This window comes from Salvelinus alpinus, chromosome 4, assembly GCF_045679555.1.
Source record: "Salvelinus alpinus chromosome 4, SLU_Salpinus.1, whole genome shotgun sequence".
Lineage (NCBI taxonomy): Eukaryota > Metazoa > Chordata > Actinopteri > Salmoniformes > Salmonidae > Salvelinus > Salvelinus alpinus.
Genome location: NC_092089.1, coordinates 44848842 through 44920930, shown reverse-complemented (window position 1 = coordinate 44920930; position 72089 = coordinate 44848842). Strand labels below are relative to the sequence as shown.

General features: G+C 44.2%; 1 protein-coding gene and 1 long non-coding RNA gene across 3 annotated transcripts; one reads left to right on the top strand and one right to left on the bottom strand.

Moving 5' to 3' along the window:
* Positions 1–32776: 32776 nt before the first annotated feature.
* LOC139573682 (uncharacterized) lies at positions 32777–48003 on the bottom strand. Its single transcript, XR_011674640.1, has 2 exons — positions 47812–48003; positions 32777–33196 (listed from the first exon to the last, which is right to left on the bottom strand). It is a non-coding gene; the product is annotated as an uncharacterized lncRNA (long non-coding RNA).
* A 1840-nt stretch (positions 48004–49843) lies between these two features.
* LOC139573681 (T-box transcription factor TBX20-like) lies at positions 49844–62334 on the top strand. 2 transcript variants are annotated; one of them, XM_071397413.1, is made up of 9 exons: positions 49844–50263; positions 51693–51927; positions 52710–52874; positions 53193–53301; positions 57880–58038; positions 58487–58563; positions 60306–60332; positions 60502–60611; positions 60854–62334. In XM_071397413.1, exons 1-9 carry the CDS (start codon positions 50137–50139, stop codon positions 61192–61194), a joined length of 1350 nt encoding a protein of 449 aa, XP_071253514.1. In that variant the 5' UTR covers positions 49844–50136; the 3' UTR covers positions 61195–62334. The 2 variants fall into 2 exon arrangements, with proteins under 2 accessions (XP_071253514.1, XP_071253515.1); XM_071397414.1 differs by lacking the exon at positions 60306–60332.
* Positions 62335–72089: the final 9755 nt, after the last annotated feature.

The following is a 72089-nucleotide window of genomic DNA, read 5'->3' as shown; positions in this document are numbered from 1 at the left end:
TATACCAGTATCAGTGGGTCTGTGGCTTGCAGTGCTTATTGTCGTTATTGAAAACACCTGGGCCAACCATTCATCAAGGTTAAATCAAGAGGGCCCATCCGTTCATTAGGCTGTCAGTACACATCTTTATTTAGTTTCGCCGTCCGAAGCCGGCCAGCAGTCCCACGGCAAGGCACGAGCCCCAAGCAGCCGGGGCGCACGAGCAGCAGTCAGCCCTCCAAATGACACTTTCCCCGGTTCAACCCTTGCCTGACGGTTATCGTTGTCATTTTGGACGGATGATGAAGCAGAACGGATTATGTTTGCTTGCCATTCCCGGAACCAATGCAATTTTACGATATCTATTCACTGCGCATATTTATCATACTGATGATTGTTTTGAGTGTAAGCAGAGAGAGAGAGAGCGAGACTGACAAACTTATTTTAGAAAGGCTTTCAGAATTGTGGAGGTAGTTTTTCTGTACTTGAAATGGAAGCTAGATTAATCATTAGTGTCATAAAATCTTAGTTTGTTGCTCTAAAATACATTTTAAAAAGTATAATTATTTATTTAAATGTCATAGATTTAAAAAAAAATCTTAATTAATTTATAAAATATTTGGTTTGTTATTGGCACAATTAATTGTTAGCCTACCAAAAATGCAAGGCCTAAGCCTACAAGTGCCTGACACAGTACAATAAATAAAAATGCCTTACACCATAAAGAGAACAAATTGATTTCTGCTTCCATCTAACACAAATGTAAATTCTGTAGTTAGCGGTGACACTGACAATTAATTCAGAGTTAATTAGTACAAATTATGAGGACTTAAACTGAGGAGAAAAACAGTCAATACAAACATTCCTAAAGGAGCAAGGCCTTTCCTACATTTATCAAAAGGAAAACCAATTAACTCTTTCCCTGTAGTTCCCGAGTTTAATCTGGAAAGTGTGTTTCAAATCGAAATTGTGCAGAGTTGACTGTTTACAAAAGATATTGGGTAGTTGGAAAATGGACATCTAAAGTGCAAAATATAATTGCATGAAATGAACTTAGTAGGGGTCCTTTACAGGAAGCTTGATGATACAAAAAAAAGCATTTTCAGTGCAGCTGTTCCTCACTTCATCACCTGTCCCCATAGAATTAGGAATTAGAATACTATATTATGTATTATTTATTATTATTATTATTATTATTATTATAATAGTCATTTAATAGGATTTTTATGTCTGTCCCCTACACTACTAAAATCACTACCTCTAACAGCAGCTATTTTGTCACCTCATCTTAATTAATTTTAGTCATATCCATCACATAAGGGTCTGTACAACGGCATAAACATAACATGGAGTCTGGAGTACAAAAGACTATACAGTTTGTTTCATACCTGCCATACTGAACACCTTCCTTCTCTCCCAGCCTCAAATAAATAAACCACAAGGTGTCGTGTCACATCAATTGACACTTTAACTCCATCACTGACAGTGGGATTGCAATAAAATGCAATGAGAAAACTGGCATTACATTTATTTTGACACTATGAGTGTCTAGCAATGTAGCACACAACTCCATCCACCAACTCCACGAGCAGTAAAAAAATAACACACTGAAACTGTCACTGTCTCTGCAACCCTGTAAAAGCACTGTAGAAAAATATAAATAAACAGACAACAGCTAAACACTCGGCCATCACTTTCACCACTGTAATAATGACACTGAGAGTCAGGGAGTCAAGAGGAGATATGCAAGCGAACACAGACAAAGGGGCTGTGTTTTCAGCTTTCACACACACACACACACACACATCGCTGGTACACTGGAAGGAGATAGCTACATGTGATTGGGAGGGCAGTGGCGTTGATTAATTGATGCGCTGGGCTGGGCTGTGCTTCCCTTGCCAGCCTGGGACACACAGCTTGGATTCATGGGAACTGGTAGTTACACGGAACCATATTTCTCTCAGAGCCCAAGGCGGGAGAGAGCTAGGATTGCACACGTCTGTCACTGGGCTGGGCCGGTCCCTGCGCCCTCAGACCAAAGACAAACAAACACATGCAGCTGGACCAGAGACTTCATCTACTCACTCTCTCACTCTCTCACGTACACACACACGCACACATACACACACTCATACTCAAAACGTGGACAGCACACACTGTATAGCACACAAACTGTCCACACACACACTTCTATCTAGCACATGTACAAAGTCCTACTCTCTCTCACACACACACCTCTGTCTCTCCTTTCGCTACGTCTACATTCCCCTCTGGTTATTCAAACCTATAGGCATTGTTGCACAGACCTTTATACTGTTTCCCAACGTATGTGCAACACAGCAGCACATCTTATTGTCTACCTCTGAACAGCAGTTGCAATATTGGACTTTGAACTCTAGGGGGCGACCATAGGATACGCAGAGTAGGATGGCAGGGAAAACTCAAAGGTTGTAAGAGGAAGAAAAACCTCTTGTCATGTAGACCTCAAAAGGTCTGAACATGTTTCTAAAGAGGTCTTACGTCAAGATGAGGATGTCCCACACTATCGACGGCAAAGGACATGGATTTGTCTTGACAGTAGAACACTTTGGAGGTCTGAAAATGTCTAAGAGTCATTGCTATTGGAATGAACTATTACTTTAGCACACAGTCACCTCGGTATGGCTTAGGGCTAAACGTGACAATTACCAGATATATAAGAAACACTCACATTTTGCTGTTCGTGCTTCTTTAATGGCTACTAATGTATCTGCTTCCTTTACACTGTTTCAATTATTTGAGTGACATGTATCGAAATTGAATTTAGAGACATTAAACCTTAGGATTTTCCAAGTATCTGCCAACATATTAGTGAGTGTTTAACAACAGGTAACTTAAATTAAGAGCTATTTAAGTGAACTTATTTGGCAACTAGGCCCACATTATTCTTAAATACAATAGCCAGCTCTCCTGGCACGGAGAGAGCCAAAGTCAACCATTCTCCACAGCGTTCGTCATCATCACAGCAGTCTGAGAAGTTCTGAAAGAGTAAAATGATTTGATTATGTTGAGGCTAATGACAAGAGGCATACTTAAATCCATCTCCACGTTTTTCTTGATTCTGCCTCTGATTCATCGGCCTGTCAGCAGCTTGTTAAAGTTTTACTGCGGTATTTCAGAGCTCTGCTATGAGCTCCCGTCAGCCCAGTACACAGTGAGAGAGAGGCCCTGTGGAGTACTGACAACCAACAGTTTTACTGTAAAATAGTTATACTGTACATGAACCTTTTGTCTTAAGGCTTGTTATACACTATCATTGTAATGGCTTAATATATATTAATAATAATAATAATACTTTTAATTTGTAAAGTACTTTTCTCACACCCAAGGCGCTGAAGGTGACAGATTGTGTCAGCTTAGGACACTTTAAATTGTCATTACACAAATCACTATTTAAAATAGATAGGTTTATAACCATAGCCAACCAGCTCTCTACTGTAAATGATGCCGTGTTAAACGATAGTTCTATAGTGGATTGACATCAGCTGTCATGACCACCACAACAACCTCTCTTTCCCTCCCTCTCTCTCTCCCCCTCTCTCTCCCTCTCCGGGCTGGATGGCTGCTTGGCTGTTTCCGAAGGCCAGTCCATGTTTGTTTTCATTCGGCCTGTTGTCGGGGACAACGCTCACTGGTTGATTGTATCCCTTGGCATCTCTAGTTTGTCCATGTCAGGGCAGTGCCTGAGGGTGAACCCCATAGCACTGGTTTGATTGCATCCGACCGAGAGAGAGAGAGAGAGAGAGAGAGAGAGAGAGAGAGAGAGAGGACTTGACTAACATTTTCGGTTCCAAAAGTCCTTAGGGGTTAAGTTTAGGGTAAGAATTAGGGATGGTGTTAGTTTTATAGCTAGGGATAACTAGGGGTTAGTTTTTGCCCTGAAATGCACTGTCAACTGTGGGACCTTATATAGACAGGTGTGTGCCTTACCAAATCATGTCCAATCAATTTAATTTACCACAGGTGGACTCCAATCAAGTTGTAGAAACATCTCAAGGATGTGGAGATCTCAATGGAAACAGGATGCACCTGAGCTCAATTTCGAGTCTCATAGCAAAGGGTCTGAAAACGTATGTAAATAAGGTATTTCTTTTTTTAATTGTTTATAAATTTGCAACAATTTCTAAAAACCTGTTTTCACTTTGTCATGATGGGGTATTGTGTGTAGATTTATGAGGGGGGAAAAACGATTTCATCCATTTTAGAATAAGGCTGTAACGTAACAAAATGTGGAAAAAGTCAAGGGGTCTGAATACTTTCCAAAGGCACTGTAAGCTTTTTGTGCTTATGGAAAATGTCTGGAAAATGTATTTTCAGCTCATGAAACATGAGACCAACACTTTACATGTTACATTCATATTTTTGTTCATTGTAACTATAGATAGATATACTGATGTGCAGTTGTAAATTCTCAGAGCAATAAATCAATGGTCCCATATGTTCATATGGCAAAGTATGGTGTCTCATGGGCTGACAGCCTGTTTTGTGATGAGACTGAAAAATAACAATAACATGTACACAAAGCTGATCAAATTCACCCTTATAATTGACATACTGAAAGGGCTCTACAAAAAAAGTAGCACTGCTGAAATAAGTGACCCGCCTTGTCTGACTGTCAATACAACAAAGTGCCGAGCATAGAGAGAAGTCCAGTTAGCCAGCTGGTGCTAAAGATGAGATCGCTAACACCCCAAAACATCACCCAGCCTCAGTGCATGACAATAACACACTGATCCAGTCAACCAAATTACTGTAAAGCAAAGCACAAAGACAATCTCATTACCTTTGCTGGACACACTGAAGCACAAAGTGAGATGAAATGTTAACTGGAAATCTGAACATAAAGAACCATCTGAAACAGAGACCACTGGGAGAACTGACATTATCTGACCTCTGCGCTACACCGGAACAATTTATACAACAGGATACTCCCATTGCATGATGTACTAAGATGTAACAAATATGCAAAACATAACAGAAACAGGTCATTTATTGACCAGACCATTGGTGTCTGTGATGAGCTTCTATGATGCCAGAGCAACGACAGAGTTGACATGTGATAAAATACAGCGTGTGGTTTGAGAAGGGGAGTATATAAAAGTGTGTGTGTGTGTGTGTGCGGGTGTGTGTGGCTGTTACTCTCTCTCGGCGTTATCGTCACTTCCTTGTCCATTGCCGATCACTGGCAAGAGGAGATGGCAAAAGAGATTCTGTAAAAGAGAAAGAGAGGGAGAGGGGACGTTTCACCGCTTGCAGAGAAACTCCATCGGTGAGGAGCCCCTAATCACATTACCCAAGAAAACTTTTACTTATGGCTAATGGAATTCATTTAAAATTGAACCGCTTGAGCATAAGTAGATTTGCATTGATCCAGATATGTATAGAGCCAAAGTCAGTCTATCTATTCTGTGAGGGAATTAAAAGCGGGTAAGCCTATAGAGCCAGACTGTATGATCCTATGTTCAAAGATCAATACTGGCTGGACCACTCATGAGCTTTTTCCAGTGGCTCTGTGTGTGTGTGTGTGTGTGTGTGTGTGTGTGTGTGTGTGTGTGTGTGTGTGTGTGTGTGTGTGTGTGTGTGTGTGTGTGTGTGTGTGTGTGTGTGTGTGTGTGTGTGTGTGTGTGTGTGTGTGTGTGTGTGTGTGTGTGTGTGTGTGTGTGTGTGTGTGTGTGCACACGCAAGCTCAAGGTTGTGTATATATGTGTGTTTGTCCAGAGTGTATATTTTGCCAGCAAATTCTTCAGTGTGGGAATTGGCCATCCCTGAGTTTTACCTGCATGTTGGGTGGCGGCCCTAGCCCTTGCTAGGGATCTTTGGGGTTTCGCTGGCCTGTTAACACCACACAAATAAGCCTGGCTGCCCCACGTTTATTTAGTCTGACACTATTGACATCCATCGTCTGAGCAGCCTTCTGACAGCCTGACCTTGGGAAGAGCAGAGCAGATGCTCCTGGAACTACTGCCACCAAACCAACCCAACACTGCCCTGTTAACAGCAGGAAGCAGAAACTAAAGACCGAGATATATATTGGAACTCAATGGAACTCAGGCGTTCCCATCAAGTAAGCCTGTTTGATGAACATTGGGTAATGTTCTCTTGAGGTTCTCCTTAGATTATGTTGTAGTAAATGTTCATATTCCCTTTTCCTCTGCTGCATACAGTACATTGCTCCAAAAATGGTGACAAAGTGCTAAATTACCTCACACACCAGCAGCACCGCCACAAACTCAATAGTGACCTCATTGACGAGCTACACTTCCTCTCTCACACACGCACACAAACACCAGTGTGGGAGAGGTCAGTTTGACCCCCATCATCATCATCACACTGGATAAAACCAGCAATGGCAGAGTAGTACAATGACATTGGCCATGAGCGGCATAAGGGCCAATCTGATGACTAAAAACTCTAAATATGAGATTAGTCTCCCGACTCCCCTCTCCTAAGTGCCACTCGGCACAAATGGGGCCCTAAGAAGATAATAACCTTACAATTGCTTTTATAGGGATTGAGTTATTCGATTACAAGCCCCATGAGTGAAATATAGCTCTACCTTTACCGCTGCTGGACATGGAGAGCTAAGCCATTTTCGCAACCTTTCGGAATTGAGCGGGAACACCAGGAATGTCAGGGGATGAGTGTGTGTGCGGGAAGAGGAGGCATCTGGCAGAAAACATGGCAGATGAAGACGGTGATATCAGAGCAATAAGGTCCAATGGAGCGCACACACACTGCGTATGCAAGCTAGCTCTGATGAAGACCGCGAGGCAGAGACGTACGCAAAAAAAAAGAAGTGATATCTCACATGTTCAGTGTGCAGGAGCTTTTTTTCTTTGAATTGTAAATTGTTAGTGAAATTGTTAGCACGTAGTAGCTGGTACAGCACACATGGATATTACAATCTGGATTCAATGGCAGCGCAACAATGCGTTTCTGACAATAAGCAATGTCTTCATTGGTACGTTCATTGATGAAATAGGTCTATAACCAGTGATGTGTTTTCCACTATTGATAGTACCCAGTACCCATCTCTAGTCTCTCTCTCCATTAGCCTTATATAGCCTACTCTACCCTTCAGCGCAGAGGTGCCCAAACTTTTTGGGTTTGGTGGGCCAAAATATAATCTGAGTGGTGTGCCGCGGGGGGCGAACAAATAGACATCTATTTAGAAATAGAAAAGGTAAACAATAGATTTTTAGGGTCTTTAAACAATAGCTTTTTAGTAAGCAATCATAAAATGAAAACATAGTCAAATTGTAGCCATATAACTTGACACCTAACAACACATTCTGATTACCAGGATAAAAATAAATAAATAATCGTTGTGGCACAGAAACTTCCTGTTGTGGGGTCCTAAGTGAGATTTGGTTGGCCGGGATAAATGAGTGACTGTCAGTGACTGAAATAACAAGTGGAAAACTGCTTATGCACTTCCAGATTTCTAAATTGCATCTTGTGTCTTCTACTTTTCTAACTCTCAACAGTCAATTGACCCTGACTAAGTAAACATTTTTTAATTAAGAATGGGCCAAGTTTGGCCCGCGAGCCCCAGTTTGGACGGCTCTGCTCTAGCCTCTAGTCTCGCTGCAGTGCCCCCTGAATACATGCAACTATTTACTCTCTTGACCCACCAACAGTGTTCCTCTTGCTATCCCCATCCACCAATGGGGACGTACCATATTACCCACTAGGAGAATAGTTACTCTAGTCTAACCACTCCTTCTCTGTTCTTTGGCAACATCAAGTCCCATGATGAGAGAGCTGTTGAAAGTCCCAACTCACCCACCAACCCTTCCCACCTCACCACTCTTGCCCCCTCCCCAGCCCACTAACTCTCTGAGATAATCCTGTTTGTCCTCGTTTACCAGGATTGAAGTGGGGAGGCTTCTCTCGATTCCTCCTCCCTCCCCATTTAAAAACATTACTGGACAATATATATGTGCCCTTATCCAGGACAACTTCTATTGCTTACAAATTACAGGCTCTGTAACCCACTTATGCAGCGAGGCTTCATGGTTCTTCTGGAAATCTACAGGGTTTCAGGGGACAGCATTTCAGCCAAGGGCAAACCACAGTCCAGCCACCATTGGGCCTCTAAGAGAGACTTACTGAGTAGAGCCAGTAGATACGCCTTTTACTGTATCTATGGATATCAATGTCACATGACCAGGGTCTGGCTTTTTTCCTGACCAGGAACATTTCTAGGCTTTATTATAAGCTTTAACTAGGGTCCCAAAAAAAGGTCAGGTCACATGGTTCGGAAAAACTCATACAGTAGTTTAATATGTTGCTATATTCTGAAGCACAGGTGGATCTCTAACATGCGTTGATAGGATATCGATGATATATGATGATAGTGTAACGCGCCATTTAGATTGTTCGGAAAGTGAATGGAACGTCAAGTATAGGAATGTTAAGACCAGACAGAGGCAGCATGCAGGAGGGATGGAAAGCGTGTCTTTATTCTCGAGACCACCCACCATCTCAATCAGTTCACGCGACAGTGGCATTTACAGACACAGGTCAGGAATTACCAATCAATGATGAACATCAAATTCTCATCCTTACCTCACACTGTGAGAGATCAGCCTCTTACACTCTCGCATCAATATTGTCTGATCATGGATCATTTTGTGTCAGCTCCCTGAGAGAGCTCTAGATGAAGTCAGAATGCTCATCACAAGTATTGATCAATCAGCTGCAAGCCAAAACCTTGTCCCACAACAGGGGGACGTGCTTGGAGATAATGTCCCATAGGTTCTGTCATTATGCCTAGGGGACCACGGATTGGCCTAATGGAGCGCCTATTGAACCACATTGGGAGTTAACACCTCCCCATTCTACAGGCCAGTGGCGGGGGGGGGGGGGGGGGGGGGGGGTACATGTTCCAATCTTAATATGACTAGCCCCATGCGCCCATAATCCTTTTAGCCTCTCATCAATGGATGTCATGATGGAAATGTGGGGTTTTGCTCAGGACCAGAGCGCAGATGTACTGGTAATGTATGGAGATATGTAAGGACTGGTGTGAGCGCAGCTGTAGATACCTTAGCAACCCTATAACATAGTCATATACATGTTAAAGAATAGACTGCTCTTTCTCATTAGAATCACCAATAGGACAACAGCCACTAAACAAATAAACAGCTGACTGGATCATTCCTGTTACTACCAGAGAGCATGACCACACATGGTGATTGACTGTCTCTACAGCCCTCTCCATCCACCCCTAGCTACTAACTCACCCTGCTGCTGTCCCACTGCACAATACCTGGATGCCCCACTGTTTGGACAGGAAACAGTCCAGCAGTAAAGGCTAGTAGTAGGAGGCTTGGCCTCAGTAGTGGAGGACCATAGCGGGTGTCCTAAACAATCTAAATTTAGCTGACTTGGGCCCGTCTGGCTGGAGGAGGACGTAGTGGGAATGTTTCAGAAGAATGCCCCAGACCACACCCCCACCATGGCCGTCCTGTACCACACAGGAAGGACCCGCGGAAATTAGTCTGTCAGGAAGCCACTGGGGTGTACAGGGACAAGGTGGAGTCGCAATTCAACGACGTATGTGGCAGGGTGTACAGGAAATCACGGACTACAAAAAGAAATTCAGCCACGTCACAGACACCGACGTCACGCTACCAGACAAACTAAACACCTTCTTTGCCCGCTTTGAGGATAATACAGTGCCACGGTTGCGGCCTGCTAACAAGGACTGCCCCGCCTCTCCTTCTCTGTGGCTAACGTGAGTAAAACATTTAAATGTGTTAACACTCGCAAGGCTGCTGGCCCAGATGGCATCCCTAGCCACGTCCTCAAAGCATGCACAGACCAGCTGGCTGGTGTGTTTATGGACATAATCAATCGCTCCCTATCCCAGTCTGTTGTCCCCACATGCTTCAAGATGGCTACCATTGTTCCTGTACCCAAGAAGGAAAAGATAACTGATCTAAATGATTACCCCCCACCCCCCGTAGCACTCACTTCTGTCAATCATGAAGTGCTTTGAGAGACTTTGAGAGGATCATATCACCTTCACCTTACCGGCCACCCTAGACCCACTTCAGTTTGCTTACCGCCCCAACAGGTCCACAGACGATGCAATCGCCTTCACACTGCACACTGCCCTATCCCATCTGGATGAAAGGAATACCTATGTAAGAGTGCTGATCATTGACTACAACTCAGCATTCAACACCATAGTACCCTCCAAGCTTATCATCAAGCTGGAGGCCCTGGGTCTCAACCCCGCCCTGTGCAATTGGGTCCTGGACTTTCTGACGGGCCACCCCCAGGTGGTGAAGGTAGGAAACAACATCTCCACTACACTGACCCTCAACACTGGGGTCCCACAAGGGTGCGTGCTCAGCCCCCTCCTGTACTCCCTGTTCACCCACGACTGTGTGGCCATGCACACCTCCAACTCAGTCAAGTTTGCACACGACACAACAGTAGTGAGCTTGATTACCAACAACGACGAGACGGCCTACAGGGAGGAGGTGAGGGCAACAACCTCTCACTCAATGTCAACAAAACAACGGAGATGATTGTGGACTTCAGGAAACAGCAGAGGGAGCACCCCCCTATCCACATCGAAGGGACAGCAGTGGAGAAGGTGGAAAGTTTTAAGTTCCTCGGCGTACACATCATAGACAAACTGAAATGGTCCACTCACACAGACAGTGTGGTGAAGAAGGTGCAACAGCGCCTCTTCAACATCAGGCTGAATAAATGTGGCTTGTCACCCAAAACCCTGGCAAACTTTTATAGATGCACAATCGAGAGAATCCTGTCGGGCTGTATCACAGCCTGGTACGGCAATTGCACCACCCTCAACCGCAAGGCTCTCCAGAGGGTTGTGCGGTCTGCACAACGCATCACCGGGGGCAAACTACCTGCCCTCCATGACACCTACAGCACCCGATGTCACAGGAAGGCCAACAAGATCATCAAGGACATCAACCACCCGAGCCACTACCTGTTCACACCGCTACCATCCAGAAGGCGAGGCCAGTACAGGTGCATCAAAGCTGGGACCGAGAGACTGAAAAACAGCTATCTCAAGGCCATCAGACTGCTAAACAGCAATCACTAACTCAGAGAGGCTGCTGCCTACATTGAGACCCAAGTACTGGCCACTTTAATAAATGAATCATTAGTCACTTTTTACAATACACTCTAAATAATGCATATTCTCATTCACCCCTTTAGATTTGTGTATTAGGTAGTTGTTGGGGAATTGTTAGATTACTTGTTAGATATTACTGTTAGATATTATTGTTAGATATTACTGCACTTGCATTAGAAGCACAAGCATTTTGCTACACTTGCATTACCATCTGCTAACCATGTGTATGTGACAAATAAAATGTGATTTGAATTGATTTGAACTCCATCCGAACTATCAGAACCACCCATGTATTAATCACCCTAAAGGTAAGGCCCACCTCTTTAATGACCCCCCACACCAAAACCTCCCCTTTAAGTCAGCCTCTCCACTTAGACCCCAGCGTCTGCGTCCCTTTAAGAGTGCTGAGCTTTCCTCGCTTCACCAATTAGGGCTCTAATTTGGCTAATGTAGCATTAATGGAGAAAGAGGCTGCTGAAGCCCAGAGCTCAGCACAATGCTGCCCCAATAGGACACACACAGATAGATTAGATTTCACTAACAATAACATCAGGATGTCCCTCTCAAGGGACCAACGTCCAACCCCCTACACACATACATACACCCGTATACACACACACACACACACACACACACACACACACACACACACACACACACACACACACACACACACACACACACACACACACACACACACACACACACACACACACACACACACACACACACACACACACACACACACACACATATATATATACTTAAGCAATAAGGCCTGAGGGGTGTGGCCAATATACCACGGCTAAGGGCTGTTCTTATGCACGACGCAGCGCAGATTGCCTTGATACAGCCCTTAGCCGTGGTATATTGGCCATATACCACAAACCCCCGAGGTGCCTTATTGCTATTATAAACTGGTTATCAACGTATTTAGAGCAGTAAAAATAACAGTTTTATACGGTTTGATATACCACGGCTTTCAGCCAATCAGCATTCACGGCCTGAACCACCTGCTGTCAGTATGGATAACATAGTATGGAGGTTGATGGTGGTGGGAGTTAATTAGGTAACCAGGTGTGACACCTGAATGGGAAACAAAGTATAACCAAACTAACAATAAATGCTCCAAGGACCTTAGGATTATTAGCTGATGTTTTCGTCAGAAAACCTACCACTCTTTGAGGACCACTTTCATCCTTTTCACACACACGCAAAAGCAAACACGTATACACTGGTCCATATGCACACATACATACAAATACACACACACTTACACAACAGGCTCATAGAAAACATGTGGCCGGCATGGGAACATAGTCCTGCTGAGTAGAGGATCAACATGGCACCACCTCCTCTCTCCTTATCACACACGCACAGGCACACACACATATACCGTTTCTTCTTCCTTCAAATAAATATTTTTTCTGCTGGCTCAATATGTTTCTAGACCATTACTGTACATTATAGTAATGTTGTGATAAGGTTGCAGTAGTGTTGTGATGGAGTTTCCAAGACATGACAACACTGGCGACAGCCATATCTGGGTTTGTGTGCCCTTTCAAGTTAACCGTTGCCACTTCACTCTCCTGCACACACATACCCCCCCTGTGCACGTTTGCCCCCCCAGCTGTAGATGATGACGATACTTCAGCATCCAGCTCCTCGATAAGAGAACCCAAAAAAAGGCAGACGGGTGCCTGCCTGGAAATCACGGAGGGCAAGCTGCGAGAGAGGAGGAGAGGAGAAAAGAGAGGGGGAGGGCAACAGACAAGTTGAATGAAGAAAAAACAAGTGGAAACCCAGAGAAGTGCAGCAGTCAGTCTAATCTCCAGTCTGGCTCCACAAACAGTTGGGCCCTGGTCTGGCAGCGCCAGAACGAGCAGCCACGATCCAGCTCCACGGTGGGGCGGCCAAGGCTCAAGTCTGACACTGTGCCGTACCATCCACACAGAACAACCCCAGATTACAGCTGGCTCCGTCTGGTGATGTCATCAGCAGCTCTCCTAGAGGACAGGACTGTGTGTGAGTGAGAGAGTGAGAGTGAGAGTGAGAGTGAGAGTGAGAGAGAGAGAGAGAGAGAGAGAGAGAGAGAGAGAGAGAGAGAGAGAGAGAGAGAGAGAGAGAGAGAGAGAGAGAGAGAGAGAGAGAGAGAGAGAGAAGTATTAATAAAGAGTAATGAAACACTTTTTATGCTAGGAAATCTTCTTTAAATGTTATTTTGGGAAGGAGAATTGTGGAGAATGGCAGTTTTAAACCCAGACTGGTATGACTCTTTTGTAAATTATATGTAAATCTGTAGACATTGTGTATGATTGAATGTATGGCACAGAGCGCCCATGTCACTTGTTTTGCCCTGCAGCCATTTGCCTACCAATAGAGCTCACAAGCTTGTAGTCCTAAAACCCGGAAATGAGTTACCTCTGGTTCATTCATCCACTCCCATGGGAAATATTAGTGGGGAAAGAATATGGTTTTGGGATAAATGCCAAAAATACACAGGTTTAGTAGATCTTATCAATTTTGGTCTATGACATAATACCAAGCAGTTAACATGACCTTTATATATTATGATGCCTTTATGTGCTTTTTTAAATTAAAAAAATGCTTACAAATTCACAAAAGTAACATTAGCTGATGAAGATTATCTCATAGAACAAAACATATAAGATTTCCTAATCCTGTGTTTACCACAGACCTTATTTTTGGCGTTTATCCAAAAACCCTACAAAAACTCCATTTATTTTTCCATAGGCTTTGTCCAGCGAACCATGGCGGAGTTAGTGACTACAAAAAGTTGCCATAAATATTGCTCTCTATAGAAGACCATAATGTTATCGATCAATAATGACAAACCTCCAGGCATTGACAACTTAGATGGAAAGCTACTGAGGATGGTAACTAACTGTATAGCCAATCCTATCTGTCATATTTTTAATCTGAGCCTAGAGGAAAGTCTTTGTCCTCAGGCCTGGAGGGAAGCCAAAGTTATTCCGCTACCCAAGAGTGGTAAAGCGGCCTTTACTGGTTCTAACAGCAGACCTATAAGCTTGCTGCCAGCTCTTAGCAAACTGTTGGAAAAAATGGTGTTTGACCAAATACAATGCTGTTTCTCTGTAAACAAATGAACAACGGACTTTCAGCATGCTTATAGAGAAGGGCACTCAACATGTACTGCACTGACACCGATGACTGATGATTGGTTGAAAGAAATTGATAATAAGAAGATTGTGGGAGCTGTACTGTTAGATTTCAGTGCAGCCTTTGATATTATTGACCATAACCTGTTGTTGAAAAATTATAATTTATTATGTTCTGGCCGTAATAAAGAGATGCTCTGCTTTTTTGACACCACACTCCAAAAAGCAAGTTCTGCAGGCACTAGTTTTGTCTAATCTTGATTACCGTCCAGTCGTGTGTTCCAGTGCTGCAAGGAAAGACCTAGTTAAGCTGCAGCTGGCCCAGAACAGAGCGGCACGTTTTGCTCTTAATTGTAATCAGAGGGCTGATATAAATACTATGCATGCCAGTCTCTCTTGGCTAAGAGATGAGAAGAGACTGACTGCATCACTTCTTCTTTTTATAACAAACCTTGAGCTGTTGTTGTCTATTGATGTTCTGTATTATGTCATTCTGTATTATGTTTCATGTTTTGTGTGCACCCCAGTAAGAGTAGCTGCTGCTTTTGCAACAGCTAGTGGGGATCCTAATAAAATACCAAATACAATGCCTTGTGACTTTTTGTGTATATAATCCTTGGCAATTTTGATACATGTATTTGTTGCCTGTTGTGGCTTCTTCATGTATTTTCAATTGTCAAATCAAATCAAATATCCCAGACATTGAGTAAGGTTGGAGTAAATTCTGGTTCATGATTCTTAGACACAATGATTGAATTCCGGGTAGTGATACTCCTCACAAAATAATAAATAGCTATAGGCCTTGGGTAATCGTTGGTGGTATGCTCTTGCAATTGTCTATTACTTTGAGTCCCTATATTCTAGATTATCTGAGGCTGACAGGATGTCAATCACGCACACTTCCTGTCTGGCAGTAGAGAGAATGTATTGTTGATAACTTTGTCAAACTTCAGGTCCAGTCCAGATGGATGAGAAACTGATCATTTAAGTACAAAAGCTCCGGAGTGGGAACTTGCCAACAGCTCACGACACGCTATTGACACAGAGCACTTTCCTTTCCTAAGGAAAACAGCAATAGCAAACACAACAACCGCTTACTCTTAAAATCCCCTAACAACAACATACGTAACTTCTCACACTTTCGCTCATTTACGCCACGGGAAGGAGCATGCTGTTTGTTAGACGACTGCTTTCCTCTTGTCACTTTTGCCGAATGAACATACAGTACATGTAGACATAACTTCTATTCTACTTCCACCCGCCATCTGCTGTTACTCTGGTTCACCAGCAAGCTATGAGCCTGGGTGGAACTCAGGCTAAGGAACAGAGTTGATTCCATTCCTGAAATGTTTGAAATATCAATTTGTCTGGCGAACAACTGTCATCATGCCTCAGACAAGTCTACATCACCACTGCACTCAACACCAACACCAACCATTAATACCTCCCCAGAACGCACCTGTAGAAAACCGCAGACTACCAACTTGCCAACTTACCTTTGATCGCTCCCAAAATGCCTTGGTGTGCCCAACCTATCAATGGAGAGAACGTGTCTGCCGGGTGTTAACAGATCAGGTAGTTATGAATGGAGTTGCTGTAGTGGGGTTGCTGCCTTGTGGTGCACCGCTCACTTCAAAGACATCCAAACGAAGCCCAAATATGGGCGCCACTGAAGACATTAACACATCACTTTAGTTTTTGTTTGAGTGGATTTAAACAGAGAAGAAAAAGAGGTAAGTACCTGAGTTGATGGTGTAACTACAGTTTTAGCCCCAGGGGGAGACAGAGTGGAGGCTCATCCACAGTGAAAGCCACACAGGAGGAGTTAAGCCCGGCTGAAGAGAGCCTGTCATATTCTCCAGGCTGCACCTGTGGGGACTGGCCTGGCACTCTCCAAGCCTGCTGGGTACTGAGGGGGAGATTTGGAGGGATTTGGGTGAGAATGGGAACCCACTTAGCACCTTTAAACAGTAGACACCTGAATGAAGAGATTGGCGTCAGTGAGCCCTGAAGGAAAGGACTGATGTTACAGCCAGATAGATCAAGTTTGACTTCGAAATTGAACGTCTGTCCACGTCCTAAGTTCATGAGAAAATTCCTTCAAAACCAGCACTAGGGGCAACTGTGAGCGCTATTACCATCAAGTAGGCTCCATCAAGTAGGCTTGGGTTTTACTAGGGTGTTGTGGACAGGGGTGGAAGATGGTTCTAATCCATTGACTCCTGATCCAAAAGTTGCGTGTTCAATCCCAGTGGTAGTCACTCGCTAAGTCCGATCACAAACCTTAACCCTTAACTTAACCATTCGGAATGAATGCCTAAACTTAATGTTTTAACCCTATCCAAAACCTTAACCCTTAACCTTAACTTCGAAATTTGACCTTTGGAGAAAAGTGCAAAAACGTCTATTTCTGCAGTGAGACTGTGAGAGCTTGTTGGATGTTAATGTCAGTGTCAAATACAAGTTTAAAGGACTAGAACACAAATACAAACACCTGTGGGTGAGAACACCCAGCACTCCCTTACCTAACCTAATATAACACAACACTCAAGAAACAGGGCAGCCATCCAGTGTGTGTGTGTGTGTGTGTGTGTGTGTGTGTGTGTGTGTGTGTGTGTGTGTGTGTGTGTGTGCGTGCGTGCGTGCGTGCATTAGACGTGAGGATCTAATCAACTTTAGCCCGTCTGCGCGATAGTCATCAGCTCATCAGAGAGAGAGGGAGGTGTGTAACGCAATCGGGGGGCTTTCCCCTGTTCATTACAGACCACTGTGGCTAATTAGCATTAGCATAGAGGTTATCAACCTCCTTCATCTGATTAAACCACACAGGGAGAAAACGCTAATGGGACAGGTGTGCAAACTCACACACAAACGCACACATACACACGCACACTCTCTCTCTCAAGTTGAGGATGGTTTACATTGTGCACTACATTGCATAGAAGAATACTCTGCTACTTGTTTATCTGTTGTCTGGTATCAACATAATGTCATCTCTACATGACTGTAAGTCATTTGTACAGAGTTTATGTCTGCAAAATTCTGTGCAAATTGACATTGAATTATAACTAAGAGCAGCGTGTTTCCATGGTAACAGAGGGATGATCCTTAGAGATGGTCTGGCAGATACTGAAAAGACTCCATAAACACTACACAACCTACACACACACACACACACACACACACACACACACACACACACACACACACACACACACACACACACACACACACACACACACACACACACACACACACACACACACACACACACACACACACACACACACACACACCACACAAACACACACACTCACTCACGCACACACAGACACTAAAGCTGTATCCACATAGGCCCAAGCACTGCTAGTCACAATTAGTGACAGAGTACCTATGCGGGCAGCACACAGGTAACCCAGTCAGCTGAGTCTGGCAGTCAGGGAGTAGTTATGGGATGGGGTCAGCGGTGGAGCCAAGGCACATTCCAAAACCAAGCCACAGATCCCTTTACCTTCTCATTCTGCTTGACAACCCATCTACTTCATAGGAGAAGATACGTCACATGTAATCATTCCCATAAACACACACAAGCACACACGCACACACACACACACACACACAAACACGCACATAAACACACACAGGAAACACACACAGACAAATTTATGACCCCCCTCTAAGTGGAACAGGCCTTTGAAAACCTTCTGACTTGTTCACCCTGTAAATGCTTATAGGATTTGGTCAGGAAGCAGGAGAAAATTTAAATGTTTACTAGCTCAATTTTGTAAATATGCTAGGAATGAGGAAGAATGAGGAAGGGAGAAAGCGGAGTTGGAGGGATGCTGAAATCAGCTGATGCATTGGTTTATATATAACGTTGGGTAATTGACCTGAGAGTTCTCAGAAAACGCCTCAGGAACTTACTGGTGTGTTTGACTCTTACACTAACAGCAATGAACGATAACTGGAACATGAGTTCATCTTTATCATGACTATACTCTTCCACATTGGTTGAAATGCAAAGGTTTATCCATGTGCTGGGCACGGTATTCATGATTGTATCAATACACTGTAGTCCCACGTTAAATAGTGCCTATAAGTGAAACATTACAATTGCATCATATAATCACATGTACCCCACACTTTCAAAGCCTCATAGCATTAGTCCTAACCTTAACCTAAACCTAACCTTTCCCAACACCAAACAAGAATCCAGTCTAAACAAGACCTCTTTGACCAACAAGCTGGGCCGGCACTAGTCTTTTGGGGGCCCTAAGCAAGATTTGGTTGGGCCCCCCCATCTCGCACCAAAACATTTCAGTGGCCCACCTCTCGACGGTGGTGAGAGAAATTGAAGTTGTAAAGTTAATTTCCTGCAATTCTACACATTTTGCCATGGGCGTAGAGTGCAAGGCCCAGTGCAATGAAAAACATGGTTTTCCTATGTTTTATATACTGTACATTTCCACTCTATGAGTTTGGAATAATACTGTGAAATGGTGAACCTTTTAACATAAGAACTGTTTGAAAAGACCCCCTGAAATTCCTGCCTGTTGTGGTGGGATGGTGTCACGTTCTGACCATAGTTCTTGTGTGTTTTACTTGTTTTAGTGTTGGTCAGGACGTGAGCTGGGTGGGCATTCTATGTTGTGTGTCTAGTTTGTCTGTTTCTATGTTTGGCCTAATATGGTTCTCAATCAGAGGCAGGTGTTTTGTGTTGTCTCTGATTGGGAATCATATTTAGGTGGCTTGTTTTGTGTTGGGATTTGATGGGTGGTTGTTTCCTGTCTTTGTGTTTTCTCTGCACCAGATAGGACTGTATCGGTTTGCCACATTTGTTATTTTGTATTTGTAAGTGTTCACGTTTATTCGTCTTAATTAAATATGTTGAGCACAAACTACGCTGCGTCTTGGTCCGATCCCTGCTACACCTCCTCTTCAGACGAAGAGGAGGAAGGCTGCCGTTACAGATGGAGTTTTGGCTTGCCTGGTGACATCACCAGGTGGTAAATTGGTTAATAGACCAATAAGAAAGAGTGACAGACATCTCTGCCAATTACCGCTCATTTTCATTTTTCCCATTCTTACTCAGACCATTCCCAGACAGTCCTAGCAAAATTCCTGCTTGAGAAATTGCTCTTGTTAACAAGCTATTTTTGTTTCTTTTTGACCATTTTCACTTTGCTATGTGGCAGAGAGAAAGAAAATGCAGTCACAGCAAATTTCCTGCAATTCTACCCATTTTGCCATGGAGTGGAGAGAATTGTTTGCGGTTTTAATGGTCATTTCCTGCTATTTTACACGTTTAGCTCAGATGTCTAGTTGAGTGACAGTGACTGATAGAACAACATCTGATGCACAACCCCATTTCAAATTGCAGCTGGTGTGTTTTACTATTCTTACTCTCAATAGTAAGTTGAGACCCTGACTGAGTTCCTAAGCGACCGCTTATGTCGCTTATACCTAGAACCGGCCCTGCCTATAAGTTCTACTTGAAGACTGAAGAGTTTTACCAAAACAGAGGCCAATGATGATTCGTCTAAACCCTGTAGTAAGATTTTAATTGGCCTTTGAAGAACTACTTCAACTCAACAGGTACAAACCTGTGTCAGTACAAATGTTGTCACTCAAACAACATGCCTGTGAGATCCAAACCTGATCCTCACTAGTTTGAATATCAACACATGCGATTTATGATGTGTAAACACAAACATGGACACTGCAGTAATAGGAAAGGGAAAGGGAAAGGGGGATACCTAGTCCGTTGCACAACGACACATGCATAAGCAATACATAACACCTTAATTAATAGTGGAGATTTAATTCAACAACTTCATATTGATGTTGTGTATAATATGAAAAAACAACCTCTGGTGATCCTCAGAAGCATGTATAAATATTTCCTTTAACATAGAGGAAATACATTTCCCTGTGGGAAGCGTTTCTGTGGGAGGACATACACATCATGGGGCTTACAAACAGACTGTAAAGCAGAGAGGTGGAAACACACTCGGCGTTGAACACACTCTGTCTTCCTAACTCCCCTCACGCTGGCCTGGAGGGGTGCGTTCCACCCTCTGGTACAGCAGATGTGTTTACACCCCCCCAAAGCCTCAGCGTATTTATTACTCCAGCACAAATCAGCACAAATGTACACACACACACACCCACACTTTCATGCACATACACGTACATGTAAACACACACACACACACCCACATTCATGCACATACATGGACATACAGGTAAACATACACACACACTCATGCACACACATCCATGTAAAGACACACACGTAGACCCACCATTAGACACACCTATAAACACAGACAAACTTTCTCAGTGAGTGTGTGAATTCTCACTTATACACACCGACAGACAGACACAGCCACACACTCCCACTACTCCCAGGTACTTAGCGCATCAGAGAAACAGAACAGATCTGCCACTCAGCACGCCCGCTAATCCTCAGGCATCCAGCTCTGGGATCGTGTGAGAGGGTCTGGATCTGGGGGGTGGAGACGAAGAGCATCCATAGCTGGCTGCGCTGACAGGCAGAACTCTGCGCAATAGGATAGGTCAGCGGGCCGGGTGACCTCGCTTTGGAGGAGCCGAAACAGACACGAGGGCCCTGAAACTAATGCGGCCATCCTTCTCCAGTCCTTCCCTCTAGTCCCGCTCAGCACGGCTGACTGACTGATGCTTCCTCTATGTTGAGGCGCGAAAGTTCACCGGGGTCAACTGACTGATCTTCACTTAAAATAACACTTCAGGGTTTAACCTGAAATCTGAGTGTGTGTGTGTGTGTGTGTGTGTGTGTGTGTGTGTGTGTGTGTGTGTGTGTGTGTGTGTGTGTGTGTGTGTGTGTGTGTGTGTGTGTGTGTGTGTGTGTGTGTGTGTGTGTGTGTGTGTGTGTGTGTGTGTGTGTGAGAGAGAGAGAGAGAGAGAGAGAGAGAGAGAGAGAGAGAGAGAGAGAGAGAGAGAGAGAGAGAGAGAGAGAGAGAGAGAGAGAGAGAGAGAGAGAGAGAGAGAGAGAGAGTATCACAGGTACACTAACAAAAAAAGTTATAAAAAGCGTGAGAAAGTAAAGAGTGTGTGGGAAGGATGATAAGGAAAGAGAGGAAGAAGCCCCTAGCCCTTCCTGGCTGTAGATCTGATGTGATTGGATGGGTGAGGGCAAAACAAATCCATTCAACCTATCAGAAGGCATGGTGAAGCAAGTACCATATTTATGTATACTTAAACCTATCAAATCCCTTCAGATGTACAGGAGTGCCTAGAGAGGAGTGGTTAGGGATCTATTTGTAATTCACCATGAGAGAGAAAGGAATGGAGAGACACTTGTAGGTTAGAGAGAGGAGGACGGGTGAAGACGGGTGAGAGGAAGAGAAAGGTAAATGGGGTTAGTGAACGAGTGAGGAAGGGGATGCGGGAGAGAAAGGTGGGGTGGATGAAGGACGAGGGAGATACAGCGAGAGGAAGATGGAGGGAAAGTGAGTGAAAAACAGGGATAGAGTGAGAGAGCAAGAGTGAAGAAGCTGGGTGAATGCAGATAAGCTGTGCTGGGATTAACTTGTCTTGAGTGTGTCTCAGGGTCTGCATGGCTGAGGGACAGGCACTCTGCTCCAAGGCTCTGTTACTTCTCACCACCGGCCAGACGGCCTGTCTGCAGCCCTGTTCACACACAGGCACACAGACACGTACACACACACATGCGCGCACACACGCACACACACACACACACACACACACAGGTAGAGTTACCTAATATTTATCAACACGTATGCTTACTATGAACTACTAGCAAAAATGTTTACCGCGAACTAAGTCTACATGAGTCGGCAGGAAATATTTGACGCCATAACAGACTCTCTAGTCTGGGTACCTCACTGCATCTGTCTGTTGGTGTCAGTAGTGAGGTGTGAGCTGAGGAAGGTGACAGGCTCCCGTGTGAACAGGCCGATACAGAGAGCTATTCCTGAATGTTCCCACGGACGGTCCTGGAGTAAAGAACGCCAGTAGGCCCGGAACGCTGTCACTGATGCTGACAACATGGCAGGTGACAAGTGTGCCCGCTGTCACCCGACCAGGGGTGTGTGAGGATCTCAGAGAGAAACACGGGACCTACGCAGAGCAACAAACACACTCATATACAGACGTTTCTCAGGTAAAGAAGATGTGACGCATGCAACAAACAACAATGATAGAAATATATTATATATTTATATTTCACTTTTATTTGACCAGTTAGGCCAGTTGAGAACAAGTTCTCATTTACAACTGCGACCTGGCCAAGATAAAGCAAAGCAGTGCGACAAAAACAACAAAAATCTATGTACAGTGTGTGCAAATGTCGAAGAGTAGGGAGGTAAGACAATAAATAGGCAATAGAGGTGAAATAATTACAATTTAGCATTAATACTGGAGTGATAGATGTGCAGATGATAATGTGCAAGTAGAGATACTGGGGTGCAAAAGAGCAAGAGGATAAATAACAATATGGGGATGAGGTAGTTGGGTGTGCTATTTACAGATTGGCTGTGTACAGGTACAGTGATCGATAAGCTGCTCTGATAGCTGATGCTTAAAGTTAGAGAGGGAGATATAAGACTCCAGCTTCAGTGATTTTTGCAATTTGTTCCAGTCATTGGCAGCAGAGAACTAGAATGAAAGGCAGCCAAAAGAGGTGTTGGCTTTGGGGATGACCAGTGAAATATACCTGCTGGAGCGCGTGCTACGGGGTGGGTGTTGCTATGGTAACCAGTGAGCTGAGATGAGGCGGGGCATTACCTAGCAAAGACTTATAGTTGACCTGGAGCCAGTGGGTTTGGTGACAAATGTGTGGTGAAGGCCAGCCAACGAGAGCATACAGGTCGCAGTGGTGGGTAGTAGATGGGGCTTTGGTGACAAAACAGATGGCACTGTGATAGACTACATCCAGTTTGCTGAGTAGAGTGTTGGAGGCTATTTTGTAAATGACATCGCCGAAGTCAAGGATCGGTAGAATAGTCAGTTTTACGAGGTTATGTTTGGCAGCATGAGTGAAGGAGGCTTTGTTGCGAAATAGGAAGCCGATTCTAGATTTAATTTTGGATTGGAGATGTTTTATGTGAGTCTGGAAGGAGAGTTTACAGTCTAACCAGACACCTAGTTACACGTCTACATTACAGTAAGAGAACTTACGAGGACATAAACCTTGTCCTCAATATGTCAAATGTCCTCATAAGGGTCAATGTATTAAGCTTTCCCACAGTGAAAACAGATCATTTTCAAAAGCAAACACACACACATCCTCTCAGAGAGATACAGAGAGCAGATGTGCATGTGACAGTCAGACAGTATCAATGTGACCAGCTGACAGGGTGTGTGTGTGTGTGTGTGTGTGTGTGTGTGTGTGTGTGTGTGTGTGTGTGTGTGTGTGTGCGTGCGTGCGTGCGTGCGTGCGTGCGTGCGTATGTGTGTGTGTTGTCGTGTGGACGTCAGCATTAGTGTCATCTCCACAGCAGAGCAGAACACACACGTAGTGGTGAGAGGAGAAAAGTCCTGCAGGGCCGCAGGGTCTTTCCACTCACTATAATGCTGTTCACTCAAGTAATCGTTTTGATTGAACACTCCAGGTCTCCAACAAATAGCTGGGGAGAGGAGTGATGGAAAGTTCAAATTTGTGAGTGTGTGTGTGTGTGTGTGTGTGTGTGTGTGTGTGTGTGTGTGTGTGTGTGTGTGTGTGTGTGTGTGTGTGTGTGTGTGTGTGTGTGTGTGTGTGTGTGTGTGTGTGTGTGTGTGTGTGTGTGTGTGTGTGTGTGTGTGCGCGCATGCCCGTACTTGCACTGTAGAACAATCATTTTATAACATCAATGTGACCCTCAATTACTTTTTATATCACCCTTAAAACTACTACTTCTAGTTTGAATGTCTTAGCTATCAATTGTCCTGTTTGCAAACGCGAACATAAATGACTTACTTCAAACGTCACATTTCTGCAGTATAGACTTCCTATCGTAATGATCAGATTTAATATCAGTAAAATCACCTCGATAAGTGGTCTGTTGGATAGTCACGATCACTTTGAGTTTATGGTCCCAGCTCTACACTGTCCATGCATCTTCAAAGGATGACCAGCCTTCCCTGTAGCAGCTTCCCTGTTTGTGTCAGTCTGTGACATGTCATCCTCTCTATTCTTCCCAGTGGCTTGGCCAGGGGACACAGAGAGATGCAGTCCTTTGTGTCTGCCTGGTGTTGAACCCTAGTGAAAAGCACCGGGGATGAGGGAATGAGTTAAGTGATATTTCGCTCTTTGCCTGCCCCAACCCCCACGCACACTCACATGCACGCACACACACGCACACACACGCACACACACACACACACACACACACACACACACACACACACACACACACACACACACACACACACACACACACACACACACACACACACACACACACACACACACACACACACACACACACACACACACACACACACACACACACACACACACACACACACACACACACCCTTCCTTCTCAATACACTCAGCAGCCCTCAGAACTGGCTCCAGCTCCCAGCAACAACACACACACACACATATGCTCGGCCCAAAGCTGATGCTGACAGCTCGCTCTTTTGTCCGTCACTCAACCGCAGACGAGAGCACAAACAAGGGAGGAGAGAGAGGCAGAGGGAGAAAGACAGAGAGGGAGAGATAAAAGCCCTCCCCCGGCCTGCCGTAATCCAATTACAGGGCTGCAAATTTGATTGGCGCCCCCGGAGTGTGCCTTCAGCTGTCCGTCATTAGCGGCTGGGGAACAGGGGGCTAGCTCAGGGTGCTGTTAGCAGGGAAGGGTGGGAGGACCGTGTGTTTGTTTGTGTGTGAGGGAGTGTGTGTTTGTGTGCGTGTGTTTGTGTGTGTGTGTGTGTGTGTGTGTGTACTCGTGAGTGTGTGTACTCATGAGTGTGTGTGTGTGTGTGTGTGTGTGTGTGTGTGTGTGTGTGTGTGTGTGTGTGTGTGTGTGTGTGTGTGTGTGTGTGTGTGTGTGTGTGTGTGTGTGTGTGTGTGTGTGTGTGTGTGTGTGTGTGTGTGTGTGTGTGTGTGTGTGTGTGTGTGTGTGTGTGTGTGTGTGTGTGTGTGTGTGTGTGTGTGTGTGTGTGTGTGTGTGTGTACTCGTGAGTGTGTGTGTGTGTGTGTGTGTGTGTGTGTGTGTGTGTGTGTGTGTGTGTGTGTGTGTGTGTGTGTGTGTGTGTGTGTGTGTGTGTGTGTGTGTGTGTGTGTGTGTGTGTGTGTGTGTGTGTGTGTGATTAAATCTATTCATCTTAGATGAATTGAGGCAAACAAGAAAGAGGGAGGTAGAGACACCACAGAACCCATGCATTCTTCCTCAGATTGACAATGTCCAAATGAATTGTGTCTGAATAGTGACCATCTAACAATCTGATGGAGTCCTTACTGTCAATGTGAAGGGAGGATGGAACAGGGAGGTTGACCTCTCCTGGAGGAATAGGAGTGGATGGACACTACTCTGTTCTCAGCAACGGTCAGCTCTGTGACAGTTACAGGGATCTGATAGAGAAATGAGAGACAGAGTAAACCATGAAAATGAGAGAAAATGAGAGATGGAGAGAAGAGAGAAGAGAGAAGAGAGAAGAGAGAAGAGAGAAGAGAGAAGAGAGAAAGACTGGATGATATAGGAGGACATTCTAAATCAATAGAAGCCTACGGGATCGATGATATCTACACTGCCATCGCTAATGACAACAACATTGACCCCTGATGAACTGGTGTATGTGTGTGTGTGTGTGTGTGTGTGTGTGTGTGTGTGTGTGTGTGTGTGTGTGTGTGTGTGTGTGTGTGTGTGTGTGTGTGTGTGTGTGTGTGTGTGTGTGTGTGTGTGTGTGTGTGTGTGTGTGTGTGTGTGTGTGTGTGTGTGTGTGTGTGTGTGTGTGTGTGTGTGTGTGTGTGTGTGTGTGTGAGAGACCAGGCCCGAGAGGTCCCTGTGAATGCCAGAAAGACGCCAGGGATATCAACGCAGAGCATCCTATCTCCACAAGGAAGATCAGCGAGGAAGCCACAGACAGGACCGGGGTCTTATCTTTTATTGGCTGGCTCCTCTGTGGAGCTTATCTTTTATTGGCTGGCTCCTTTCTGGAGCTTATCTTTTATTGGCTGGCTTCTCCCAAGGAGAGCCTGTAAGCCGGGCCACTGCCAGCATGACTGCCCCATGGCAGATAACTCAATCACCAGTCTGGGAAGAAAGAAGACAGCCTGTTTCCACTTCTCCCTCTCTTTCTGTCGTGTTCTCGCCCTCTCTCTCTCCATCTCGGTCTCTCTCAGTCTCAGTCTGTTGAGGGCTCAGGCATGTCGTCTTCTCTCACGTCATCTCGTCATCTTCCTCCTCTCTTTTTCTTCTAACCAGAGGCCCAATGCCGCTGGCTGTTTATGTGTAGTATACTTCCTGTATGACTGTATACTGTGTACCAGTAGGACTCATTTGCCAACTTACATCAGAATTTTCATTCAGTCAATTTTGAAGGTAAATGTGAATCTGTTACTGTGTATGAATTCAAGCCATATGAATGTTGAGAGCTAAACGAATGGCTGGCCAAAGTAGAGCTTGTGGTTCCTCTTCAGGTTTAACGTCTTCCCTTTGAAGTCCCAGAGAGCAGAGAGGGCCTGTTCTGGATGTCTGTATTTATGTTGGGAGAGATGACCATCCCATCTGTCTTCATGTCATCATCAGACATGATGACATGACAATATCACACACACACACATACACACACACACACACACACACACACACACACACACACACACACACACACACACACACACACACACACACACACACACACACACACACACACACACACACACACACACATCAGCGTACACACATCAGTTATCTATAATGAAGACAAATTTGGAAAGTGAGAGAGCACTTGAGGTCCCTTTCCTGCTCTAACAGGAGGGGGGTGGAGGGAGATAAGGGAGCCCAGGGAGAGTGCTCTGTCTGGGGCGAGGAGGCCAAGGGAGAGTGGAGTGCTTACTGGAGCTCTTTCTACTCTTCCACCATTACTTACCCTACGGTGCAAAACATTATGGCCAGATTCAGGTACTAAATGCAATATTACTAAACACAAGAGTGTGTAATGTTACAAAACAAAACATGTTAATGTGTGTGGTTTCACAAACACAGGGAGAGGAGAGCGAAAAGCTTGTGTGTGTATTGTAGTCTCTGTAGCCTGCCTGTCTCCCTGTGTTATCACTGCAGTCCTCCCCTGTCGCCTATCTCTCCCACAGTCTACTGGACACATTCTCTCCTCAAGTCTGTCTGAAAAAGTTGGCTCCCCTTTACTTCTCTCTCTACTTTCTCTACCTTTCTTTCTCTAGATCCCTCGTTTCCCCTCAAGCCTTCTCTTCCTCCCAGTCAAGTTGTCATGGTTGGTCTTTCTCTTCTCTCCTCTCCGTCAGACTCAAAGTTGTAGCCCCGCCCACTGGCCCTCAGACTCTTGTGGGATTGGTCTGGCGCTCCTCTCTATCAGTGTGTGATGGAGCTGTGCAGCTCTGCTCAATGTCTCAGTGCTGAGAGAACACACTAACACACACACATTTCCAGGTACAGCCACCTCTTTACAGATATACAATCATCTTTAGGGTTGGAAAGGAAACACAAAAAGAATCAGTGCTTAAATATACCTACACACACACACACACACTGACCTACCACAGACCCATGCTGTCTGACGTGAGTCATGCCGCCACTAGTCTTCCTGTGCTTCGTCACTGAGGCGAGAAAGCCTCCCGTCAGCCTAGCACCTTGTTCTGACTGTGTGTGTGGTTCAGGAGTCTGGTGTATCAAATAGACTACAGACATCCCCCACACACTGTCTGTTCCTATCTATCTAGTTCTGTGGGACACTTTTGCACTAATTCTTCCAGTATTTCCCCTCAAGTCAGCTGATGTTAGTTTCCCCCATGGTTCCTTCCTCCAACCCCCCACCCCGTCCCACACACACCCCTGCCGCGGGGGTCTATCTGTCCCGTGCCACAGTGGAACGTGTCACCCAGTCACTCAGTAAGGCTAGATAGCCCCGGCTCCCCGACCCACAGTCCCGCGGACCCTCTTATCAGCCCCCTGGCTCCAGCGTCTCTTCACCAGGCCTGAGCCCCCCACCGTCTACGTCCCCAAAACACTGATAACAGTGAGGGGAGGGGGGACACTCCCTCCTGTATGGCCCCTCACTGTCTCCATCTCCAAGTGACATCATCAGAGCTGGGAATCGGTGGGTAACCATGACGACAGCATCCATCCCATGGGGAGAACGTTATGCTTATCACTCAAGAGCTATTAAACAAGAAAAAAAGTTGGGCTTTAGGAAGCAGAGGCTGATGGGTAAATAAGTTAACCAAGCCATATCCTCCATTACACAGTGGTTCCCGTATTTCTCCACTAATAATAGTGTGTGTGTGTATGTGTGTGTGTATGTGTGTGTGTGTGTGTGTGTGTGTGTGTGTGTGTGTGTGTGTGTGTGTGTGTGTGTGTGTGTGTGTGTGTGTGTGTGTGTGTGTGTGTGTGTGTGTGTGTGTGTGTGTGTGTGTGTGTCATCCCACAAGCCCACTATCAGAGTCCTAACTTTATGGCAACCAATTTCATAAAACCCCATTGTGTAATGCGTTTCCTGTCCGTCTTATAAGAGGGAGTTAATTAGCCAATAACGCGCCAGAGCTGTAGAATGTCATGGCGTGCTGTCATGGCTGATTTCATTACCTGTCCGGATAAGAGACGTGAGGCGATAGGGAGGGGGGAGTCCATCATTTAGGGAGGGTATTGACAAGAGAGGAGAGCCCAGGAGTCTTACTTCCTACCCCTAATCTGGGGTAGCAGGCCATTACAGCATCCTTCAGATACGCAAGTAACACACACACACACACACACACACACACAGAACACAAAACACACACATCCACCAGAGCCCTCACCATGTAGCCTAGCTCCATCCGTATCTCCTTGCCCCGGCGGCATCTTGAGATGCTAACTGTCTACAGATATGGAGAGCCAGGCATTGTCAACACCATCCCTGGCATCCTGATATGGCCCTCTGCCTCGCCCCCCTCCCTGGGAAATGGTGAGAAGACACTGGCCCATCACTGACAACATTACATACCACTCAGAGTATGGAGGAGATAAGCAGAAAGCAGCACCCTGGGCCTGGGGGGAGACTGGGTCTGGGAGAGACTGGGCCTGGGGGGAGACTGGGTCTGGGAGAGACTGGGTCTAGGGAGAGACTGTGCCTGGGGGGGAGACTGGGTCTGGGAGAGACTGGGTCTAGGGAGAGACTGGGCCTGGGGAGAGACTGGGCCTGGGGGGGAGACTGAGTCTGGGAGAGACTGGGTCTAGGGAGAGACTGGGCCTGGGGAGAGACTGGGCCTGGGGGGGAGACTGGGTCTGGGAGAGACTGGGTCTAGGGAGAGACTGGGCCTGGGGGGAGACTGGGTCTAGGGGGAGACTGGGTCTAGGGGGGAGACTGGGTCTAGGGGGAGGATGGGTCTAGGGGGAGACTGGGTCTATGGGGGAGACTGGGTCTGGGGGGAGACTGGGTCTAGGGGGAGACTGGGCCTGGGGGGAGACTGGGCCTGGGGGGAGACTGGGTCTGGGGGGAGACTGGGTCTAGGGGGAGACTGGGCCTGGGGGGAGACTGGGTCTGGGGGGAGACTGGGTCTGGGGGGAGACTGGGTCTCGGGGGAGACTGGGCCTGGGCCTGGGGGGAGACTGGGCCTGGGGGGAGACTGGGTCTGGCAGCTGACAGAGAGAGGAAGCCTGACAGAGGGGCTCAACATGACATAGGACCTAGGTGACATGTGTAATGACATAGGTGGTGCCCTAGTAGAAGAGGTTACATGAACAAAGGTGTTACACAGTTTGTAACTGTATACGGGAGCATTTATGCACAGAGTAAGAGAATCCAATAACACTAGGCAATATGACATAAGAAGTACATTGACAGACAACATGACCTTTGGAATTGTACATCTTAAACTTAGTTTGCCGAATACTGCATGTACGGGTCTGGTTTGAGACATGATAAGTCTTCTAAGCCCTCTCCCCTCTCCCTGCAGCTTTGCAGTACTGGCCAGAGGAGTGTGTCTCAGGCTAGGGTCAGGGGGGGAGATGTCAGGACCAGACCTGGGGTCAGCCTGGCTGTCTGGGGGATAATCCTGCACCCCTGACCTCCCCCGCTAGGGCAGACAGGGGCAATAGAAAAGTGTGTGTGTGCGTGTGTGCAAATGTGTGCTCAAGTGTGTGTGTGTGTGTGTGTGTGTGTGTGTGTGTGTGTGTGTGTGTGTGTGTGTGTGTGTGTGTGTGTGTGTGTGTGTGTGTGTGTGTGTGTGTGTGTGTGTGTGTGTGTGTGTGTGTGTGTGTGTGTGTGTGTGCTCTGTGAAGGAGGTACACAGGGCAAAGGGCACGTTGAAACAGAAGGCGCCACATCGATCCATCATCACTCAATCATTCTACAACTCCATTTTCTAAGAAATGGAAGAAGGAATCATCAGTAAAGCAACGACCTGGCAATCAACACACTACTATTTCTCTATAGACAACTTGTGTTTCTCAGTTTACTCATGTATAAAAGCCTTTTTACAGACATTATGCTACCAGTCAAATGGTTCACAAGTTGTGAAATGTGCTCAACAGCTGGAAGGACAACATGCTGCTCTGAAGAAAGAAACAAGTACATCAATGACAGGCTGACAGATGTTCTTGGTCCAATAGAACACTGTTGTAAGCTCTAGTACAGTGTTTCCCAACTCCAGTCCTCGAGTACCCCCAACAGAGCATATATTTCTTGTGGCCCCGGAAAAACATACCTGAATCTACTTTGTAACTAATTATCAAGCCCTTGACAAGTTGAATCAGGTGTTTTTGTCCGGGGATATAACTTAAATGTTTGCTGTTGGGGAACTGGAAGACTGAGGTTGGGAAACGCTGCTATAGTACACAGTAGTGGTTCGTGGGAAAAATCACTGGGGAAGCCAAGGCAGAAAAAAAGCCATATTACAACCTATGTGTTGTGATAATTGTGTTGTTTGCTCTATAACATGTTAGTTCATAAACAGTTGAAGTCGGAAGTTTACATACACTTAGGTTGGAGTCATTAAAACTCATTTTTCAACCACTCCACAAATGTCTTGTTAACAAACTATAGTTTTGGCAAGTCGGTTAGGACATTTACTTGTTCACAGACAGATTATTTCACTTATAATTCACTGTATCACAATCCCAGTGGGTCAGAGGTTTACATACACTAAGTTGACTGTGCCTTTAAACAGCTTGGAAAATTCCAGAAAATTATGTCATGGCTTTAGAAGCTTCTGATAGGCTAATTGATATCATTTGAGTCAATTGGAGGTGTACCTGTGGATGTATTTCAAGGCCTACCTTCCAAAAAAATCGTAGACCTCCACAAGTCTGGTTCATCCTTGGGAGCAATTTCCAAATGCCTGAAGGTACCACGTTCATCTGTACAAACAATAGTACGCAAGTATAAACACCATGGGACCACGCATCCGTCATACCGCTCAGGAAGGAGACGCGTTCTGTCTCCTAGAGATTAACGTACATTGGTGCAAATCAATCCCAGAACAACAGCAAAGGACCGTGTGAAGATGCTGGAGGAAACAGGTGCAAAAGTATCTATATCCACAGTAAAACGAGTCCTATATCGACATAACCTGAAAGGCCGCTCAGCAAGGACAAAGCCACTGCTCCAAAACCGCCATAAAAAAGACAGACTATGGTTTGCAACTGCACATGGGGACAAAGATCGTACATTTTGGAGAAATGTCCTCTAGTCTGATGAAGCAAAAATAGAACTGTTTGGCCATAATGACCATCGTTATGTTTGGAGGAAAAAGGGGGAGGCTTGCAAGCCGAAGAACATCATCCCAACCGTGAAGCACGGGGGTGGCAGCATCATGTTGTGGGGGTGCTTTGCTGCAGGAGGCACTGGTGCACTTCACAAAATAGATGGCATCATGAGGCAGGAAAATTATGTGGATATATTGAAGCAACATCTCAAGACATCAGTCAGGAAGTTAAAGCTTGGTCACAAATGGGTCTTCCAAATGGACGATGACCCCAAGCATACTTCCAAAGTTGTGGCAAAATGGCTTAAGGACAACAAAGTCAAGGTATTGGAGTGGCCATCACAAAGTCCTGACCTCAATCCTATAGAAAATGTGTAGGCAGAACTGAAAAAGCGTGTGCAAGCAAGGAGGCCTACAAACCTGACTCAGTTACACCAACTGTACCACAGTGTCAATGTACAGTTGATGTCGGAAGTTTACATACACCTTAGCCAAATACATTTAAACTCCGTTTTTCACAATTCCTGACATTTAATCCCAGTAAAAATTCCCTCTCTTAGGTCAGTTAGGATCACCACTTAATTTTAAGAATGTGAAATGTCAGAATAATAGTAGAGAGAATGATTTATTTTAGCTTTTATTTATTTCATCACATTCCCAGTGGGTCAGAAGTTTACATACACTCAATTAGCATTTGGTAGCATTGCCTTTAAATTGTTTAACTTGGGTCAAACGTTTCGGGTAGCCTTCCACAAGCTTCCCACAAGAAGTTGGGTGAATTTTGGCCCATTCCTCAGAGCTGGAGTAAATGTCAGTTGGCCTTTCATAGCCAAGCCTTCAGAGGTCGAGACAGCAGGTGCGGTAGAGAGAGAGGGTTGAAAACAGCAGGTCCGGGACAAGGTAGTACATCTGGTGAACAGGTCAGGGTTCCATACCCCCAGGCAGAACAGTTGAAATAGAAGCAGTAGCATGACCAGGTCGACTGGGGATAGCCAGGAGTCATCAGGCCAGGTATTCCTGGGGCATGGTCCCATGGCTCAGATCCTGAGAGACAGAGAGAGAGAGAGAGAATACTTGAGTTCACACAGGACACCAGATAAGACAGGAGAATTTCACCAGATAGGACAGACTGACCCTACCACCATAGACTATTGCAGCATAGGAGGCTGAGACAGGGGAGGGGTTGAGGGACACTGTGGACCTGTCTGACGATACCCCCGGACAGGACCAACCAGGCAGGATATAACCCCACCTGCTTTGCCAAAGCACAGCCCCCACACCACTAGAGGAATATCAACAGACCACCAACTTACTACCCTGAGACAAGGCTGAGTATAGCCCACGAAGATCTACTCCAGGGGGCGCCAGACAGGACAGGAAGATCATGTCAGTGACTACAACCACTCAAGTAGAGTATAGCAAAAAAAGCCTGGCATGACTTGATGCACCCCTCCTAGGGACGGCATGGAGGAGCACTAGTAATCCAGTGATAAGATCAGAGGCAGAGAATCCCAGTAGAGAGAGGGGAGCCAACCAGACAGAGACAGTATGGGCGGTTCGTCAATCCAGTGCCTTGCCGTTCACCTTCGCACCCCTGGGACAGACTACACTCAATCATAGGACATTCTGAAGAGATGAGTCTTCAGTAAAGACTTAAAGGTTGAGACCGAGTCTGTGTCTCTCACATGCATGGGCAGACCATTCCATACATATTGAGCTCTATAGGAGAAAGCCCTGCCTCCAGCTGCTGCCTTAGAAATTCTAGCGACAATAAGGAGACCTGCATCTTGTGACCGTGGCGTACGTGTAAGTATGTATGGCAGGACCGAATCGGAGAGATAGGTAGGAGCAAGTCCATTTAATGCTTTGTAGGCTAGCAGTAAAACCTTGAAATCAACCCTAGCCTTAACAGGAAGCCAGTGTAGAGATGCTAGCACTGGAGTAATATGATCACATTTTTGGGTTCTAGTCAAGATTCTAGCAGACGTATTTAGCATTAACTGAAGTTAATTTAATGCTTTAGCTGGGTAGCCAGAGAGTAGAGCATTGCAGTAATCTAATCTAGAAGTGACAAAAGCATGGATTAGCTTTTCTGCATAATTTTTGGACAAAAGGTTTGATGTTTGCAATGTTACGAAGATGGAAAAAAGCTTCCATTGAAATATTCTTAATATGTTTGTCAAAATAACGCTGAGGTCCTTCACAGTTTTATTTGAGACAACTATACAATCAACCATCAAGATCGATTGTCAGATCAAACAGCAGTTTCTTTGTTTCTTCTGACCTAAAACGAGTTTTGCCGCCATCCACTTCCTTATGTCTGAAACACAGGCTTCTAGGGTAGGCAATTTTTGGGCTTCACTATGTTTCATTGAAATGTGTGTCATCCGCATAGCAGGGAAAGTTGACATCTCCAAGAAGTAGAATATATAGTGAAAACAAGTGGTCCTAAAACAGAACCTTAAGAAACACCGAAACTTACAAGTGATTTGTCAGAGGAAAAACCTCCTTATGTGTGTGTGTGTGTGCGTGCGTGCGTGCGTGCGTGCGTGTGCGTGCGTGTGTGTGCATTTGTTCATGCAAGTAGAAAAAACATGTTAACTCACCCTACTTGTAGAGAAACGCCAATGCCTTCCTCCTCTCTTTCATGTTGACGAATCGGTCTATGACCCTGTCATACAGAACATGCTTCTATGTTTTGTTGTCCTAAGCTACCTGGCTAAAATGCTTGCTTGCTAGCCTAACTTGCCTGTCATGGGCAATGATGAGCCAGCTAGTTAACATTAGCATTCTACAGTTACATATTGAACTTCCATCCTCTCGGGCCAGGGGCACAATGAATAAATTCAAAGTTTGATCAAAATCTCCATTATAATCATTGGCATGGAGAATTAAGTAAAACCACAAGTCCCAATCCCTATCTCCATCCATGGCCAATTTAGGAAAGGGACATTTTAACTAGCTAGCCACCGGAGGACAACAACAAAAAGAAACAACAATTCAAGTTGTTTCTGTCAATGACGTTTGGCTCTAGATGTGATGTGATTGGAGTGAAGCCAAATCAAAATTGGCTTCCCTTGACTCTTTTTTTGGGTGCTCCAGGACCATTCACCGTTGAGCTCACTCAGTTAAGCTCAACGCTGATTGGCTATTATTTTATACTTTTTTTATCAAGGTAGGCCAAATGCTCGCTGGCTTCTCTTGCATTCAATGCTATGGCCAGTTTTCAACAATGTCATACTCTTTTTGACCAGACAGCATCAGATAGATGTCCTACACGTATAGAAATTTTCTCCAGTGAGACCAATTCGCTAGAGGCTGAAGGTAAGGAAAGTTCTGAAACACAGAGAGACGAAAGATAAATAATTTGTCTTTTTCTTTTGTCTTGGTACAGTTTTTGGGGAAGCCTTGGCACCCATGAATACGCACCACTGCTAGTACATCCCATAGCTTTTTATCCGCAGACATTTAGACATTCAGATGATAGAATATTGGCCCACAAATTGTACATATCTTATGTGTGTCTGTCAGGTGTTTAATGGGTATTATCTGTGTGTGTCTGGTGTTTGATAGATCTCAGTTGTGTGTGCATGTGCATGTGCATATGCGCAAAACTGGCCAGTTTTGGCAGTGTGAGTGTGTCCTGTCTGTAGATAGATCTTAGCAGTGTGAGTGTCCCTCTGGAACTTGGTGAATGTTAGCAGTGGGAGTGTCCCTCTGGAAACTGGTGAATGTTAGCAGTGGGAGTGTCCCTCTGGAACCTGGTGAATGTTAGCAGAGGGAGTGTCCCTCTGGAACCTGGTGAATGTTAGCAGTGGGAGTGTCCCTCTGGAACCTGGTGAATGTTAGCAGTGGGAGTGTCCCTCTGGAACCTGGTGAATGTTAGCAGTGGGAGTGTCCCTCTGGAACCTGGTGAATGTTAGCAGTGTGGGTGTCCCTCTGGAACCTGGTGAATGTTAGCAGTGTGAGTGTCCCTCTGGAACCTGGTGAATGTTAGCAGTGTGAGTGTCCCTCTGGAACCTGGTGAATGTTAGCAGTGGGAGTGTCCCTCTGGAACCTGGTGAATGTTAGCAGTGGGAGTGTCCCCGTTGGGTGTTTATTTGACACCTCTGGCGGAGTGCTAATGCTGCAGAAGCGTTTAACAGCTAAACGACCGGCACTAGGGTCGCCAGGGGAGCCGCCTGCGACAAGCAGCCCGGTCCTCCCCTCCTCTTGCCAAATGGTAATGGGAGGAGGGGTGGGGGGTGGGGCACTGTGCCGATCCCATGCCGGCCCCCTGCCACGCTGGATGAAAGCTCCCGACGGCCGTCGTCGCGGTAACTAATTTGCAGAGATTTTCTGCTCGGCTGGAGGCACGAGGAAGCCTTCGTCTATCCCCCCTCTCTCTCTCCTCTCACTCCTTCACTCACACACACTTCCCCTTCGACCTCCGTCCACTCTCTCTTTTCATAACTACAGGTCCAGCCATTTTGTTTAACCAGAATGGTTGTCATGACAATGCCATGGTATATTGCCTTTATACAAATGTGTCAATCATATGTGTCAATAGAATTACTGCATAAGGCTGACTTTGGCATAACTTTATAACATTGCACCATCTCTCATTTTGCCTCATACCACACTTCCTCCATAGAAAACAACTTCCTCTCCGTATTTCGACACACCTTCAACCCCTGGCAGTGAACACGCAGGGTTATCCCACCACCACCTCCTCCCAATATTCACTAATCACTACTAGAGCACCCTTTACAGGTCAGTTGGGGTCATGGGCAGTGGAAGAGGGAGGGGTTTAATCCCCCATTTGAACCCTAACCTGCAGCAGCCATTTAATGGGGGTAAATATGGAAACGAGGGGTCATTTCCTGACCACAGCATTGCCTCAGCTGCATGTGGACTTGAGAGAAAGAAGGCTTTATGCATTTCACACATCTCTGTGCTCCGACATTCCTGTCACAGTCACACACTCGGTGTGCGTACGCGCAGACACACACAATGTCCCACAACACCTCCACAATGATGTACCTGCCGTAGATAAACATGCAGATTCAACACAGGGAATCAATATTATTGATGGGAACACAACAGGATACATGATGACTGAGCTGAGTGTGTAACACACTATCCCAAGGGTCAACAGGTTCATAAAGGCAAATGCAGAATTCCCTCTGTGCATAGATTAAGGTCTCACAGTCTAACAGTGAAAGTGAATTGCGCAAGAAGGGGTTTCGAAATGTGTGTGTGTGTGTGTGTGTGTGTGTGTGTGTGTGTGTGTGTGTGTGTGTGTGTGTGTGTGTGTGTGTGTGTGTGTGTGTGTGTGTGTGTGTGTGTGTGTGTGTGTGTGTGTGTGTGTGTGCAAACTGATGTGGTAACCAATTGCAGCTAAGACCTTGCAATAACAACATGAGGGCAACAATAGCTCTTTTCTTGTGGCCATTTGTCTCGGTTCCAGTTTCCTCACTGTTATTTTAGCGGTATTACAAATCTCACTTTTTCCACCAGTCAGACAATCCACTGGCCAGAGGATAATTAGTCCATGAGACTAAAACCAGGAAAGCAATTAGGGCTCATAGATCTATTTTCTTCTCCTCACATACTAAATGTGTGTATGTGTGTTTGGTTTTACTATACTTGTGGGGACCAGAAGTCCTCACAAAGATAGCAAAACAAGGGAAATTCTGACAAGTGGGGACATTTCGCCGGTCCCCACAATTAAAAAGGTATTTTAGGCTTAGGAGTTAGGTTGGGTGTTAGGGTTAGGGGTACTGGGTTAGGGAAAATAGGATTTTGAATGGGAATCAAGTGTTTGGTTCCAACAAGGATAGTAAAAGGTGTGTGTGTGTGTGTGTGTGTGTGTGTGTGTGTGTGTGTGTGTGTGTGTGTGTGTGTGTGTGTGTGTGTGTGTGTGTGTGTGTGTGTGTGTGTGTGTGTGTGTGTGTGTGTGTGTGTGTGTGTGTGTGTGTGTGTGTGTGTGTGTGTGTGTGTGTGTGTGTGTGTGTGTGTGTGTGTGTGTGTGTGTGTGTGTGTGTGCGAGCGAGTGAGTGAGCGTGTGTGTGTGTGTGTGTGTGGTTGAGTGAGTGAGTATACTGTATATGATTAATGCTAATACCAATAACACTAATGGTTGTCATTTCCTTGCAATCCAGTGAAACCAGACATTTTTGGGGAGGAAGCAAATATCTTCATTTCAAACGCTTTTTATACATTTCATAAGAAAGTCAGACGTGCTGAAATATTCCCCAGATCTGTTTATGCTGAGTCTGGGTAATGGTATTACAGCAAACACACTCACTTGTAATAACACACATAGAGCGCCTTCTGTGACTGTGTGTGTTCACTCTGTACCTGTGGCTGGGAGAGCCAGGGAAACAGGCTAGCGTTGGACTGCTCTGTTCGTCACTCAGGGCTTTACGCTGACACGGTCCCTTCACACACTGGACACACAGCCAGGGCTTGTGCTGCGAGAGCCTGGGGGTGAGAGAGGAGAGAGGCCCAAGGGAGGGGAGGGTGTGTGGAGGGGGAAGGGAGGTCGAATGTAAGGGAGGGAGGGAGGCTTTAAGTGAATAAAGGTTAAAGTCAGCACTGCTAATAGGGGCTCTTTGCACATGCAGCGCCTTTGCCTCCTCTCGCTGGGCCGGCTGTTAGCACCCTGGCTCCCCGCTCGCCTGCCCTTCCACACACTCAACTCCCACCACACCACCACCAACACCCCTACACACACAGTCACACACACACCTCAAGTCCTCTGCATCTTTTTGAACCTACACTCCCCTGTGTATCGTGTCTTACTTTTACACACACAAACATGCACCACGTATGTGCGTAAAAGGGAATATATCTCACTTGTTTGGTCTTTAATTGTTAATTGACTGTAAAACGTTGTGATAAATTCTCAGAAGCTTATTTTGCGTAGATAACTTGTTCTTAAAAAAAATGTATAGAACATTCTTATGATATTCAAAGACTATTCTTGAAACCGAAAGCTGTCTGCTTGAAATGTGTATGCTTGGAAAATTGCACGAATTGTCTAAAATACATTCTGCCAAATTTGTGCATGTATTCCATTTTGCTGCATCGCCAAAGGCAAAAAGGCACAAGAACTGAGCTATAACAAAAGTGTATACACTTTTCTACTCTTATACAATTTCACTCTAAACACTATCCAAGCCACAACACCAGACCTTGACCAGAACTCTTCAAGTTTATAGTTTGTGTTTGAATTATCTTCGTCATTGAGCAGGCCCAGCAACAGTTCTCCCAGGCAGAGACTTCTCTCCTTCTCAAAGTGAAAATCTGTGGAGGTGAAGTGGCGAGTTCTGAAGCAGAGGTCAAACCAATGGAAGGACACCGAGGTGAATGCCACAGTCTAACACGCGTTCCAGAATCATCCCACCTGGGCCATATTTAGAGATGTGTCTCCTCGCAGGCCGGCCCCGGGGGAGCAGAGGGCGATCCAGCTCCAAGGACCAAAACACAATTAAAGCTCTCCTTAAAGAGATGTAAACGGGAGCCAATCCACAAGAGGCTAGTGTTCCAGGCTAAGCAAACGCCAACCCCACTGTCAGCTTTTAGCACCACGCCCCTACTGCGAAAAACCCTGGGTGTGTGTGAGGCTGCAAAAAGGGTTAGGGTGTAGCAGCGCTAGTGCCCTTGTCCCTCCTGGACGTCTGTCACAAGCCTCCTTCAAAACACACACCCTCTCTCACACACACAAGTCCCTGTAGGAGCACATTAATCCACCTCTTAACCATCAAGCTCCTTTATTATTCATGGGAATGGCAGAGTCAAACATTCCCATTTCAAGATGTTACACTTGTTTGACCAGGAGAATGTCCGATAGTCATGTACAGACAGAGGGGAAGGCTGAGAGAGGGGAGGGGGAGAGAGGACGAGTTGGCTTTTAGCATTGTGGGAGTCAAAAGAAAGAGGGAGACGGAGAGAGAAATGGCAAAAGAGAGAAAAATAAAGGAAGAAGGGAAGTAAGAGAGACTAAGAGAAAGAGTGAGGAAGGGAATGACAAGAGAAAGAGGGAGTCGTTATTCAGACTCAGACTGAGAAAAGGGAGGAGTGAGGAGTGAGAAGGACAGCTTTGAAGCTTATTGTGCAGTCTATAGCTTGACTGTCCTGACTGTAGCGAGATGATGCCACTTCCCTGTGTCCAACACCAGAAACTCCCAAACTGATAGTCACCATAAGTGAAAATGTGGACAAACTCTGCTCTGAAGTCTGAGAGATTAGGAATTATATTGAGACCTCTCCATGCTTTGTCCTTGGCCACCATTCGTCTGCAACACGGTCAATCATCATTGCTTCTTGTGGCCCCAGTCTGCAGTGACTATGCTCCAGACTGACCCATCCACCTAGCCATGCAGGATGAGCAGGAATCAAAGTCACACTCAAGGCCAGCTTCCTTTCACCAAAGCCCAACTCACCCCACCTTCACTCTGCTTGAATGGCAACTGCTCTCCTTGCCCTCTCCCACCCCTCCCCCCTTACTCAGACACACTTCCCCTGGAAACCTTGTCCCTTCATCAAACTCTTGATCCGTTATATTCTAATTCCCCATTACCCCCTTCCTGGACCCACCCTTCATCCACCCTTCCATCCTGTTATCCCGAAGGGTCAGGGAATGGTTGGGGTTAGAAGTGGGAAGAGCAGGGGGTGGGTAGGAGTGGGAGTGGTGGGTAAAAAGGGGAGACAGGGGTGGGGAGAAGACTCAGGGGAGAGGGTTTGAGAAGGCCCTGCATTTGAACTTAACCCCGCCATGCCCTGGGACGGACGTGGCAATTAGCACCAGGGATCAGCATCAAAAGGAACAGCGCAGCGTGAAGCTTCTCTAATTAGTCATATGAACAGAGGCAACCGCTCTGCCACTGCATGCCTCAGTCTCAGCCTCGGAGGGAGGGAGGGAGGGAGGGAGGGAGGGAGGGAGGGAGGGAGGGAGGGAGGGAGGGAGGCGCTCTGCTGAAACGAGGGAGAGGCTAACCAAAGTCTTCTCGCTGCAGTCAGGGAAAATTTGATTTACTTCATTCACGGAGGACATTAAATCTATTCTGTTCTTGACACTTAAACAGGTGTTAAGGAGACCATTGATTCCTCAGTTAGACTGCAAATCACTGTGCAAGCATTGGGTTAAAGATACAGTTGAAGTCGGAAGTTTACATACACTTAGGTTGGAGTCATTAAAACTCATTTTTCGGCCTCCCGGGTGGCGCAGTGGTCTAGGGCACTGCATCGCAGCGCTAGCTGTGCCACCAGAGATTCTGGGTTCGCGCCCAGGCTCTGTCGCAGCCGGCCGCGTCCGGGAGGTCCGTGGGGCGACGCACAGTTGGCCTAGCGTCGTCCGGGTTAGGGAGGGTTTGGCCGGTAGGGATATCCTTGTCTCATTGCGCACCATTGCGCAGCCCGTACGGGAGTCGTAGCGATGAAACAAGATAGTAATTACTAACACAATTGGATACCACGAAAAAGGGGGTAACATTTTTAAAAATTGAATAAATTTTATACAATTTAAAAAACTCATTTTTCAACCACTCCACAAATTTCTTGTTAACAAACTATAGTTTTGGCAAGTCGGTTAGGACATCTACTTTGTGCATGACACAAGTAATTTTTCCAACAATTGTTTGCAGACAGATTATTTCACTTATAATTCACTGTATCACAATTCCAGTGGGTCAGAAGTTTACATACAATCGTGGCCAATAGTTTGGAGAATGACAGAAATATAAATGTTCACAAAGTCTGCTGCTTAAGTTTGTATGATGGCATTTGCATATACTCCAGAATGTTATGACGAGTGATCAGATGAATTGCAATTAATTGCAAAGTCCCTCTTTGCTATGCAAATGAACTGAATCCCCCAAAAACATTTCCACTGCATTTCAGCCCTGCCACAAAAAGACCAGCTGACATCATGTCAGTGATTCTCTCGTTAGCACAGGTGTGAGTGTTGACGAGGAAGAGGCTGGAGATCACTCTGTCATGCTGATTGAGTTCGAATAACAGACTGGACGCTTCAAAAGGAGGGTGGTGCTTGGAATCATTGTTCTTCCTCTGTCAATCATGGTTACCTGCAAGGAAACACGTGCTGTCATCATTGCTTTGCACAAAAAGGACTTCACAGGCAAGGACATTGCTGCCAGCAAGATTGCACCTAAATCAACCATTTATATCATCAAGAACTTCAAGGAGAGCGGTTCAATTGTTGTGAAGAAGGCCTCAGGGCGCCCAAGAAAGTCCAGCATGCGCCAGGACCGTCTCCTAAAGTTGATTCAGCTGCGGGATCGGGGCACCACCAGTACAGAGCTTGCTCAGGAATGGCAGCAGGCAGGTGTGAGTGCATCTGCACACATAGTTAGGCGAAGACTTTTGGAGGATGGCCTGGTGTCAAGAAGGGCAGCAAAGAAGCCACTTCTCTCCAGGAAAAACATCAGGGACAGACTGATATTCTGCAAAAGGTACAGGGATCGGACTGCTGAGGACTGGGGTAAAGTCATTTTCTCTGATGAATCCCCGTTCCGATTGTTTGGGGCATCCGGAAAAAAGCTTGACCCGGAGAAGACAAGGTGAGTGCTACCATCAGTCCTGTGTCATGCCAACAGTAAAGCATCCTGAGACCATTCATGTGTGGGGTTGCTTCTCAGCCAAGGGTGTGGGCTCACTCAAAATTTTGCATAAGAACACAGCCATGAATAAAGATTGGTACCAACACATCCTCCAAGAGCAACTTCTCCCAACCATCCAGGAACAGTTTGATGACGAACAATGCCTTTTCCAGCATGATGGAGCACCTTGCCATAAGGCAAAAGTGAAAACTAAGTGGCTCGGGGAACAAAACATCGATATTTTGGGTCCATGGCCAGGAAACTCCCCAGACCTTAATCCCATTGAGAACTTGTGGTCAATCCTCAAGAGGCGGGTGGACAAACAAAACCCCACAAATTCTGACAAACTCCAAGCATTGATTATGCAAGAATGGGCTGCCATCAGTCAGAATGTGGCCCAGAAGTTAATTGACAGCATGCCAGGGCGGATTGCAGAGGTCTTGAAAAAGATGGGTCAACAATGCAAATATAGACTGCATCAACTTCATGAAATTGTCAATAAAAGCCTTTGACAATTATGAAATGCTTGTAATTATACTTCAGTATTCCATAGTAACATCTGACAAAAATATCTAAAGACACTGAAGCAGCAAACCTTGTGGAAATTAATATTTGTGTAATTCTCAAAACTTTTTGCCACGACTGTACACTAAGTTGACTGTGCCTTTAAACAGCTTGGAAATTTCCGGGAAATTATGTCATGGCTTTAGAAGCTTCTGATAGGCTAATTGACATAATTTCAGTCAATGTCAAATGGAGGTGTACCTGTGGATGTATTTCGAGGCCTACCTTCAAACTCAGTGCCTCTTTGCTTGACATCATGGGAAAATTAAAAGAAATCAGCCAAGACCTCAGAATTTTTTTTATTGTAGACCTACAGAAGTCTGGTTCATCCTTGGGAGCAATTTCCAAAGATTGAAGGTACCATGTTCATCTGTACAAACAATAGTACGCAAGTATAAACACCATGGTACCACGCAGCCGTCATACCGCTCAGGAAGTTACACCAGCTCTGAGGAATGGGCCAAAATTCACCCAACTTCTTGTGGAAGGCTACCCGAAACATTTGACCCAAGTTAAACAATTTAAAGGCAATGCTACCAAATACTAATTGAGTGTATGTAAACATCTGACCCACTGGGAATGTGATGAAAGAAATAAAAGCTGAAATAAATCATTCTCTCTACTATTATTCTGACATTTCACATTCTTATAATAAAGTGGTGATCCTAACTGACCTAAAACAGGGGATGTTTACTTGGATTAAATGTCAGGAATTGTGAAAAACTGAGTTTAAATGTATTTGGCTAAGGTGTATGTAAACTTCCGACTTCAACTGTACACATTTTTTATGTTTCATTATTTTGGTCACCTCTTTTGTAAAACAGTTCAAAACGTTTCATGATAAATGCACAAATGAACATAAATGATTTGCTGGGATGCAAGATGTCTTAGAACACTATTTCGAACATGTTTCAGTTCTGGGTTATGGATGGATAAATGTGTATGTTTTAATACCAGTCTCATACACAGAGAGCAAACAAACTTATTTGGAAAAGTGTTATGAAAATGCCAATTCATTAATTCATCAGATATTCCAATAATAACATCAGATATTCCAATAATAATAAATAATATTCCAACTTACTTTAGTTGAGTAAGCAAAACACACACAAAATAATTGGGCTGTAATTTTCACGTTATTGACATTATGAGAACATAGACCACTATACATACAGTCCGGCTAAATATTAGGCTACCTTTGTGTCCTTATCACGTTATTTCAAAAGTATTCATAAATAAGCGTTCATTTTTACCCTTTTACCCTAGGTGGATATTGGGTAGTGATGTGTTTAAAGGCCTGGTGTGTGATAAAAGGGATTTACATGGACATGCAAGCACACGGATAAAAAAAACGACTGTCTAAATGTATTCCATCTGTAGGCAAATATTCGCCCTGTTGCCATGGTCTGTAATCTGGTAAAAATTGTGGGGGCGGTGAACGGGTCCGGTCGGGTGTTGGCCACAACAACCCATTTCATTACTGTGGCTCTAACATCGAGGGATTCAATTCAATCAACTGGCGATAATTTTCCTCAATTCCACTCCTCCGGGATATGCTATGATTCCGTGGGCACTGACCCTTACATGTGCCCCCAGCTCTCCACCGAAATAATTGCTCAAATCTTTTAATTGTCATATCCCTTAAGTGCCAGGGTTGTATCTGTAGATATCACCCATTCGTATATTGCTATCTAGAACGACCCAATTGGTTCCTTACCACTGTGCACAAATGTCAGTTCAATGTCTACATTTGATTTACATTTGGTTGAAATTTCAACTAATCTGAATTCAACAGGAAATCAACAAAACATGTCATTGGATTTAGGTAAAGAATTTGGTTTAAAAAAATGTCAGACTTTTTTCCAAATCCAATCAGTTTTCCATGTTGATTCAACTTCATAAAAAAAAAAAAAATGACGTGGAAACAACGTTGATTCAACCAGTTTTTGCCCAGTGGGTTGTTGAATGCAAGAAACCCAGTGGCACGGATATGGAAGCCCTCTGCGGAAGCCGCGGGAGAAATGTCAACGTCATTAACACCATGCAGCACAAGTGTTCTGTTTCTTAGTTGAGCGATAAACACTCATTCTCAAATAATAATGAGCTAGATGAAAATATTGATCATATTGATTATATAAACAGTACGAGGAAAAGGTACCTAGCAAATGCCGTTAGATGCTTCCCTCGTGATCACTGATGCACAATTTTGGGTAGACAACTTTGCGTGCATAAAATATTACTCAATCATGGCAAATTATAAATATTTAAACGTTGAATTACGAATGGATGTCTCTTTCCACCATGCAGGAGGATCACAGCTGATGTTTCCACCGTGCAGGAGGATCACAGCTGACGTATGGACGGGAGGGAGGGTGGAACTCCATACATTGTTGTGGAATTTGACACGTTATACTGCTTATGTTTGTATTCCTCTTCCATTCAAAACATCGAAAGAAAGAATGTATAGCCTATACAGTACATACAGTGGAGACAACAAGTATTTGATACACTGCCGATTTTGCATGTTTTCCTACTTACAAAGCATGTAGAGGTCTGTAATTTTTTATCATAGGTACACTTCAACTGTGAGAGACGGAATCTAAAACAAAAATCCAGAAAATCACATTGTATGATTTTTAAGTAATTAATTTGCATTTTATTGCATGACATAACTATTTGATACATCAGAAAAGCAGAACTTAATATTTGGTACAGAAACCTTTGTTTGCAATTACAGAGATCATACGTTTCCTGTAGTTCTTGACCAGGTTTGCACACACTGCAGCAGGGATTTTGGCCCACTCCTCCATACAGATCTTCTCCAGATCCTTCAGGTTTCGGGGCTGTCGCTGGGCAATACGGACTTTCAGCTCCCTCCAAAGATTTTCTATTGGGTTCAGGTCTGGAGACTGGCTAGGCCACTCCAGGACCTTGAGATGCTTCTTACGGAGCCACTCCTTAGTTGCCCTGGCTGTGTGTTTCAGGTCGTTGTCATGCTGGAAGACCCAGCCACGACCCATCTTCATTGCTCTTACTGAGGGAAGGAGGTTGTTGGACAAGATCTCGCGATACATGGCCCCATCCATCCTCCCCTCAATACGGTGCAGTCGTCCTGTCCCCTTTGCAGAAAAGCATCCCCAAAAAATTATGTTTCCACCTCCATGCTTCACGGTTGGGATGGTGTTCTTGGGGTTGTACTCATCCTTCTTCTTCCTCCAAACACGGCGAGTGGAGTTTAGACCAAAAAGCTCTATTTTTGTCTCATCAGACCACATGACCTTCTCCCATTCCTCCTCTGGATCATCCAGATGGTCATTGGCAAACTTCAGACGGGCCTGGACATGCGCTGGCTTGAGCAGGGGGACCTTGCGTGCGCTGCAGGATTTTAATCCATGACGGCGTAGTGTGTTACTAATGGTTTTCTTTGAGACTGTGGTCCCAGCTCTCTTCAGGTCATTGACCAGGTCCTGCCGTGTAGTTCTGGGCTGATCCCTCAACTTCCTCATGATCATTGATGCCCCACGAGGTGAGATCTTGCATAGAGCCCCAGACCGAGGGTGATTGACCGTCATCTTGAACTTCTTCCATTTTCTAATAATTGCGCCAACAGTTGTTGCCTTCTCACCAAGCTGCTTGCCTATTGTCCTGTAGCCCATCCCAGCCTTGTGCAGGTCTACAATTTAACCTTGATGTCCTTACACAGCTCTCTGGTCTTGGCCATTGTGGAGAGGTTGGAGTCTGTTTGATTGAGTGTGTGGACAGGTGTCTTTTATACAGGTAACGAGTTCAAACAGGTGCAGTTAATACAGGTAATGAGTGGAGAACAGGAGGGCTTCTTAAAGAAAAACTAACAGGTCTGTGAGCCGGAATTCTTACTGGTTGGTAGGTGATCAAATACTTATGTCATGCAATAAAATGCAAATTAATTACTTAAAAATCATACAATGTGATTTTCTGGATTTTTGTTTTAGATTCCGTCTCTCACAGTTGAAGTGTACCTATGATAAAAATTACAGATCTCTATGTGCTTTGTAAGTAGGAAAACCTGCAAAATCGGCAGTGTATCAAATACTTGTTCTCCCCACTGTACTTCTACAATAATCAATCAAACACATCGATTGTGTTGATATTCCAATTCTTATGGGGGCCACATAAACTAACCTACAAAATGGGAGAAAGGTACAACAGGTCCATCTTGGTTTCTTCTGGTAGCCTATAAAACCGTAATAATAATGACCACCAGCTTTTGGATATGCTCTCAGGTTTGCTGTGTCTTTAAGAGTCGCCTCCAGCCACCGGTCCACCGGCCCCCAAAGTGTGAATAATATTCGGTAAGGAGTTATGCTAAGTGGGAAAGCTTTTAGCACATTATCCACTGGCAATTGCAAGGTAATCAAATTTGCCAGCACAGGTCCCTTATTAAATATCTGCAGCATCGGATTTGCATCCGGGAGACGCCTTAATGGGTTTAGTGCCCTGTGGATCTCCTACCTTAGTGTTCATGTAAGCGCCGGCCCATCTCTCCGGGAGAGTGAGTGACATTGAGGATGAGAGGTGATCCCTCCACCCCGGAATACACCGGAGTCAGCGCTTTTGAAATATAGGCTATACTTATAGGCGCGCAGCCGACATGCGTCAGTGAGTGCGACAAGTGGGAGAATGGATATGCGAAAATAGGATCTCAACAACGACAGGGAGGGGGGCAGAGAAGGGGATGCAGGCGAGGAAGCGTTCCATGTTTTTGTTCTAGCCTGGCTATCTTAAGAAAAAAATATTTTTGCCTTCAGCACAATGTTAAATATAGGTCTAAGGCTTAAGCCCAGCCTGCACTCTTAGAAAAAAAGGTTCTGGGTAGAACCAAAAAGGGTTCTATTGCTTGCTTCATATATGGCACCCTAAAGGTTATTTTGTAGGGTTATTTAATCAGAACCCCAGGGGTTCTTCTTCACTGAGGGTTCTATATGGAACCAATTTTGGGGAAAATGTTACAGATTGTATGTAGGCTATGCTACTAAAGAAAATGTGCTATTACAATGTTGTGCAGGCCTACATGTAATACCCAGGCTATAACTATAGTAGGCTGAATAGGCGAGGACATTGCCTGCTTTTTAACTATTCGATCACATGTCCAAGTGCCTCTTTTCCCTTTAAACAAACGTTCTTTACGTTTTTATGGCTTTTGATTAAAAATAGTAGGCTGCTGGGGTGATTACAGCATTGTAATAAATGCTATAAAAGCATAATAACAATATTAATACTAATAGGCTACTAATACTGCTACTACTAATAATAATAAGAAGAAGAAGAAGAAGAAGAATAGTTGCCCACAACACACCAGAAAATGTCCAATCAAGAAAACAACATCGAAAAATAAACAAATGTAGGTGCAAGAGCTCGTACATAAAGCTGAAGGCAGTGAGGGAGTAAAGGGAGAGGGGCCATATTAGGGACGCACTGGTGTGTGTGATAGCACAGATTAAGCCTGTGATGCCCCTGCACTCTATAATACTGCACATTAGTGGTCCGTCTGAGGAGGCCTATTCTCACAAACATTGAGTTACTTGCAGGGTCAAATAGTCTACTATGTGTCTCGAGATTCCGTATCTCTTCCCCTCTCTATTTGTAATAAAAAAGTATTCGTTTGTATACCAGCATTTATGATAAATCAGTCTCAGTAAATGATTAAATGTGTTGTAGAATAGATTGTTTGAACAGATTTTAATACGCTCCCAGTTGGAATGTGAATTTATATTATATTATGTTAATTAGCCAGTTGAATTTTTTTTTTAAGGTATAGGCCTAGGAACTCTCAAATTCTGGAGCTATGGATTCAAGAACTGTGTCGACATATTATAAACATATTCTGATGAAAGGTTTCGTTAAATTTATCGGACTCAAATTACAACAAAAAAACATAGCCTATACAAATCAGTATACATTATTATAGATTATGTGAGAAAGTGTGGCCTATATTGTACAATAATCAATGGGTAGGTATAACATTAGTTGAAATGACCACTGAACACAGGACATCTTCCATGCTTTTAAATGTATCGAAGAATTTTGCAGACTTCCACAATCATAAACAAAATGATCATTATAGCAATTTGATGGGGCGAACAAATTGAAAACGATTGCTGATGCACCTCAGATATTAAACATAATACCTTTTTTTACGGTAAAGCTAAAATATGACGAAAGTTATAATTTTGTCCTAAATATTGACGATTATGCAAATGAAGCATCATCAGAGATGAGTGTACATATCATTTTATCACTCAATGGGCTACTTTAACTGATCGAATCAAGCAACAACAACAAAACAGTGCGTCCAGCCTATCTCTTGATGTGTGAAGTGTCGGGTCGCGGTTAGGTTCCCTCTAGATTTGGGCTAATGGTCGAATCGGAAGAAAATGTGTTTTTAATAGGCTGTTGGGCTTCAATTCAGTTTGCAGGACAGTATGTGACGTCGACACTAAGGCGGCGATTGGCTGCACACGATAGGGATGGAGTGGGGAGTGGGGTTGGCTAAAATTAAGAGTAGTGCAAAGATTCAACAGTCCCAATGAAGACTTTGCCACTGGAGTGGAGACGCACAACGATTAGTTGGTTTTTAACAATGTGTTCAACGAGTCAAAAACGGAGAGTGTTTTAATTTTGTTTTGTAATAGACGAAGCGCATACTTGTTCAAAAATCAGTCGAAATAGCTTCCATTTTTTTCAGCGTTTTTGTGTGCAGCCTGCCAATAAATCTAACAGAGCTCACTCCGCGAGCGGTTTGTGCTTTTTGGACGTTTTACTTCTACTACTCTCACCATGGAGTACACCTCTTCCCCGAAGCCACAGCTCTCCTCCAGGGCAAACGCGTTCTCGATAGCCGCTATCATGTCAAGTGGAAAAACGAAGGACAAGGAAACCGATGAAAACACCATCAAGCCACTTGGTAAGCCGATCGCACACAGTGTCTTGCATAGAATTCACATTTTCAATATAGCCTACAATCGATAGTTTCCTTCTTGGCTATATTGTTTGTTAGATTGTTTAAATCAATCTAGACTTCGATTATGCTATGGAGAACAAAAATGGTTGTCTATAGGCCTAGGCCTACTTCTATAGCCATAATGTTCTATGTTCTATGTTCTATGGGGAAATGACTGAGAACCTTCATTTAAGATGTCTCACATGACGATGTTTTTATAACCTTTCACAAAATATTGGTCCAAAAATCAGGCAGTGCATAACCCCCGGTCATAGACTGTCAGCAAAAGTTTCAGTTCCAAGTTTTATTAGTCGTATGTACGCGATACGCATGGATATACATCATCCAAGGAAATTCTTACTTGCAGGTTCCATCTCGACAGTGCCACAACAATAAGAAACAATCAAATATACGAACATAAAACAATATTGCACGAGCATAAAACAATATTGATGGATTTTACAGATGTAGGCCTACGCAAATATGTATTCAGTAGGCCTATGGTTCACTGAACAGGCTCTGAATTAACCGATTATTGTATCCAGGGTCAACAAAAAGTGTATGGGCTAATGAATCAGAGATATCAACATTATTTCAGAATTTTCTCTATCCAGAAATATCATGTTGTGTTGGCTGTAGTGGTGCTTGCTGATAATTGCTAACATGTTGCTGAATATTTGATTCAATCAAGTTGACTTTCAATTTATCCAAGAAAAAAGTACAATTTAACGTTTTCGTCAAATAAATATAAGCATTTAGTGAATTCATGGAGACATGGGTTAGTAGACTAGACCTGTATGCAATTACTGACAGAGAAATATAACACGGACATTGCTGTTAGCCACATTCTTGTTAACTACGTATATCATTGTGAGTAAAAAAAAAGTGTTTTCGATTTAACTGAATATCTATTCGAAATAGAGTGACCATTTGTAGCCTACTGAAATAACCAATATTTTGTTTTTGTGATTCAGTTGCACTTTTGAAATTTGTAGTAGGCTAATTTAATGTCGTTCAATGGAAAGCAAATAGAAAAACCATTAATCTTAATTTTAATGTATATTCTTGCATTTATCAAATACCCCTCACATGTATTGATAATGTTTTAAATCGATTTGAATACAAATCATTGTATTGGAATGTATATATCTATAGGCTACTGGGCCAGTTGTGTTTCATTCATTTAAAGCTAAATAATAATAACCAATTTATGACATTCTTTAAACATCTATGCCTATGAGTTTTTACATTGCTTTAAACGTATATCAGGCTACGCAATGTAAAAACTCACACACACACACATATATATATACATATAGATATATATGTTTTAGCTGCAGTAAAAATAAACTAATGAAACCAGCATTTGAACATGGTGTTTTTTCATCCGTAGAACAATTCGTGGAGAAGTCCTCCTGTAACCAAGGTTTGGGAGAGCTGTCTTCTCTAGATGGGCTCGGAGATTTCAGCGGGAGCGCGCCTCCAGTGTGCACAGAGCCGCTGATCCCCACCACCCCCAGTGTTCCCAGCGAGGAGATGGCCAAAATCTCCTGCAGTTTAGAGACCAAAGAACTCTGGGACAAATTCCATGATCTCGGCACCGAGATGATCATCACAAAATCCGGAAGGTAAACTTCAATTTCCCACTGCAAAATATGATATAATCGAATCCTATATTATCGACACCACGTAGGCCTATTGGCCTCCTTTACTTTTTAAATGTGAACGACAATTATAGCCTGAGACGCAAACTAAAGCTACATTTTATAATACCGTTATTAACCTATCTGATTACCCATGTCATATTGGGTAATTGGATGTTCTGTTTTGTATTTTGCAGGCTCAATTAATATTTTTTTTCAATTAATATGTAGCCTATAATAAGACTAATTTCGGCAGAGATATTCCGTTTTTTTACATATGTAAACGGTGCTATAATTGCACCACAAATCATTGTAGCGCACCTCCCATGCATGGAAATGTTTATAGTCTAAGGGTAATTATGTAATCGATTTACAACTCTAAATGTTGAGAAATAAAAACATTTTTTTATAAATATTTACATCATTTAGGCAAAATAATATTCCTCGAAAAACGTAATGCTGTTCAAAATATATTGTAGGCAAATATTCTCCCTGCCATGAATATCTATTAAAAAAGATATAGGGAATATGCCTCACGCCAAAAACATGTTTTATCAAATAGCCTACAGATAAAGGAAACACATAAACCTCATACAAAACGGGAGCTATTGATAATATTTATGGACAAAGGAATTCAGTGAAATATGATTCTCATCATCTTATATTTTACTTTGAGCCTAGGTTTGAGTAAATATTTACCTCAGCGAAAATGGTTGGCGTGGGTTTGTGTAGTCGTTGTGTTTACGGTCTCTCTTCCCCTCCAACAGAAGAATGTTCCCCACCATCCGTGTGTCCTTCTCGGGGGTGGACCCGGACGCCAAATACATCGTGCTGATGGACATTGTTCCGGTCGACAACAAACGCTACCGATACGCCTACCACAGGTCGTCCTGGCTCGTGGCGGGCAAGGCGGACCCCCCCCTGCCTGCACGGTGGGTGACTTTTTTTTCTCACTCGTCTCTCGTCACTGCGAGGCTTTTATGCACGAGTCGTTAATGTCAAAAGCATTCACAAAATGGTGTGTGGTAGTAGCCAATGACGCTAATTATTGGTATATGGATAGCAAATACACTATATGGCTTAGATAAATACATTTTGGAAGTATTTTTTTACTTGACCGACAAAGGTCTGCATTGGAACAAATCGGCCCTTTTGATTTTGAATGGCATGCTAATACGTCTTTCTGTGTTTGCATAGACCTTTTCAATTCTAAAATGTATTTTAATATACATATTGTATTTATATTGCAGGTTATACGTGCACCCTGACTCTCCTTTCACTGGGGAACAGCTGCTCAAACAAATGGTGTCTTTCGAGAAAGTAAAGCTCACCAACAACGAGCTGGATCAACATGGACACGTACGTTATTGATTTGTCATTGGTATTGAAACATTGAAGCAGATTCATTTTATTTCTGACATGAACTGAAACATGAAATGACTAGAAGGCTGTATCGCCTAACCCGAGAAAACTCCCATACAGGCTATCCTCGTTTTATAACTGATCAAGGACTTGTGGAGAGTTTCCCCGTGCAATATTGGATTTAAAAAATATTATCTCAAAGTGTAAACAATATTGACAAATGAAAATTATAATTTTGGGGGATATTTCTAAAATATGTACGGGAATTGTGTTTAGGTGGGATTATAACGGTTTAAATAAATAAACATTCTTGCAGATGATTGATGAAAGAATTGCTCTGTAAACTTTCCATAAAATCTCGTGGAATTTTCTCATGGGAAATCATTTTTTCCAAATCTCTTTCACATGTTATTGGGAATTCAGTTATTCTTAACTCTAAATCAGAGACGTGTTGGATTCAAAATCCACACGTTGCTTGGTTTCACCTGTGAAGATCCAGTTACATTTTATCATTTAAATTCATATTTTCTTTATATTCAAATCATGTTTTTTTCGGTAAGGGAAATTAATACGTCGTACATTTTAACGAGAAGCAGAAACATGTGCTAAACTAAAGAACTCTCAGCCTATAGTGCCTAAACGATAACAATAATGGAATATGTGTCCCATGCAACACCATTCATTTACATTATTAACAGTATTAGGCTAACATCATACACTGATTAGCCTACACCATACCAAACCAACAGGTTGTGCGAAAAACGTCTCCTTGAATTTATACACAAACACGTTTAATTTCGAGGGCATGTCCGTGGTATTCGATAGATAAAAAGAGTAGGCCTAAAGGCGAGAGCAATGCGAAATAATGACAAAACCAGATATATATTTGCTAAACAATGTGAACGATGTCATGGGATTTTGATCTTCTTGACGCAAGTAAAGACCGATAAAGCTGATTAGATAGGATAAAACACACCATGTTTCCTGTTGATCTAAAAAATATCTCTAATGGTTACCAATATGGAATTTAAGAGAGATTCGTGCACTCTTTTAACCGCACGAATAATTGGCATTCAAATATAATAATTTTCGAAAACCTTGACAGTGAATGTCGTTTTGTAGGCTAGTCATTTGAAATTGCACGGACACAAGACACATCATGTTATAGTGCACCTGGCAGCTTTTAACAGGCAGCTTTCAACAGCTCACTCTGTTTCATCATTCTCAGGAACAGTAATTATGACTTGAGATAAGCCTGCATATTTCAAACAATAAATCGTTTTGTTCCCATTGCTTCCTATACATGCACAAGTTCAAGTTGAGATGTGTCAATTGTGAGAATTGTAGCTGAATGTTGATGAATGCAGGCAGTTCTTAGGACACCATACTATACCACACCTCCTTTGCCCAGTACAGTCTCACATACAGTATACAGTATGAATCTAGATGTGAATCCTAGGGATCTGAACCAGAGTATAGCAGACTAACTCCCCACAGCCACACAGCCACACAGTATAGGCTATGGAGTCAGATAAAGGAGAAATGGTCTTCATCAAATCAAATTGTACTTGTCACATGCTTCGTGAACAGCAGGTGTAGACTAACAGTGAAAAGCTTACTTATGGGTCCTTTTCCAACAATGCTGAGTTAAAACTAAAGATAACAAATAGAAAATCAAAATAGAAATACTGTAAATACATGAATGAGGAATACTGTAAATACATGAATAACAATAATGTATACAAATAACATGGCCATTACCGATTTGATGTGCAAGGGTATGAGGTAATTGAGGTAGATATGTAGATATACAGTGCATTGGGAAAGTATTCAGACCCCATTACATTTTCCACATTTTGTAAGGGTACAGCCTTATTCTAAAATGTATTAAATAGTGTCCCCCCCTTCATCAATCTACACACAATACCCCATAAAGACAAAGCAATAACTTATTTTTTTAAATTTTAGAAAATGTATGGAGAAAAAAATAAATATTACATTTACATAAGTATTCAGACCCTTTATTCAGTACTTTATTGAAGCACCTTTGGCAGCGATTACAGCCTCTGGTCTTCCTGGGTATGACGCTACAAGCTTGGCACACCTGTATTTAGGGAGTTTCTCCCATTCTTCTCTGCAGATCCTCTCAAGCTCTGTCAGGTTGGATGGAGAGCGTCGCTGCACAGCTATTTTCAGGTCTCTCCAGAGATGTTCGATCGGGTTCAAGTCCGGGCTCTGGCTGGGTCACTCAAGGACATTCAGAGACTTGTCCCGAAGCCACTCCTGTGTTGTCTTGGCTGTGTGATTAGGGTCGTTGTTCTGTTGGAAGGTGAACCTTCGCCCCAGTCTGAGGTCCGGAGCGCTCTGGAGAAGGTTTGCTCCCCTCATCTTTCCCACGATCCTGACTAGTCTCCCAGTCCCTGCCGCTGAAAAACATCCATGAAAAACATCCCCACAGCACCTTCACTGTAGGGATGATGCCAGGTTTCCTCCAGATATGACACTTGGCATTCAGTCCAAAGTGTTAAATCTTGGTTTCATAAAAACAGAGAATCTTGTTTCTCATGGTCTGAGAGTCCTTTAGGTGCTTTTGGCAAACTCCAAGCGGGTGGTCATGTGCCTTTTACTGAGGAGTGGCTTCCGTCTGGCCACTCTACAATTAAGGCGTGATTGGTGGAGTGCTGCAGAGACGGTTGTGATTCTGGAATGTTCTCCCATCTCCACAGAGGAACTCTGGAGCTCTGTCAGAGAGACCTTCGGGTTCTTGGTCACCTCCCTGACCAAGGCCCTTCTCCCCCAATTGCTCAGTTTGGCCAGGCAGCCAGCTCTAGGAAGAGTCTTGGTGGTTCCAAGCTTCTTAAATTTAAGAATGATGGAGGCCACTGAGTTTTGGGGGGCCTTTAAAAAAATGTAATGTAGTTAACCAGGCTAGTCAGTTAAGAACAATTTCTTATTTACAATGACAGCCTAGGAACAGTGGGTTAACTGCCTTGTTCAGGGGAAGAACAACAGATTTTTACCTTGTCAGCTCAGGGATTCGATCTAGCAACCTTTCGGTTACTGGCCCAACGCTCTAACCTCTAGGCTACCTGCCGACCTTCAACGCTGCAAAATATTTTGGTACCCTTCCCCAGATCTGTGCCTCGACACAATCCTATCTCTGAGCTCTACGGACAATTCCTTCGACCTCATGGCTTGGTTTTTGCTCTGACATGCACTGTCAACTGTGGGACCTTATATAGACAGGTGTGTGCCTTTCCAAATCATGTCCAATCAATTGAATTTACCACAGGTGGACTCCAATCAAGTTGTAGAAACATCTCAAGGATGATCAATGGAAACAGGATGCACCAGGATGCAACAGGAGCTCAATTTCAAGTCTCATAGCAAAGAGTCTGAAATCTTACGTAAATAAGGTATTTCTGTTTTTTATTTGTTATTAATTTCCAAAAATGTCTAAAAACCTGTTTTTCGCTTTATCATTATGGGGTATTGTGTGTAGATTGAAGAGGGAAAAAAGTATTTCATCAATTTTAGAATCAGACTGTAACATAACAAAATGTGGAAAAAGTGAAGGGCTCTGAATATTTCCCCGAATGCACTGTAGGTAGAGGTAAAGTGACTAGCCACTTAGATAGATAATTAACTGAGCTTCAGCAGCAGCGTATGTGGTGTTTAAGTTTGAGTGTGTGTGGTGTCAGTATGCATGTGTACACATGTTATGTGTGTATGGGCATATGTAGTGTGTGTATGTGTATGTGTGTGTTGGGGTGTCAGTGTAAATATGTGTAAGTGTGTGGGTAGAGTCCCAGGCAGGTACTTCCTGTTTGTGTTTTTGCATGGAAGCAGGAAGCAGGAGGATAGAGTTATGTGCATTTCTTATTTGATTATAACCATAAGCAGCTTGTTGAGTGCTGTCTTAGTGCCAGCATCGGTTTGTGGTGGTAAATAGACAGCTACGAAAAATATAGATGAAAGTATGGTCTGCAACTTATCATGAGGTATTCTAACTCAGGAGAGCAAAAACTTGAGACTTCCTTAACATTAGAGAACGTGCACCAGCTGTTGTTAACAAAGAGACACACCCTCCTCCCTTCTTCTTACCTGAGTCTGCCATCCGGTCTTGACGATGCATAGAAAAAACAGTGAGATGTATATCCATGTCCTCATTCAGCCACGACTCTGAGAAACGTCGAATATTACAGTTTTTCAGGTCCCGTTGATAGGATAGTCTCAAACAGAGCTCATCCAGTTTGTTCTCCAGTGATTGCATGTTTGCCAATAGAACAGATGGCAATGGCGGTCTATTTGCTCGCTGACAGTCTCGTCAGGATGCATCTTCACAGAAGATCAAGATCAAGCAGAACAGCTAAGAGCTGAGGAAAATGTGTCTCAGACTACATGCTGTTAACATGTTTATCTTTTCTCTACTGCCACCCCAGTCATCCTCTCTCACTCGATCACCTTGCCTCTTCTATCACCATGCTCTCTCTTTCTACTTCCTGTCATCTCACTCCACATCTCGCTCTCATTCTCTATCTAACCCAGTGTTTTGCCTTCTCTGTGTCCCTATAGATCATACTAAACTCCATGCATAAGTACCAGCCCCGGGTCCACATCATCAAGAAGAAGGACCACACCGCCTCCCTTCTCAACCTCAAGTCAGAGGAGTTCCGCACCTTCGTTTTCACCGAGACTGTCTTTACCGCGGTCACAGCCTACCAGAACCAGCTGGTGAGCAGTAAATCACTACTCAACTGTTCTATACCAGGCTCTTATTTATTAATGCACACAACGGAAAACCAAAACAAGCGTTTCGTATTTGACTACAGTTACTCCCTTCTCCTTTCTTCCGTATGGTGCCTAGTGAACATGACCCAGGGGTCACCAGGGAGGACGTGTTCTGTTGCTGGATAGTGTTTATGGGTAGAGACAATATGTTGAATATAGGGGGTTGTGTGGCTGGTTTACAGACAACATGCAAAGGGAGTGTGTTCAGTTCTGTCTAAAGCCAGTTCTGCCACCCAGGTCCTCCCTGACTCCCTTTGTGTGTTTAGTCTGGCTATCCCATGGAAAAAGATAGAGAGAGCGAGACAGACAGAAAGGGAGAGGGATAAGAGTCTGAGACAGAGAGAAAGGAGAAAATAGCATCTAATCTGTTTGCGGGCCTCTTTCTTCCCAGATAACCAAGCTGAAGATCGACAGCAACCCGTTTGCGAAAGGCTTCCGAGACTCCTCCCGACTGACGGACATGGAGAGGTACAGGGAATTTTATGTCTTTGCCTGTTTGTTTATTTCTGTCCGGCGCGGATAAGATTAACAAGGGGAATAGAACTGGGAGAGAGGGGTGAGAGTAGTCGTGTTAGGAGCTAGCTATGGAGCTATATACTCATTAGCAAGTGCACATGCCGTGTTGTTTATTTATTTCTGCTCAATAGGAGTGTGTGCGTGTACGTGTGCGTGTGCGTGCGTGTGCGCGTGTGTGTGTGTGTGGGGGGGGGGGGTAGTACAGTTTTGCATACGTGTGTGTATGTTACAGAGAAACTGAGAGAAAAAGGAGGAGAGAGGACATTGAATTTGTTTTGCAACTAGACAGAGGACTGTGTTACAGTATAGTGTTGGTTTTTATTTCAATGCCAGTAAATGTCTGAAATTGTTGTTTCTATAGATATCTATTGGTTATCTGAGTGACTTCCCCGGGTGCAATGCCAACCCACCCTACTATAAACTTCTGGCTAACACACACACACACACACACACACACACACACACACACACACACACACACACACACACACACACACACACACACACACACACACACACACACACACACACACACACACACACACACACACACACACACACACACACACACACACACACACACACACACACACACACACACACACACACAGACACTCCAATCCAAAGGATTTTTATGACCTACAGCCAAACAAACACACTTTTTTTTTTAGATTGACCAATTCCAGCACTATTGCCAAAATCATCTGATAAATCAGACCATCCCAGGCCATTTCCCAACCAAACAAGCAAAGTCGAAGACTGCCAAGAGACAGCCAGACAACCAACTCCCCCTTTCTGGCTTTCTCTTTTTGAGGGCTGTGAATTAGATCTGATCAATTGATCTTCAGGGAGCTGCAGAAATCACATTAGTCTGGAGTCGGCCACTGCACTAAAACACAGTGTAATTTGATTGGCTGCTGTGACTGATTGAAACCAGCCCCCTGCGTCGTGGCCTACTGTGGCCTCTGTGCCGGACAGGCCAGAGCTGATAAAAACACACGCACATTTGTACTGCGCCGCTGACAGATATTGCACTTTCCTAACCTAATTGGGGAGCTAATGTGGACGCATGGCTCTTGTGATGCAGACCACTCCTGTCCAACCGACCCTCCTCCACCACCACCATATCTGTCCCTCTCTGTGTCACTGAGACGCTGTCTGACAAGACTCACAGGAACTAATGCACTTTTTGTTAGAATACACAGACTAAGACTAAGACACACACACTGCTTTAATTATGTACTTTGATACTTAGAAAAGAAGGAGCTTTGCTTTTATGCTCCAAAGAGAAAGAGGTATCACAACTATTGAAAAATGTTGTTGTGTATTCTGGGCTACATTATGTGTGATTTTGTTGCACTGGCATTTTATAGACCGTACATTTTCCTTTATAACTATACTGTTATGGGCTCGTTATTTTTACATACAGTACCTAATGTGTACAGATATATTGACTGTGTGTACAGATATATATTGACTTTGTGTACAGATATATTGACTGTGTGTACAGATATATATTGACTGTGTGTACAGATATATTGACCGTGTGCAGATATATTCACTGTGTGCAGATATATAGACTGTGTGCAGATATATTGTGTGTGCTGATATATTGTGTATCTATTGTCTACATACTGTACATTCAGTATTGTCTGTCACCAGTGTAACTATAAAAGATATAATTTGGGTTATAGGTTACTGCAAAGACATGATATATCTTGGTGAGTTGTTTTGGGGTATTGGTGTGAATGCAGATACAGTATATATTGGACTGAATGTACATTTTATATTAGAATAGGATATTTTCATATTTTGGTGTGAATGTACCAATATGTTTAAGTGTGAACATAGAGATATATTTTGGGCCTTTCTCTTTGGTTTTTGCTGCAGGGAAAGTGTTGAGAGTTTGATCCACAAGCACTCGTACGCACGGTCGCCCATACGCACCTACGCAGGTGAGGAGGAGACACTGGGGGATGACGGCCACACCGCACACAGGGGTAAGAGAGTTGGTCACACACTGATGATGTCATCACACACGTTTCACAAGATGCACATCATGCTAATGAGCCAAATGAGGGCCGTGCAGTGGTACTACTACCTCATTATTTGACCAAATAATTCAAACAACCGTCATTCACATAAATGGAGCACTAGAATGCTGCTGAGTCAATGTGGTGCAACATCAATGACAGTATTATAGTAAGAGGTATCTAACAGTGTTTCTCCATCTCACTCTAAGGTTCTGCGTTCACCGCCTCTGACAACCTCTCTCTGAGCTCCTGGGTCACTGCCACCTCTGGTTTCTCAGGCTTCCAGCACCCCCAGTCCCTCTCTGCCATGGGCTCCAGCAGCGCCTCCCTGGCCACCCCCTTGCCCCACCCCATGCAGGGCTCCCTGCCACCTTACAGCCGGCTGGGCATGCCCCTGACACACTCGACCCTGGCGGGCACCATGCAGGGCGGCGGGCCCTCCTTCCCCTCCTTCCACATGCCCCGCTACCACCACTACTTCCAGCAGGGCCCCTACGCTGCCATCCAGGGACTGCGCCACTCCTCCACCGTCATGACCCCCTTTGTATGACTCCCTTTGGGGTGACTGCCTGGCCGAGTAGCCCCTCATCAGCTACAACTAAGCTTATAGACACACTTCCACACACAAGTAGATAGACTCACCGATTTGTCCGCCTCAGCATCATCACCCATCGTCACCACCGTGTCCTTGTAAATAATAAGCCCCCTGGCCGAGGTGACTGACTGGACGACCTGGAGAGGCTGCCTGGCTGCTGCCCTGCATGCTGACAGCTGAACCGGAGAGGAAACAGACTCCTACGGGACCTGGTGAAACAGACACAGAGACCCACAGACTGATATGAACACCAGATATGAACACTTATGACCTGCATATTAATATTTACGACCCAGATATGAAAACTGATGATCCAGGTATAAAAAAAAAAATCACAACAAATATGCTGAGGACTGATGACCATGCACAGTGATGCGTTGTGGGAAATAGGTAATGGTCTGCTTGTGATAACTGTCGTTTGCCCCTGCCCTCCAACTGTTGGTTACAATATTCATTTTGCACCCACTCTCCAGAAAAGCATGGACAGGAGAACCAGTGAACTGTCTGGCTTACGGACATTAAAACCAGAGGGTGTGATAATTGTTAGTTCTCTTACAGCTTCTGAGGACAATGAAGAATATGGGACTCCAAAAGTTACGGGAGTGCACAACTTCCAATCCTGGGCACCGCTTGTGGCCACGGAGGAGAACTATCTTCCCTCCGGCTGCTGGGGCATGGAGGAATGGCAGCCATTTTAGACTGAGTCAAAGGATACCCACAGCTTGCTGACCAAAACTCACAGGGAGGGTAGAGGCAACATCTCTCCTCTCCTGCTTGAACTCAAACTCCGTTAAGCTTCCTCTGCAGGCAGAATCCGATAGCCTCCTCCAGTCAGGTTGGCTGTTGCCATGGTAGTCAGATTTGTGCGCATAGATGCCTTAGAGACAGAGAGAAGCCAATTGTTTCTTTCCCATCTAAAAAGCCAGCCATGTGTACTGTGAAGAAGTTACAGTGGAAGATGATCATGTTTGATAGCAGTACATAAAGATGTCCACACACACACACACACACACACACACACACACACACACACACACACACACACACACACACACACACACACACACACACACACACACACACACACACACACACTACACAAACACACACACAGGACACAAACTATAAGATGAATGTCATAGAGTGCCATATCATAGGACGCATGCTGTTTGCAACAGATAACACAGTAAAACATTTGTTTAAAAAAATCCTCACCCAAACCAGGTCTCAAACTACGTTTTCAGTTTTCTATGTCATCCAAAAAGCTTATATTCATGTCATAATGTTTGTGTGTACTACATCCAATGAGTAAAACATGTATTTGATTTGTGAGGTCAATGAAAAGCGATGTTTGTTCATGTCTCACATGTGGATGGGCCCTAGAAGACCTTTGGAGGATCTCTCTAGCGAAGTCACAGAGCGTTAAAATCACGCTACGTCGTAACGTATCCCCAACACCAGCGGATTGTCTTCTCTAACCAATCAATGGCAAATCAGTAATGTATAAATGAAGTACCACGAGGAAGAGAAAACCAGCAAACTCTGCTGCCCTGAAAGGCAAAGATGGACTTTCTCTTGCTGTATTGCCCTGAAGCTTGATTCACCACCTAACCAACACCTAACCTCTGGCGCCACACTATAGCCTGATTACTGTAGCCTGATCTATGTCTGCCTCAGGCTGCGTCGACACTACAGCACTCTGGGAGAAAGTCCACACCTGTAAATAATGACTCAGTGGTGCCTCCCCTTAGAGGAGGGTGGTCGTCACACCATTGGCGATTCATCAGCTAGCCCCTTCTAACCAAAATGACACAGAAGCTAAGATAGTGACACAAAACATATAGTGTATGCATCGGGTCCTTTGGAGTGCCACTCCTCTCAAAAAAAGAATAATTGCAGATTGATTCATCCACTCAATGATGTCTCATACAGTTTGTTACCACCGTAAAACCGATGTTATTGTAAAATGTCGTTCCTATTTTGTCAAGAAAATTACAACTAAGGTAACTTTGTAAACCTCTAATTCACAGCTAAGACAGACATCCTGACAATTATTTTTAGTATGAAGATTTCTCTTTTTGTGGCAAAATGGGACAAACTTGGATGGAAGTGAAGGTCTAATACAATATTTCATTGTTGGTTTTGTTTTCAATGCTGAGTCTCTCGATTTCGTTATGCTGAACAAACCAATCACATGGAGCCAAAAAACACACATAAATTAGGCTACAATTAACACAATATTATTGTGGGCACTAACTCTGCATTTAGCCTCCATTACTGTTGACACTTACTCACCACTTGCATACCATGTGTCCACAAGCAGTCAGCAGGTTTGAAGTTTTTAGTTGAAAACGTGTTGTAGGACAACTCTCAGTAGACAACTTTCAGTAGCCTACACAATGCATGGACTTGGAGGCTTTATCGAGGTGCTATCAGAGATGATGATTGCCAGTGAGAGCACTAACTCTAAGGTTATCAGAGATGATGATTGCCAGTGAGAGCACTAACTCTAAGGCTTTCAGTTGAAAGAGGCAAGTGTTTTCAATGTAAAACAATTTCGCATAAGAACTCTAACAAAGGTCTTCAACTGGTGTTCTCTTCAATCTATAGCCTACATCTGGACTTCACTCCCCATCTATGAATATGTCCTTGTGTACGCAGCTGCCAATCTCACCAAGTCTTGGTAGAAGGTCGGGATTGTAACTTTCAACTTTCCGTTTTGAACAATGTGTACGCACACTGAAAGTATGCCATGGGAAATAGATCTGCAAGGATTTTGTCATGTTTTTGTTGTGTTTTTTTATTATTACTTTAAGTGTAATCTAAATATACAGGATGACATCTAGCAAGATTTTGTTTTGTTGATTTTCTAAGTGCAATATATTTATTTCTGCTCTGAAAATGATCATGTGTAATGTACTATCTGACGCTTCAAAATATATGTTATTTGTAAACCATAAGAAATATATATATATATATATCACCCCCAAAATGTCTCAAAGTGTTATTTATTTTTATGCAATGAATCGCTCATCATGTATAAACTGAAGTGTCAGTGTTTCCATCGCTTTCCATCAGGACCATAACTAGAGTTAATAATAATAAGATCAATCTTTATGTAAAATGCATTTAAAGACATGCTCCAGAACATTGGGGACTAGGAAGTATTTTTTAAACCTCCCGCTTTGGGTTGGATGTGTCAATGTGTAGTTCATACCTGCATAATCTAAGAGCAGAACTTCCATTTTACCTCCATTAGCCATGAAATCCCTAGTTTCAAAGCGACTGTTTTATGGTAGCTGTGCGCCGCCCTTTTCCCTACATTTTCCCCCCATGTGGGCCATCCCCCAAGCAATTCGAGTTTCAGCCAATGAGCCACAGACTGTCGCCATTTGAATGACAGCTAGCAAGATGCACACACAGCAGAGCGGGAGAGAGAGAACAATGACGTGGTGCACAGATATCTGCACATACAATATGTGACATGGTACGCAATTTTCGGGGACCACTTTTGGCTCGTGAGTGATACTTTCAGAACTACTGGCAAAAAAATATTCAAAAGTAGCGGAGAATCTCTTTAAATATCTCAATACACTAGACAGTAACATATACCCTTGACTTACTTGACTCATTCCTTTCAGCTCCTAGTGAAGCAAAGGGCCTCAACAGTACATCTCCAGCGAACTTTGCCGTTCTCTGTGTCCTCTTTGGGCGCCCAACGTTTCACCTAGCACTATAAACAATAACAGACAACGTTTCACCTAGCACTATAAACAATAACATACAAAGTTACAGGGTGCACTATAAACAACAACAGACAAAGTTACAGCGTGCACTATAAACAATAACAGACAAAGTTACAGCGTGCACTATAAACAATAACAGAAGAGAGTCAAACAACATCGCTTCAAAAAAATGATTGTCAACAAGTTACGGTTCATTCACAAATCATTTAAGTAACTTCTATTTGGAAAGTCAACATTATTTACTTCAGTGTCCTCTGACTAGAATGTAACACGGTACTATGCACGGGTTTGTTCAAGTGTTACATTTGAAGAATGTTCAGTGTTTCATTGAGCTGCTCTCTTGAGAATGAAGAAATTGTAGATTGTCGACTTTAGGGTGAAAGGTCAAATCACCCCATAACATAATCATACCTCAATCCTTCACTTCTAAATATACATGTATCCATCCTCTCTTGTTGACATTAAGCCCATCTCTACTGGCTGAGACTGTTGGGGTAAGACGAGGGAAATCCTAGAGCACCCCCCAGTGGCTGATAGAAAGACATGTTTTACTGACTCAAAAACATACATTTCCTGACCCTTCATTGCATGTCCAGAGAGATGATGATTCATGTGCACTCTATTCAGCTAGGCTACTGATGAGACGGACATGTATCCTTATCTCCAACAACACACTGCACTTGGAACACACTGGCTAGTGTCCAAGTGTAAATGGAAACACATCAAACATTTTTCATGTTGGTCCAGGTGTCTCTCTCATCTAAAATGTGGGCACCATTCTTCTGGCACTACTTTCTGTCACTAAACACACTAGCATGCACCACATTAGCGCCTCTGCTAACTCTACAAAATGCACCAAGACTCACTCTGGGCCCTCACTGAGCCCCCTCTCCAACCAATCAAACAAGCAAAGCATCAGTATAGAGACAAAGTAGAGTCGCAATTCAATGGCTCAAACACGAGACGTATGTAGCAGGGTCTACAGTCAATCACGGATTACAAAAAGAAAACCAGCCCCATCACGGACATCGACGTCTTGCTCCCAGACAAATTAAATAACTTCTTTGCTCGCTTTGAGGACAATGCAGTGCCACTGACACGGCCCACTACCAAAGCCTGTGGGCTCTCCTTCTCCGTGGCCAACCTGAGTAAAACATTTAAACATGTTAACCCTCGCAAGGCTGCCGGCCCAGACGGCATCCCTAGCCGTGTCCTCAGAGCATGCGCAGACCTGCTGGCTGGTGTGTTTACGGACATATTCAATCAATCCTCATCCCAGTCTGCTGTCCCTACATGCATCAAGAGGGCCACTATTGTTCCTGTTCCCAAGAAAGCTAAGGTAACTGAGCTAAATGACTATCGCCCCGTAGCACTCACTTCCGTCATCATGAAGTGCTTTGAGAGACTAGACCCTAGACTAGACCCTAGACTAGACCCTAGACCCACTCCAATTTGCTTACCGCCCCAATAGGTCCACTGATGATGCAATCGCCATCACACTGCACACTGCCCTGTCCCATCTGGACAAGAGAAATACCTATGTAAGAATGCTGTTCATTGACTACAGCTCAGCATTTAACACCATAGTACACTCCAAACTTGTCATTAAGTTCGAGACCCTGGGTCTTAACCCCACCCTGTGCAACTGGATCCTGGACTTTCTGACGGGCCACCCCCAGGTGGTGAAGGTAGGAAACAACATCTCCACCCCGCTGATCCTCAACACTGGGGCTCTACAAGGGTGCGTTCTCAACCCTCTCCTGCACTCCCTGTTCACCCATGACTGCGTGGCCATGCACGCTTCCAACTCAATCATCAAGTTTGCAGACGACACTACAGTGGTGGGCTTGATTACCAACAACGACGAGACGGCCTACAAGGAGGAGGTGAAGGCCCTCAGAGTGTGGTGTCAGGAAAATAACCTCTCACTCAATGTCAACAAAACAAAGGAGATGATCGTGGACTTCAGGAAACAGCAGAGGGGGCACCCCCCCATCCACATCGATGGGACAGTAGTGGAGAAGGTGGTAAGTTTTAAGTTCCTCGGCAAACACATCACGGACAAACTGAAATGGTCCACCCACACAGACAACCTCAGGAGGCTGAAGAAATGTGGCTTGTCACCTAAAACACTCACAAACGTTTACAGATGCACAATCGAGAGCATCCTGTCGGGCTGTATCACCGCCTGTTACGGCAACGGCACCGCCCTCAACCGTAAGTCTCTCCAGAGGGTTGTGCGGTCTGCACAAGTCATCACCGGGGGCAAACTACCTGCTCTACAGGAAACATACAGCACTCGATGTCACAGGAAGGTCAAAAAGATCATCAAGGACAACAACCACTCGAGCCACTGCCTGTTCACCCCGTTGTCATCCAGAAGGCGAGGTCAGTACAGGTGCATCAAAGCTGGGACCAAGAGACTGAAAAATAGCTTCTGTTTCAAGACCATCAGACTGTTAAACAGCCATCACTAACATAGAGAGGGTGCTGCCAACACACAGACTCAAATCTCTGGCCACTTTAATAAATGGACTTAATAAAGGTATCACTAGTCACATTAAATAACGCCACTTTAATAATGTTTACATATTATATTACTCATCTCATATGTATATACTGTACTCTATACCATCTACTGCATCTATGCCGCACGGCCATCGCTCATCCATATATTTATGTGTTTTATTCTTATTCATTCCTTTACACTTGTGTGTATAAGGTAGTTGTGAATGTGTTAGATTACTGTTAGATATTACTGCACTGTCGGAACTAGAAGCACAAGCATTTTGCTACACTCGCATTAACATCTGCTAACCATCTGTATGTGACCAATAACATTTTGATTTGATTGATTTGATTTGAACCCTCTTTGTTTGTATCACTCTTCAAGTTAACACACCAAACATTTACCACACTGATCGTTAATATACACTGCTCAAAAAAATAAAGGGAACACTAAAACAACACATCCTAGATCTGAATGAATGAAATATTCTTATTAAATACTTTTTTCTTTACATAGTTGAATGTGCTGACAACAAAATCACACAAAAATTATCAATGGAAATCAAATTTATCAACCCATGGAGGTCTGGATTTGGAGTCACACTCAAAATTAAAGTGGAAAACCACACTACAGGCTGATCCAACTTTGATGTAATGTCCTTAAAACAAATAAAAATGAGGCTCAGTAGTGTGTGTGGCCTCCACGTGCCTGTATGACCTCCCTACAATGCCTGGGCATGCTCCTGATGAGGTGGCGGATGGTCGCCTGAGGGATCTCCTCCCAGACCTGGACTAAAGCATCCGCCAACTCCTGGAGAGTCTGGTGCGACGTGGCGTTGGTGGATGGAGCGAGACATGATGTCCCAGATGTGCTCAATTGGATTCAGGTCTGGGGAACGGGCGGGCCAGTCCATAGCATCAATGCCTTCCTCTTGCAGGAACTGCTGACACACTCCAGCCACATGAGGTCTAGCATTGTCTTGCATTAGGAGGAACCCAGGGCCAACCGCACCAGCATATGGTCTCACAAGGGGTCTGAGGATCTCATCTCGGTACCTAATGGCAGTCAGGCTACCTCTGGCGAGCACATGGAGGGCTGTGCGGCCCCGCAAAGAAATGCCACCCCACACCATGACTGACCCACCGCCAAACCGGTCATGCTGGAGGATGTTGCAGGCAGCAGAACGTTCTCCACGGCGTCTCCAGACTCTGTCACGTCTGTCACATGTGCTCAGTGTGAACCTGCTTTCATCTGTGAAGAGCACAGGGCGCCAGTGGCGAATTTGCCAATCTTGGTGTTCTCTGGCAAATGCCAAACGTCCTGCACGGTGTTGGGCTGTAAGCACAACCCCCACCTGTGGACGTCGGGCCCTCATACCACCCTCATGGAGTCTGTTTCTGACCGTTTGAGCAGACACATGCACATTTGTGGCCTGCTGGAGGTCATTTTGCAGGGCTCTGGCAGTGCTCCTCCTGCTCCTCCTTGCACAAAGGAGGAGCAGGAGGAGTTGCCCCCCTACGGCCTCCTCCACGTCTCCTGATGTACTGGCCTGTCTCCTGGTAGCGCCTCCATGCTCTGGACACTACCATGACAGACACAGCAAACCTTCTTGCCACAGCTCGCATTGATGTGCCATCCTGGATGAGCTGCACTACCTGAGCCACTTGTGTGGGTTGTAAACTCCGTCTCATGCTACCACTAGAGTGAAAGCACCGCCAGCACTCAAAAGTGACCAAAACATCAGCCAGGAAGCATAGGAACTGAGAAGTGGTCTGTGGTCACCACCTGCAGAACCACTCCTTTATTGGGGGTGTCTTGCTAATTGCCTATAATGTCCACCTGTTGTCTATTCCATTTGCACAACAGCATGTGAAATTTATTGTCAATCAGTGTTGCTTCCTAAGTGGACAGTTTGATTTCACAGAAGTGTGATTGACTTGGAGTTACATTGTGTTGTTTAAGTGTTCCCTCTATTTTTTTGAGCAGTGTATATATAAGTTTGGACACACCTACTCATTCAAGGGTTTTTCTTTATTTTTACTATTTTCTACATTGTATAATAATATTGAAGACATCAAAACTATGAAACAACACATATGGAATCATGTAGTAACCAAAAAAGTGTTAAACAAATCAAAATATATTTTATATTTGAGATTCTTCAAAGTAGCCACCCTTTGCTTTGATGACAGCTTTGCACACTATTGGCATTCTCTCAACCAGCTTCACCTGGAATTATTTTCCAACAGTATCGAAGGAATTCCCACATATGCTGAGCACTTGTTGGCTGCTTTTCCTTCACTCTACATCCCAAACCATGTCAATTGGGTTGAGGTCGGGGGATTGTGGAGGCCAGGTCATTCTTGGTCAAATAGTCCTTAATAACTAGCCTGGAATGGTGTTGGGTCATTGTCCTGCTGAAAAACAAATGATAGTCCCACTAAGCTGCAGAATGCTGTGGTAGCCATGCTGGTTAAGTGTGCCTGAATTCTAAATAAATCACTGACAGTATCACCAGCAAAGCACCATCACACCTCCTCCTCCATGCTTCACGGTGGAAACTACACATGCGGAGATCATCCGTTCACCTACTCTGCATCTCACAAAGACACGGAGGTTGGAACCAAAAATCTCTAATTTGGACTCATTAGACCAAAGGACAGATTTCCATCGGTCTAATGTCTATTGTTCGTGTTTCTTGGCCCAAGCAAGTCTCTTCTTATTATTGGTGTCCTTTAGTAGTGGTTTCTTTGCACCAATTAGACCATGAAGGCCTGACTCACACAGTCTCCTCTGAACAGTTGATGTTGAGATGTGTCTGTTACTTGAACTCTGTGAAGCATTTATTTATTTATTTGGGCTGCAATCTGAGGTGCAGTTAACTCTAATGAACTTTTCCTCATGCATTTGAGGTAACTCTAGGTCTTCCTTTCCTGTGGCGGTCCTGGCGGTCCTGTTTAACACTTTTTTGGTTACTACATGATTCCATATGTGTTATTTCACAGTTTTGATGTATTAACTATTATTCTACAATGCAGAAAATAGTAAAAAAAATAAAGAAAAACCATTGAATGAGTAGGTGTGTCCAAACTTTTGACTGGTACTGTATATCTTTATCTTCCACCCCATAAACATACTAAACATGCACTGACAGCCCAGCTGTCTCCTTCTGAACACACAACACATCCCCTGCCTCTCTCTCGCTCCAGCGCCATAACCATCAGCGCAGCAGAAGCAGACAAAACGAGGGATCGATCGCAGGACGTTAGTCACCGTTTCACCAGGAGGAAGGGGCCCACTTCTACCCCTGATAAGAATCAGTTACATCCTTTGAAAATAAATAAATAAACAAATAAATAGCATCCAGTACGACGCTGATTGGATTAAAGGGATAGGGGAAGGGCAGGCGAACCACCGTGAGGTATGGACAAACAAATTGGAAGGAGCACTTGGGCTGGAGAGTCCATTTTAGGGCATCACGGTATAATTTACACACAGAGGAGTGCGAGACGAATCTAATGCCATTTCCATCAATTTAGCATTTTCCCTTTTTTTTACTGTTCTTTTAGTGGTCGGTCGTTTAAAGCGTCTGGGATGGAGGACAGGCTTGCATTACAATGTGGGAGACAGACTGTTCAACGCACTGAGAGGCTGTGGTTTATGGTGTGATGACCTGTAGTTTATCTAACGGCCCTGTACAGCTAAAGGAGGAGTCTAGCTACATATAACATGTTAGGCTTATATCTGCAGGAACAAGGTCTGGCCATGTCCAAATAGTGTGCAAGAGTCATTTCCTTGTCACATTTTCTCAGTGAGCACTGATTTGAAAGAAGCATAAATTGAAGAAAAAACCTTCCTACCTTTTTGTGCTCGATTGCATAACATCTGTTCAAAGTCACAGGTTCTAGGCCCATTTATAAATACATTATTGCAGTGACATAACTTTACACAATATACTTTTAAATGTTGTCAGACTTGAATAAACACTGATCAAAATGAACAAATAAACCTTATCAGCAAACTCTCAACCACACCTGAAACACTTCCTCAAAACAGCATGATCAGAAAATGGTTGTTGTCAAATAATACACAGGACCTTCAGGACAAAAGCGCTCACCTCTGCAGGTCTAAAGGGTGCTTGTATATGTTTCAGATGTCCGCCACTAATTAGGGTCCCCTGGGAAACACGGTCGGTTCCTAACCTGTCACAGTATAGTAAGTTGATCGCTACACTCAGGGTTTAAATCAGTTTAGGTCAGGGCTTTTCAACCCTGTTGCTGGAGAGCTACCGTTCTGTAAGTTTTCACTCCAACTGGGGTTGGAGTAAAACCTACAGGAGGGTAGCTCTCCAGGAGACCCCTGGTTTAGGTTTTACAGTTTTGTTGGTAAAACAACTTTCCAAAAGCTTAATCTCTGTGGCCATTTTGACACAAAGTCAATTCAACATAGTTAAATATACAATGTATGTCACATATTATCTATTCAATAGTTATGGTCTCCTATTCTTAGGTTGTGGAACTTACTTTCCCCATCAATTAAATGTTGGTTCCAAAATGCCAGATTCGCCTTTCTCACTTTATGGCAGGTATACAAAT

Coding starts and splice junctions, on each gene's coding strand:
- LOC139573681 (XM_071397413.1), top strand. CDS start 50,137: ATGGAGTACACCTCTTCCCCGAAGCCACAGCTCTCCTCCAGGGCAAAC. Junction 51,928..52,709: donor ATCATCACAAAATCCGGAAG/GTAAACTTCAAT, acceptor CCCCTCCAACAG/AAGAATGTTCCCCACCATCC. Junction 52,875..53,192: donor GACCCCCCCCTGCCTGCACG/GTGGGTGACTTT, acceptor TTTATATTGCAG/GTTATACGTGCACCCTGACT.